Genomic DNA, 64,016 nt, shown 5'->3' with positions numbered 1-64,016 from the left:
CCCTGACTCGCTCCCTTCATTCATGGCCTCTCCCGGCCCCACACCGCTCATGTACGTATCTGTAACTGATCTATTTATATTAATGTCCGTCTCCCCCGCTCTAGATTGTAAGCTCGCTGTGGGCAGGGAATGCATCTGTTATATTCTACTCTCCCAAATGCTCAGTACGGTGCTGTCCGCACAGTAGGTGGTCAGTAAATACGATCGACTGGCCGTGTGGGACGGGGACTGTGTCCGGCCCTATTAGGTAGTGTCTACCTCAGCGCTTAGTACAGTGCCTGACACATAGTAAGCGCTTACCAAATACAGCTATTATTATTATTTTTACTGTGTGCGGAGCACTGGAGTCACCTGGGCTTCCTGCCCCCGAAGGGGCCCCCCGGGGCCGGTTTGGCCGAGCCAGGCCTCGGTTTGGCCGCCCGGGGCCGACGGAGCTCGAGCGGCGGGGGGGGCGGGGGGGGGACGGGGCGGGTTCCCGGGAGCCCCCGCACCTGGGCGTCCGTCCTGGAAAGGTGTGCGAGCACCTCGGGGCCAACACCTGCTGCTCTCCAACACGCCCTGCGCCAACGATCCGTTCCCTGGCCCGCGGGCTTGGCGGAGGTTCAGTCTCATCTCACCACAGGCACTCCCTCTAACAAACCCAGACGGAGAGAGTCCCCCTCCCCCAGCACCCCGGCGCTCCACCCTGCCCGGGTCGGTGGTCGGTGTCGTGGTCTCTTGGGGTTCCCGTGAGGCGTGGCCTTCTGTGCGGTATCTCGGCCTTGTGGATTCACCAGATGGAAGCCAACGGGAGGGCCCGGGGCAGGGTCTTTCCCGTGGGGGTGGTCCCAGACCACCCCTGCCCCTACTCCGCTTGGTCGTTAGGGTGGAGCAGCCCACCTGCCGCTGAGGCCGCGGTGACAGCCGGCTCTGCCCCCTGCACAGCGAGAAGGAGGCCCGAGAACGGCTGCCCCCTCCCCGCCGCTCCCCGTCTCGCCCCTCCCTCCCCACGCACGCTCGCCTGGAGCTCCTTGGGGGCCGCGCCTGGGCAACAGGTGGGAGAGTGGCCGCCCCCCCCCCCCCCGCCCGCCCCCTCCCCTGCAAAGCCCTCCTGGCCAGCCCTGAGGCCTAGGGCACGGCCAAACTGGCTCATCCTGATTCGAGGGATGGCGGGGGTGGGGAAGGGGAGGGGAGAAAAGGGGAAGGGAAGGACTGGCCACCCCGATGCAGAGACTCTGTGGGGAGCAGAGGAAAGGCTCCAAGAGGACTCAGACCAAGGCCGGAAAAGCAGGAAGGTCAGGGCACAGACGTGCCTCTAGTGCAAGCTGTCCACACCCTTTGGATGGTTGGGTCCGGGACCCCCCGGACCCTCTCACCAGCCCAAGGAGGCCTGTGCTGATAATCATCATTCTGGTATTTGTTAATCAATAGCGCGGTCCGCGCTGAGCGCTTAGGAAGATGCAATACAATCAGATGAGACGCCGTCCCTGTCCCATGTGAGGCTCACAGTCCAAGGAAGGAAGGGAGAACATAACCGTCGTAATCGTGGCATCGGTTAAGCGCTTACTATGCCTCAGGCACCCAACTAAGCGCGGGGGTAGGACCAGGGTAACGGGGGAAGCCGCGGTCCCCGTCCCAGTCTAAGGGGGAGAGAGAACAGTTATAATCCCCATTTTATGGATGAGGAAATGGAGGCACGGAGAAGCCAAGCCCGGGAAGCGAAGTGACTTGCCCGAGGTCACGCACGGCGGCCAAGTGACGGAATCAGGGTTAGAACCCAGGTCCCCTGACTGCCAGAACGGGGCTCTTTCCACCAGGCCATGCTGCTTCCGCACCTCTCCCTCCATTTGGGTTCCAGTGGACTTCACGTCCAACGAGGATCTGGAGCCGGACGACAGGGTGGACACCGGTGGGCTCGCGGACCCTGGACGCGCCCGTCGACCTCGACGTAACAGGCTGGCGTATCGACCTTACCCCGCACAGGTCGTGCGACAGATGGGTAATCGGGTGGAAATAGGTAGAACCTAAAGCGGACCCCCCCCGGGGGCCCCAGCCCCTCTGCCCCCCGATGCTATGGCGTCGCGTCCGGGCCACAGGAACCACGGTGTTGAACGTAGAGGTGTCCGGCGCCTTGTCCTCACAGGAAGCACTGCTGCCTAGTGGATAGAGCAGAGGCCTGGGAGTCAGAAGGACTTGGGTTCTAATCCCATCTTCACTTGCCTGCTGTGTGACCTTGGGCAATTCACTTCTCGGTGCCTCAGTTACCTCATCTGTAAAATGGGGATGGGGAAGGTGAGCTCCATGTGGGACAGGGACCGTGTCCAACGTGATTAGCTTGTACCTATCCCAGTGCTTAGAAATGCGCTAGACCTAGAGTTTTCGCTTAACGAATACAATCATCATCATCATCATCATCCTCATCATCAGAGGACAAGGGGTTGACCAGCTGGAGACAGGACTGTGGCGGCCAGTCTAACCCGCAGGGTGGCCCGCCCTGGCCACCGACCCCGTTACCGGCCCGCGGTCTCCCTTTGCCGTGGAAACCTAGGTGGCAATTCCCGGTTCCTCTCATTCCCCTTGACCCAGGAAGCAGCCAATTTCTAGGAAAGAGTCGAGGTCGGAGGCTCGAGGCCTGGTGGGTGCCCCCTTCCCCTTCCCCACCCCTCCCCTGCCCCCCGGGCTTCCCTCCCCAAAGGCTGGGGCTGCACGTCCATCAGAGGGCCAGAAGGGCAGAAGAACTTGTCAGGCGAGTGAGATCTGAGAAATCCCTCGCCCGGCTGGTTCTCGAGAGTCTCGGGGTGTCACCGGTTTAAAAGGCCACTGGGCCTTGCCCCCGGCCGCCCCCCCGCCCCCCCCACCGCACCACACACAGTGACCTTTTGTTCCTACCCACGCAGGGTGACCTCACCATCCCCAGCAGTGCCCTGGAGCACCTAGTGACAGTCTGCTTTGTGCCCTCAGTTTCCCTTCTCTTTAAAGCCCCCAACTAATGTTTCCGGTAACTTTGCCAGTAGCTCACGGCCTCTGTTCTTCCCCCTCACTCCCCTCCACGCCCCGTTCATCGTCTCAGTGTTATTTACCTTTGGCGGGCAGACCACCGTGCTATCAGTCGGTGGTATTCATTGAGCGCTCACTACGTGCAGAATACTGTGCTAAGCACCTGGGCGAGTACAACAGAATTAACAGAAACGATCCCTGCCCATAACGAGTTTACAGACCAGAGGACGAGCACCCGCGAGAGCACAGTGGCGACGGAAGACCCCGGACCCGAACCCGACCGTCCTCAAGGAGCTAGCGGTCAAGGACGCTGCTCCTTTCCAGGGTGACCAGCCAGAACTACCGGAAAGGGAGATGCACGTGACATTTTGCATTATGTCACCAAGCATGCATAAGTAAAATAATGAGATGAACCCCGTTTTGTGGGAGTGTGCTGAGTCCACCTGAATCTCTACTTTTTGGGAGGGGCGGGGGGGGCTTCCTGACTAAAGAGACGTTCCCTTCCCTTCACAGGTCCCCTCCGTGTCGTCACGGGATTCGCCGGCAAGGAGCTGAGCCGGAGGGAGGGATAAAAATGTGGGACAGAGATGCCTCTGGAGCCGTGTACTTGCTGGAGACGGACCACCGTGGTATCAACGCGGACCACTGATCTCCCCCCACCCCAAACGGAGGCTGTGTTTGAGATCACGCTCCATGGCGTGTCCTCGGCCTGTGCTTGCCACGGGGGTGGGAAAGCGATGGGGCTCCTGCAGGCTATTTCTCTGGACCTGGGCGTCGTGGGCTCGGTCTACTCCATCTCTCGGTACAGGGATGGGGACGAGGAGGTCAGTGCTCCCAACGGGCTTCGTGAGGGCGCAAGGGAGGGCCGGCCTCCGGACAGGGGTGTGGATGAGGGGGTCAGCGCTGCCGAGGGACTTCCTGAGGTCTGGAGGGAGGGCCGGCCTCGGGACAAGGGCGTAGGCGAGCGGGTCAGCGCTTCCGAGGGGCTTCCTGAGGACTTGAAGGAGGGCCGGCCTTGGTACAGGGGCGTAGCTGAGGGGGTCGGTGCTTCCGAGGGGCTTCCTGAGGACTCGAGGGAGGGCCGGCCTCGGGCCAGGGGTGTAGATGAGGGGGTCATTGCTCCCGAGGGGCTTCCTGAGGGCTTGAGGGAGGGCCGGCCTGGGTACAGGGGTGTAGATGAGGGGGTCACTGCTCCTGAGGAGCCTCCTGAGGGCTTGAGGGAGGGCCGGCCTCGCTACAGGGGTGTAGATGAGGGGGTCATTGCTCCCGAGGGGCTTCCTGAGGGCTTGAGGGAGGGCCGGCCTCGCTACAGGGGTGTAGATGAGGGGGTCATTGCTCCTGAGGGGCTTCCTGAGGACTTGAGGGAGGGCTGACCTGTGTAGAGGGGCGTAGGCGAGGGGGTCAGAGCTTCTGAGGGGCTTCCTGAGGACTTGAGGGAGGGCCGGCCTGTGTACAGGGGTGTCGATGAGGGGGTTTGGTGCTCCTGAGGGGCTTCCTGAGGGCTTGAGGGAGGGCCGGCCTTGCTACAGGGGTGTAGATGAGGGGGTCATTGCTCCCGAGAGGCTTCCTGAGGACTTGAGAAAGGGCTGGCCTGGGTACAGGGGTGTAGGTGAGGGGGTTTGGTGCTCCTGAGGGGCTTCCTGAGGACTTGAGGGAGGGCTGACCTGTGTAGAGGGGCATAGGCTAGGGGGTTAGTGCTTCTGAGGGGCTTCCTGAGGGCTTGAGGGAGGGCCGGCCTCGCTACAGGGGTGTAGATGAGGGGGTCATTGCTCCCGAGGGACTTCCCGAGGACTTGAGGAAGGGTCGGCCTGGCTACAGGGGTGTAGAGGAGGTTTGGTGCTCCCGAGGGGCTTCTTGAGGACTTGAAGAAGGGCCGCCTTGGGTACAGGGGTGTTGATAAGGGGGTCATTGCTCCCGAGGGGCTTCCTGAGCGCTTGAGGGAAGGTCGGCCTGGGTACGGGGGTGTAGATGAGGGGGGCACTGCTCCCGAGGGGCTTCCCGAGGACTCGAGGGAGGGCCGGCCTCACTACAGGGGAGTAGATGAGGAGGTTTGGTGCTCCCGAGGGGCTTCTTGAGGACTTGAAGCAGGGCCGGCCTCACTGCGGCCTGTAGCTGAGGGGGTCATTCGTTCCGTGGTATTTATTTATTGAGCGCTTAGTACGTGCGGAGCCCTGGACCGGCTCATGGCTCCTGAGGGTCTTCCCCAAGCCTTGAGGGAGGGCGGGAGGGTCAGGCCCGGCGGGGACTGAGGTGTGGAGGGAGGGCGTGGGTCCCGAGGGGAGGAAGGGGGGGGCTCGGCGGGCCCGCGCCTCCCGCCTCCGAGCGCGCCCCCGCGCCGACAGGTGCGCTCCGCCGGCGCGCGGCGGCGGGGCCGCGCACGTCGCGGAAGGGGGCCGCGCACGCCGCGAGGGGCGGGGCCGCGCACGCCTCCCCCTCCCCCCCCTCCCCCGCTCGTCGTCCGGCGCTGCCGCCCCTCCCCCCCTCCCCCCTCCTCGGCCGCCCGGTCCCCGCGGAGGGGCGGCCGGTCCTTGGGGTCCTCCCTCCCTCCCTCTCTCCCTCCCTCCGTCCCTCCCTCCGTCCCTCGCCGAGCCCCGGTGGATGCGTCCGGCGTCCGGCGCCCGCCCCCGCCGTGTCCCGCGGGCTCCGCCCCCTCCCGCTCCTCCCCCCGCACCTCCCCCTCCTCGGCCTCCCGCTCCTCGGCCTCCCGCCGCCGCCGCCCCTCGTCCTCCCGCCGAGCCCCCGGAGCCTCCTCCTCCTCCGCTTCTTCCTCCTCCTCCTCCTCCTCCTCCGCCGCCGCCCGGGCCCGGGCCCCGGGCCTCGCCGCGATGCCGGAGAAGCGGCCGTTCGAGCGGCTGCCGGCCGACGTCTCCCCCGTCAACTACGGCCTCTGTCTCAAGCCCGACCTGCTCGACTTCACCTTCGAGGGCAAGCTGGAGGCCGCCGCCGAGGTAGGCGTCCCGGGGGGAGGGGGGGAAGGAAGGAAGGAAGGAAAACCGGGCCCGGGTCGTCGTAAAGGGGGGGGGGGGGCGGGCGGGGTAGGCCGCGGCGGCGGGGAAGGCCGCGCCCCTCCGGACGGGGACGGCGGCTCCCGGTCGCCCCCCGCTACCTGTCCCCGTCCCCTCCTCCTGCCGCCGCCCCTTCCGGGCTCTGCGGCGGTTATCCCGGAGGAGGGAGGCGGCCGAGGGTCATCGGAGTCAAGGCTCGCCCGTCCCCCCCCCCCCCGGCCGGTCCTTGCCGCCTCCCCCGCCGCTTCCCTTTATTTCCGAGCGGCCGGAGGAGAGGAGGTGACCTCCCCTCCCCCGGGGTCACCCCCAGCGGGGCTTCGTTCGTGGGGTCGTGATGAGGGAGCGCTCGCTAGGTGTGCGGAGCCCTCCGCTTGGAACGGACGGTTGGGCCCCGGACGCGGGGGCAGAGGTCACCCCGGCGCCGGGGGAAGGGGCGACCCCCGTCCGTCCCCCCCCGTCCCCCCGCGTCCGAGGCCTCGCTGCCCGGTCCTTCCTCCCCGTGCCAGGGGGCGAAGGATGGGGCCGCCATCCACCCCGCAGGGCAGAGGTTGCCCGGCCCTGGGAGGTTTGCATCGTGCCCCCCCACCACCCCAGCCCAACGGGAGTTGAGGCTCGGATCTGGGGGCGGCCCCCGCCAGCGCTCGGCCCGGTGGCCCGCACCCGGTAAGCGCCCACTACGTAGGATGGAGTGGGATTCTTCGGCCCGTCACCCGCGGCTCGAAGGCCTCACCTTCCCCGCCACGCCGGAGAGCCGGCCCCGTCGTCGACGCCTTGGGAGCCCCAAAGGAGAGGAGCCCCGGCCGCCCCGCGCCCGCGTCCCCCTCGGGCCCACGGGTGGGAAGGGAGGTTGGAGCGGGGTGACGTCCCCCCGCTCGGTCTCCGATATCGATCGGCCGGGCGGGGAGGAGAGCCAGGGCCTGTCGGAAGCCGCCGGGTCTTGTGACTTGGCGAGACCTGCGGGGAGATGACCTGGGAGTTTACATCTTGTGGGGGCGGGGGGCCAGAGGAGGGGAAAAGAAAATACCCCCGAGAAAAGCCACCTCCTCCTCCTCCTCCTCCTCGACCCGCGGAGCGGGGCGAGTCTCTGGGTGGGTCAGAGGCCCTCCCCACGCACGGATGGCGGACCCCTCCCGTGGAGAGGGGAGGTGTCCGCCGGATTCGCTCCCGATCCCGCGCCACCGAAGAGCCGGAGAGAGAGGCCGGAGCTGGGGGCCGGGGAGCCTGTCGACGCCGGACGGCAGGATTCCCTCCCTCGCGGGCGTTAGGGCCCGTCCTCCGCGCCGACGGGAGAGCCCGTCCGGGGCCCCCGAGGTCGTGTTGGGGTTCGGGGAGCCCGGGTGGCGGGGCCGGGCCACCGGGAGGGACCGCCACGGTGGCCTCCGAGGCTGGAGCGGCGCGGCTGGCTGCTCCTAAGCACTTGGGAGATTTCAGAGGGCTCTGGCCTCTTTTCAGAAATTCTTCAGGGGGAGGGCAGGACGCTCTAAGGAGGGCGCGGCATTGATTTTTTTAAAAATTCTTTTAACGTGCTTCCTTCCTCTCAAAGGACACTAGACTCTTCTGCTTGCACCTTAGCCACCCCCGAAAGAATCGAGGGGGATAGGTACCCCGCCGTGGGGTGTCGGAGTAAGGAAAAGTCTCTTGGTTTTCGCTTATCTGGCCTGACGCGGGAAGCCGGGCCCGTGGAATCACCGGAGCTTGCTTCGGCCCGTCAGGGTATGGACCGAATTCGGGTTGCGCCGAAATCCAGATTTATGAATTTTTGAACCCGCCGGCTGTAGTATTACACGGGCCGTGAAAGGTGTCCCCCCTCCCCCCCCCCCCCCCCTGCGGTTGCAGAATTTTTTGATAAGTGCCGAGTGTTTGTCCAGGTTACATATTAGAAACCTGGTGGATTTTTAACCTTGTTTTGGGTGTGGAGGCCTGGGGGAAGGGAGCGAATTAGCATGCGGCCATTTATCTGGTGGACTTTCAGCCAAGTCCCCGCCCAGCGCCGGCCCGGCTGGAGCTGGGGCAGCGGACTGGCTCGGGAGGACCCGGGGGCAGCCCGGTTTTCTCCGTGGCGGCTCCCGGCCGGGCCCGGCGCGCTCCGAAGTTGTCTCGAGAATTCCCGCTCTCCGCCAAGCAGTGGCGGCCGCCCAAGGTGGATCACAAGTTGATGAGTGTGCCGGCGCTTCCCGGTCTCGGAGGCCCGGGATGAGTCGTCCCCGAAGCCGGAGACCCGCTGGGCCGGCCCGGGGCCGGGGCGGTCGGGGAAAGCCGGCGACGAGGAAACGTTCTCCCCGGAGCCGGGGATGGGGAGTCACCCGCGGCCCGGGGTGGCGTGCGGCCTCCCGCTCGCTTCCCGGAGGAGCCGCGGGCGAGGCCGAACCCGATGGCAGAAAGCCGGCTCTGCGGATCGGGGGAATCGGAGTCGTGTCCGTTGCCAGGGATGCGTCGTCGCTCCCCCCGCCCCGGAGCTGGGGCCTCGCGCCCGTCGGCCCCCGGACGCGTGGATTCATGCGTGTATCTGCAGGGGGCTGTCCGGGCACCACCCCTTTAGATTGGAAGCTCCTTGAGGGCGAGGGTTGTGGCTACTGACTCTTTCGCCTGGTACCGCGATTGCATTTTAACCGGTAAGCACAGATGATGGTGTATGTGCCCACCCAGGCAGGTAGCTCACGGCAGGCTTAGTCCCTTCCTGAGACAAAAACGGGAGAGTCTGGCGGCGTTCCAGTCTCCGGCTCCATCTCGCAAAAGAGTCGAAAAGAAGCGTATTAACGGCCCGGCCGGCCGCTGACCTTCCTCCCCACCCCGGAGGGCCTGCTCCGTGCTGAGCAGAAAAATGGGGCTGTGAAGAGTTAACTCCCATTGCCTCCTCTCTACGTCTCTTGGATCGGGCTCCGTGAGGCGCTTACCGCAGAGCTGTGCACATAGTAAGCACTCGGTAAATACCGTTGATGCCACAGAGAAAGAGCCTGGCAGAATGGATAGAGCCTGGGCCTGGGAGTCAGAAGGTCATGGGTTCTAATCCCGGCCCCGCCACTTGTCTACTCTTTGACCTTAGGCAACTCGCTCCACTCTCTGGGCCTCAGTGACCTCGCTCTGGAAAATGGGGAACATTTTACTGTGATCCCTCCGTGGAACTGTGTTCAACTTGATTTTCCCATATCCACCCCAGCGCTTAGTACGGTGCCTATCACATATTAAGCCCTTAGCAAATATCATCATCATTATTATTATTATTATCACTGATTCCTCTGGAGGCTCTGCTCTGGGCCACGGTTCCAGCACCGGGGCCTACTGGGCCAAATGCCCAGGCCCTGCCACCCCTGGCATGGGCCGCCCAAGGCGGCCCCTCCTTTGTGCCGTCAGTCAGTCGGTCATATTTATCGAGCCCTTAACTTTGTGCCGAGCACTGGACTGAGCGCTTGAGAGAGGACGATAAAACAATATAACAGACCCGTTGCGTGCCCACAGTGAGCTTACAGTCTAGAGCGGGGGAGAGCACCACAAGCTTTTGGTGGGGAAACGGGTGCGGGGGGGCCCACTTGGCTGGGACTCTCTCTCCACAGGCCCAGGCTCCCGTCTTGCCCCGCCAGCCCAGGCCGGTGCAGCGGTCAGCCTCGGGCGCCTCGTGGGGCTCCGGGTTCCCTCGCTTCTCGCTCCCCACGGTGGAGTGGCGAGAGGGGCGCACCCGCGACCCCGCCGCCTTGGCTCGCTTTTTCCGAGGCTCGGGCCGGCGATTTCCAGCTTTGGCAGCGCAACGCGTGTGACTCAGGTGGGGCCGTCTGGTCGACGGTTCATCACCGGGTTGTGTCACTTCCCGCAGGATGTGAGGCAGGTCAGGGTGTGCGGATGAGGCGGGCCGGGCCGGCCTCTCTTCGGGGACCCGTTCCCCGGGGAGGGAAGCTGCCTCCGCTCCCGGCCCATCCCCCGGGCCCCCCCCCAGGCCGGCAGGTGATGCGGCCTAGAGCCCGTCGAGGAGGGCCCTTCTCACTCACCTTCCTCTCCTGAACCAGCGATGTCCGGGCGCCGTGAGCCGTGCCGCTCCGCATCCTGGAGTCGCGCTGGGGGTGGCGGCGGCGGTGACCGGAAGGGCCGAGCCCCGAAAAGACGCGGCCGCCGTCGTGCTCGCCGCCTCTGTCGCGGCCGGCCCTCCTGCTGTTCCCAGAAACCGAGGAGACGCTTCTCTGTCTGCTACTTAGCAGTTTTCCTTCCCTTTATAGTAATGATTATAATAACGACGATAGTATGCGTTTTGCACTTAATTCATGCCAAGTACGCTACTAAGCGCAGGCGTAGATATGGCGCGATCAGTTGGGAACAGTTGCTGTCCCAGAGAGAGCTCACAGTCCAAGAAGGAAGGACAAAAGGAAGCGAATCCCCATTAGACTGGGAAGGTAACTGAGGCCAAGAGAAGGGAAGGGACCTGCCCGAGGTCTCACGGCAGGCAAATGGCCTGCAGAGCCGGGATTTGAGGCCGGATCCTCCGACCCCCAGGCCCAGGCTCTTTCCACTAGGCCCTACTCAGTGATTCGCCCGAGGTCACACGGCAGACGCGGTCCTGGGCTTTGCCCGGGCGGGCCGAGTCGCGGCTGGATGGTCGGGCCTCGCGGGTCAGCCGGGGGACAGCAGGCGGGATGGCCGCGCCCCGGGAACCAGCCTGCTCACAGCCCATCCGACTCTTCTCTCGTAGGTGCGGCAGGCCACCAACCAGATCGTGATGAACTGCGCAGACATCGACATCATCACGGCCTCCTACGTGCCGGACGGCGACGAAGGTGAGGGATGGGCCGGGCGCCGCGGGGCCCGGGCGGCCGCCTCGGCAGGGTCTGGTGTCCGGAGCCGGTGGCGGGGTGGGCGGGGTCGGAGCGGGGCCTCCCGCTGACGGCCGTCCCTTGGGGGACGGGCAGGTCGGTCCCCCACGGTCCGACCCGCGCCTTCCTGGGAACGGTCGGGGGCCGATGGCCCCTGCCATTGGCGGCTGCTTGGGCGACTGCCTTTCGAGGACCGTTGGACCCACGTGTTCAGACCGGGGCGTAAGGTAGTTGGGGCGGGGGGGGGGGGGGGGGGGGGGGGCCTGCCTGCATGGTCTTAGGGGACCGTCGGTCGGCCCACCTCTCAGGGTTAGTAGCAGAGATAGCAGGAGGCGGTCCCATAAACACCGGGATAGAGGAAACTTGGAGTCGGGGAGGGCACGCGAGACGCCCGGCTTTAGCCAAGGGGCCCATCCTCCATCTGGATCCCCTTCATCTCAGAGGGTGGTCTCGACCCACCCAGGTCTGGAAAAAGCCCCTTAATTTCCCAGGGCCGGCACGGTGCCGCGTGAGCCCCCCGCCCCGGTTGCCCGTCCCACGCCCCCCGAGTTCAGTCTCGAAGGGTCCGGGAGCAGGTCCGGCCGGCGTCCTCGATGGCCACCCTGATGTTTCTCTCCAGTCCCAGTCTTGAGTTCTCGGGCGCGAGGCCCTCGGGCCGAACCCGTGCCCCCGACCGTGAGGCCGGTCCCTCCTAGGGCACAGAGTCGCGGTAGGAAGCGTCGCGTGAGTGAGAAGTGAAGTGTGCGAACGGCGTAGCCTAAAGGGAGCGGCGTTCCCTGAGTGCCTGCTCTGTGCGGCACCCTGTGCTGAGCCCTGGGATCCAGGGCCCTCGAGAGGGCAGGCGAACTAGCCTCCACCAACAGAAAATCAAGGGCCAGAATGAAGACGGTCGGAGCCGTAAAGGAGCACTAGCCGGGGGTCGCTCAGTCCAGCCACCACCCGGCCCCGGCCGCCTAGCTGGGCGGAAGGCCTCACGCTGCCGTCGTGTTGGCCAAAGCAGCCTCACCCAGCCTGGGGGCTCCCGTCCAGGACTATGCCCGACCGCTGGGTTGGACCGGGCACGCTACGGACTCCTCGCCCAGCCAGAGGAGTAGTCAGTCAGTTGTATTGATTGAGCGCTTACTATGCGCAAAGCACCGTACTGAGCTCTTGGGAGAGTACAATATAACGATAAACAGTCACATTCCTTGCCCACCATGAGCTTACAGTCTAAAAGGAATACCGGCCAGGATTGTGCCCAAGCGCTGGGTTAGGCCGGCCACTAACCCCGGTCAAGCCATGGGCCCCTAGCCGGGTTTGGGGAGTTGCCCCACAGGTGATGCTTGAAGATGACAGATCTGTAAGCAGGTGGCTGGAAAATGTTTCCTAGGCCGCCCTGCCCATTTTTTAACGGTCCGCCCCGATCTTGGGGACCGGGGTCAGACTTCTGCCGCCCCTTTCCCCAAGAGAGGCACAGAACCTTCCGGGGCCCGACCGGGGATCCCGCCAGGGAAGAAGCCTTTCCCTTCCCCTCAGGGAGGCCCGGAGTGTTGTGATGACGTGCGAGCGGCTCTGTCCGTCCCGGGGCCTCCTGTCGCGGGCGCGTGCCTGTGTCGTTTTCTCACCGAGGCCTGTCCGCCGCACCCCTCGCGGCGTTGCCTCGGCCTCCGTGCCCGGGAATCTGTTTCGATTGGGTCTGTTTTGGAGTCGGGATGTGTGTGAACGGGATTTTTTGGCGGGGGGATTTCAACACCTGGTGGTGGGACCCTAGCACTCCCGTTGAACTTGAGCACGGGCCAGGCGGCGTGGCCCTCAGAGCGAGGCCGCCCCGAAAGGGAGGAAGGACTCGTAGCGGGTCCGTCTTGGCTAGGTTGTCTCAGAAGGGCTGCTCCGCGAGGGAGATGAAACCCGCGAGACGTGTGAACCGGGCCCACCGCCGGGAGGAGAGGCAGGACCGGTGTTAGCGCTCCCCAAGAGCAGACCCCGAAAGCGAGTGAACTGAAAGGAGACGCCGCGGGTTTGCGGACGGGCGGCGTGCAGAGGCGAGGACCTGGGCCGCGTCTCCCCGGCTTGGGACCGTCAGCTCCCTGGGAGCTGGAGAAGCGCGTCTCACGACTGCGTTGGCTTGGACTCGACCGAGCGCTTACCGCGGTGTTCTCTGCACCGTAAGCAGTCACTAAGTGCCCTCTTATCAGTTGATGGATCGGTTGATCTTTGGCCGACGTTCCCCGGCTCAGCGTTGGCGAAGGTTCTTTTCAGGGGTCACAGGCCGGAGGGAAGTGGCTCCTAGTACAGTACTCTCTACCGAATAAATCGGGCTCTCTTTAAATACCAATATTCCTGCCGCTACCATGGAGAAACGGGGGGACGTAATGGAAAGAGCAGGGGCTGAAGAGTCGGGGGACCCGAGTTCTAATCCCAGCTCCGCCTCCGCCCTGCCATGTGACCGTGGGCCAGTCACTTCGCTCTGGTCCTCGGGGACCTCGTCTGTAAAATGGGGTAAATGTTCGTCGTTCTTCCTACGAAGACTTTGAGCCCATGTGGGGCAGGGACTGTGCCCGACCCGCCTATCTTAGACCTGCCCCAAGCGCTCAGTACAGTTCTTGGCCCCTAGTAAGCATTCGACATTGGCCACGTGCCCAGGTAGACTTTACATTTGTCATTTTGGAGGGCGCTTAGTGAGAAATGAAAATGTGCAGATTGCTTAGAACAGCCTCTATGTCAACCTTCTAGGTTAAGATGATGGATTTGATTCTTCTTCCTAAAATTGTATTGCCTTAAATGATGCCCCCCCCCCACACCCACCCCCCCACATACGTACATGGCCATGTGCAGGTGATGTCTGCCCTTGCCTCACTCCAGCTTAGTCAATTTTGGGACAACAGGCCTCCCTGACTTTGGGTCTCGAAAGTTATTTCAGAAGCCTGTGACCGAGGTCTCCGTAATGTTCCTCGGGAGCTTGCGGCAGCGGCGTTCTATCCTGCGCCTACAGGTTCCCCTTTCGGCCCAGACGATGGTTCGCTGTTGCCTTCCTATCGCCGGCCCTCCGGGAGTCTGCTAGCGTGTAGTCCGCAGCCTCTCAGGAGTCCTCTCCGGTGCCTGAAGTCACCAGTCCGCAGTTGAGACTCCTTGACCTTCTCTCCTTCCATCCCGACCCCGGCAGTCCCTTCCGTTGAGGTTCGGGACACTTTCTCCTCTGCCCACGTCCTCTTGGAAAGCGGACCGGAGCCCCAAGGGTCGGACCGGCCCCCAGCCCCGCGGGGCCCTACTGCCCTGCCGCTCTCTGAGGATGATGTGGAGGGGTCTTCTCTGGGCCCCACGGTCCCCACTCTTTCTGTTCTGTGGTTCCCGGGGACCGACGCGTCTTTTGCTGACGTTCAGTCGATCGGTGGTATTTATCGAGCTCTTACTGGGTGCCGAACACTGTACTAGGCCCTGGGGAGAGAGCGGTACAGTAGAGTGGGTAGACACGATCCCTGCCCACAAAGAGTCCCGGGAGGCCACGTGGCCTAGCGGAAAGAACCCGGGCCTACTAACTGGGAGCCTCGGACTCCCAGGCCCGGCCCTGTCAACGGTTTGCAGTGTGACCCGTGGACGAGTCGCTCGACGTCTTGGGGCCTCAGTGTTCTCACCTGTCAATCGAGGATAAAATCCTTCTTCTCCCTCCCTCCTAGACGGTGACCCCGTCTTAGGACAGAGAATGTGCCCGATCTGGTTCTCCCAACATCTCCTCCTCCCCTCCCCTGAGTCTGGGAGTCCCATGCGGGACAGGGACGGCGGGGGTCCCATCTGAAAGGATCGTATCCACCCTGGCGCTCGGTGCAGTTCCCGACGCAGAGTGAGCGCTTAACAAATACCAGCATTGTTATTAGTAGTAATACTTAGCACGGGGCTTGGCAGGGAAAGGAGTAAGTGCTTACGAAATACAATTTCACCCCTACTGCTGAGAGTAATTATGCTTAGCTGGTGTGCTTCGTTCTTGGATCTGTTGTTTGCCTATTTTTCCCAAGAGTCCTTTCCTTGGAATTTCTTCATCCGTATCGCCACAGCGGCAGGAGCAGAGCGTGGGGCCAGACCCCTGAGAGCAGACGGCAGAAATGGAAGACCCGGGCCCTGGCCTCGGCCAGCTTACCGTCCGCTGAAATTCCACCCCGTTCCTGTGGGACTGTTTTCCCGATCTGATCCCGGTCGCCGATGGTTGCTCCTGCTTTCCCGGGGTCTGTGTGGTGGTCCGGCTGGTGTCGTAGCATAGTAGTGGGAGCAGAGCACTGTGCTGTGCACTGGGAGAGAATACACAAGTGGGAATTAGACACGGTCCCTGGCCCTCAAGGGGCTCACCGGCCCAGATTCTCAGATGGGGAGAGGGGGCTCGAGGCCTAGAATCCCCAAGTAGCGGAAAAGATGAGGATGGACGCATACCATAAAAAGCAAAATGGGTAGGGGGCGGTGACTAGCGGAGAATTTCCGGCTCGGCGGTCCGGAGCCCAAGTGAGGCCCACCCGCGGCCACAACCGGGACTCCAGCGGCCGCCCGCCTTCCCGCACGGGCGCTGTTCTCTGCCGCGCCGGGGGGCCGGAAGGCAGGACGGGATGGAGACTCCTCGGGGGCACCAGGCGGTGGGGCCTGGAGGAGGAGGTAGAGGGAGCCCGTACTTCTTCCCCGGGAGGCGGCGTGGCTGGCCGTCGACTGGGTGTATATGCGTGTAGGGGGTCGGGGACGCCGAGCGTGACCCTGCGTGCCCGGAGCAAGATGAGGTCGGGGCCCTGGGTGGCGGGAGTGACCGCCGGCTTTACTTGGCCGGAGAACCTGGCCCGGCGGGAGAGGGGTTCGGGGCCCGGTGCGGCGGTGTGGAGGAAACGGCCCTCCCCCCGGACTGTTCCCGGCCTGCCCCGGGAGCCCGAGGACGGGCGAGAGGCGGGTGAAGGGTGTGGGCCCAAGAGGAAGAGCACGGAGCCGGGGACAGTGGGGGCGACGGTCCTGTTGGCCGAGTCGCTGCAGCACACGAAGCCGGGGACGGTCGAGGTGACGGTCCGGTCAGCCGAGTCAGCGCGAGGCCCTCGCCGAGCCCATCGTTGCTTCCGGCTCAGTGTTCAGCTGGAGAAACAGGGCCGACCTGAACCCGCTGCTTGGGGAGGTAGTCGAGGCCGGCGCCGGGGAAAGGGAAGGAGGAGGGAAAGGAGACGGACCCACGCACGCAAGCCTTCCTCCTGCTGAGCACCGTGTTGCTTGGCATGTGTCGAAAAGCTAGGAGTTCCTCTCGCAGGTCGCACGCACATACCTGTACATACAAACGCATGACCCTCTGATGGGGAATTCCCTTAGGGGAGCGTGTGTGAATGAATAGGCCAGAACCGGAACGAACGAACACACATACATTCTCTGTCTCTCTCCATCTCTCTGTCTCGCTGCGGTGTGTGTGCCATGCCCAGCACGGCCGTTGCTTTTCCCTCCTCGCCTTCCAAAGGGTGTGAAGCTTCCGGTCCCAGAGAGCCCCGCTCCTCCCCGGACCACCGGGCTCCCGGCTTCCAGTCGGGAGGCGGCATCGTCCCGGGCTTCGTTTTACCTGTTCCTTGAAACACTTGCTCTGCTCTCCCGGTTTCCAGTTTCCCGATTTCAGCCCTCCGACCGACAGCCGTTGGGGTCTTCTGCCGCGACTCATTCTTCTTATATGTCTTCCCTCCCCACCGGAGGAGCCGTGCCGCCGTTAGCGGAGCTTCGGGGCTAGGAGACGGACTATAGTGTTTTTTTTATGGTATTCACTAAGCGCTTGGGAGAGTATAATACAATAGAATTAGCAGTCTCATTCCCAACCCTCAAGTCCAGTGACTTGCCTAAGCAAGTGGCAGAGCTGGGTTTGGAAAACCCAGGTCCCCTGACTTCCAGGCCCGGCCTCTTCTGCCAGACTGTGACTTCTGGATTCTGTTCTGGTGGTTGGTAGTTTGTTATCCTTTCCCGCCATTTAGACCCCACGCGCGTGGCCGGTGGAGCCATTCAGAGGTCATTCGGGGGCGCCAGCACGGAGTCCAGCTCTCGCAGACGAGAGGGTGTCGGGCAGCGCTCCAGCTCAGGAGACCTACAGTTGGGCATCGCCACCCTCCCTTTGACGGCGTCCCCGGGGAGCCGCCGGCCGCCCCGATTCCGTCCTGTGCTTCCTCGTCCAGCCGAGCCCCGTCTCTCCCGACTACGGGCCGGCACCGGGAAGGGTCGAGAGTGAGTCGGGGGAAGAGCGAGTAGACAGAGCCACCGGGTAAGGTGGACCGGGCCGCCGGACAGCCTCGAGACCAACGGACGGGAGGTTTGGTTGGATGTGAGCCCCCGGCCCGATCCGTTAGCAGATTCGTGTCTACCTCAGAGCTTGGCACAGAGTGGCAGCGGACCGGGTGAGCGGAGATGGGCTGCTGTCAGGGTTTCAGGGGACGTGGGGGCTCCGTGGACGAGCGGCGTTCGATTAGGGAAGATGATCCATTCAATGGTGAGGAGGAGGGACCGAAGGTGGGGCCGGCTGGAGACCGGGGGAGTGCCCAGCTGCGGCAGGACCAGGTTGGTGGCCGGTGGACTGGCGAGGGATGAGAGGACCCAGGATTTAGCAGTCGATTGGCTGTAAGAGTGGAAAGACCCTGAGGAGTTAATCGATTAATCAATCTCTGGTATTTATTGAAAGCCTGCTGTGTGCACAGCACTGTGGTGAGCGGCTGGGAGAGTTCGGTACCGTAGGACGGTTCGACGCGTTAGCTGCCCACATCGAGCTCGTAGTCTAGAGCAGAGCTGCAGGACTAGGGACAAGCATGGCATCCTGGGTCTGGGCTACTAGAGCAGAGAAGATGGGGGAATTGGAGGCGGGGAGGAGAGAATTAGGAGGAGGGATGGGTTTAGAGAGGAAGAAGGTGAGATCGCTTTTACATTAATCAAGTCAGGGGTGCCAGCGGGCGGCCAAGAGGCAGGAGGAGGAGTCAGGTCGAAGAGCAGGAGGAAAGGTGGGCCCGAAGAGAGCGATTTGGAAGTCATCCAGTGGGGCGGGAAGCTCCTCGACAGAGCGGGGGTGCGGAGGGAGAAGAGGAGGGGGGACCCCGACAGTTGAGGGGCGAGAGGGAGAAGGGGATCCGGCGGACGAGGCCGAGGAGCACGATCGGAGAGGGAGGAGGAGGAGCGGGCCGAGGTGTCCCAGGCCGGAGGGCCTCCGGGAGGAGGGAGCGTGTCCGAGAGGCCGAGGAGGATGAGGGCAGAGCCGGAGGGGGTCGGCACCCAGGTCGTCAGGTCATCGGGGGCCTCGGACAGCGTGGGCTCAGTGGGGCCCACGGGGAAGAAACCGGACCGTCTAGGGGGTGGCCATGGCAGGCGCGTGCGCTCTTCTCGTTCCTGAGGCTCGGGCGGGGATGGGAGCACGGAAAGGGGCAGTAGCTAGAGAGGCCGGGAGATGACTAATAGGTGCCCGCAGAGCGCGCTCTCCGGACCCCGGGAAGAGTACGCAAGTGGGAATTATGAGAAGCAGCATGGCCTAGTGGATAGAGAGAGCACAGACCTGGCTCCTAATCCCAGCTCTGATACTTGTCTGCCGTGTGACCTTGGGCGAGTCACTTTCTCTCTGCCTCAATCAACCTCATCTGTAAAAGGGATTGAGACTGTGAGCCCCACGTGGGGCGGGGACCGTGTCCAAACCGATTACCTCGTATCTACTCAGCGCTCAGAGCAGTGCCTGGCACCCAAGAAGCGCTTAACAAATAGCGTCAAAAGACAATTAGACCCGGAGCCCGTCCCTGGACCCTAGGTGGCGGCGGGGTGGACCGGTGGCAGGTCCGGGGTGAGCAAGGAAAGGGTCAGACCACGTAAGGTGCAAGGACAGACAGAGGGTACGTGAAATAGAAACGGCTGCGTAGCCGGTAGGGAGCGGGGCTGACAGGAGCAGGAGGTTTTGTGTCGTGGCCCGAGCCGAATGGGAAGCCGTCGCACGTGGCTTCCCGGCAAGGAGCGGCTCGTGCCTCGCGGCCCGCTTCAGAGCAGCCTCCTCTCCTCCGCGGCCGTCTCCGCTTTCACCCGGCATGACGGGAACCGGGGACTGTGTCAGAGGTTTCCGTCCCTCCTGCCACCGCCCCACCCCCACCCCCTGGGCGGCAGCGAGGCCCGAGTGCCCCCGGGAGCCGCGCCTGGGTCCTCCGAGTCCGGGAAAGCGGGCGGAGGCCCCGTGCGTCTCTCCACCCCGCGGGAACCCCGGCCGTGCAGGCAAGCGGGGCTGGGCCCGGTGCGCTCGCCCACCCCCGCCTGTGGGTGCTGCCGAGCCGTGGAACCGATCCAGGGGCCGTGTTTCCGCTGGAAGCGGCGGGTGGCACTGTGGCCCTGGTCACTGGGCGGGGCTCTGTTTATCATAGCCGTCTGGACCGGGAGCAAGGGCTGGTGGGGGAGGGTTTTTGGCCACAGCGGAGGAGGACTGTAATGAGATCCGTCATCTCCACGTCCAGGGCACAGGTGCCCGGGTCGACCGAGCCGCTCGCTCTAGCCCGGCCCGGCCCGGCTCGTGCCCTCCGACTCGCATCCTCTCGGGGTGAGCTCTGTGGCCCGTCCAGCAGTGGGCCAGACTCTCCAGCGTCCACCCGTCCCGCCCATCCTCCTCGTCCACCCTGCCCGTCCCATCCCCTCTGTGCCACCTGTCCCGTCGGTGCCACCCGTCCCATCCGTGCTGCCTGCGTCCTTCCCGTCCCACGTGTCCTGTCCGTCTCACCTGCGTCCCTCATTCCGCCCATCCCACCTGCCCCATCCTGTCCCGCCTGCCCCGCCTGCCCGATCCGCCCCGCCCATTCGACCTGCTCTGCCGGACCCGCCTGCCCGGTCCCGGCTGCCCGCCCCTTCCCGCTCAGCCCCGGCAGGAAAGCCCGCTGCTTCCTGTTGCAGTTACATGTTGCCTCAGGCCTTTCTGGGCAGCCGCAACCCTGCGAGGCACTCGGAGTGACTTAATTTGGGAGGGCTGAAGGGCCGCGTCTCCTTCCCTTTGGTGACTGTTGCCTAACTGAGCGGTGCGCCCAACGGGGAGGCCGCTCTTCGGAAGCAAACGGGAACGCCAGCGGGGCCCCCGATGCCGGCCCGTGTTCGGTGGTTCGCTCATTTCTCCGGGAGGGCTCCGCTCGGCTGCCGGGGAGAGGCTCCTTGGAGGATAAGGTATCGGCCCGCACAGAGGCGGACGGACACGTGCGCCCGGAGCTCACCCGCTCCCCTCGAGCCCGGGCCACCGCCTAAACGGGAAGCAGGAGGCCCGGCCCGGACCCCGATCGGCGGCGGGAGGGGCTGGAGAGTGTCCCCGTAGCGGCAGCACGTGACGAGGAAGGGGCCAGGGCACAGGAGTGGTTTCATCGGGCCCTTGGGGCCGACGGCCGGGAGGACGACGGCTTCACGGAGGCGGTGGCGTCGAGACAAGGCGGGGCTGGTCGGGACCCTCCCCCTGCCCCTAGCCCATCGGGCCTCCACCTCCTTCCTTGCCCCCCCCGCCGTTTGCGGATTCACGATTCTGTGTGTCGGGAAGCCGCTCTTAGCTGTTGAGCGCCCGCCGTGTGCAGAGCGCCGTACTAAGTGCTCGGGAGAGTCCAGCACAACAGTCCCAGATAAAAATAATTTATAGATATATACGTAACCAATCGATTGTATTTATTCTCCCCCAGGTTGTGGAGAGGGAAAGTGTCTGCCAACTTTGTTGTACTGAATTCTCTCAAGCACTTAGTCACAAAGTAAGCGCTCAGTAAGTACCATCGTTTGAGCTTTTAATGTACGCAGAGCAAGTTACTAAGCACTTGGGTGAGTACGACGGAGTCCGTAGTCAGGATCTCGAGAAACTTAGGATCAGTCGGGGGAGACAGACCTCAAAGGAGAAGTGCTTAACAAATACCTTTTTTTAAAAAGCGGTTTTGTGTCCAACTCGGGCAGGTAAGTCGGTAGGCACCGAAGAGCTGTGGGGGGTGTGCTCTGTTAGCGGAGAAGGGACGAGGTGGTAGGCTGTGGGGGTTTGGGATTTGAAGTTGGGAGATGAGAAATTAGCTGGAAGAGGTTTCAGAGGTTTTTGAAGATGAGCAGAGCCGGAGGCAGGAGTTGAAGGCTGCAGGCAGGAGATGCCATTCCTCCCCCTCCTCTCCCTCCCCGATACCACAGGAAAGGGGGTTGGAGGCAGGAGAGTCGAGGAGGAGGCAGAGTGAGGCGGTGGGCCCGAGGGAAACAAAGGAGGCGAATCGGAGGGTGGCGGGGGAAGAGAGTGGAGAGAGCGGACGGACGCAAGGCCCCAAGGCCCAGTGTCGGACATTTCCGCCTCATGCTGAGAGAGACGGGGAACTTTTGGAAGCTGCTTAGGACTGGGAGCCCCATGTGGGACGGGGACTCTGCTCACCCTGATTATCTCGTGTCCACCCTGGCTCTCAGTACACTGCTTGGCATATAGTAAGCGGCACTTACCGAGGACCACAATTGTTATTATCAGTGTAACGTCTGGAGGGAGGCCCGAAACAAGTCTTCACTCATTTTCCTGGAAGAGGGAGGCTACTGGCCGTTTTTTATATAAAGATATTAGAAGTCAGTTTTGACACTGCCGCGGGGAGTCTGATGAATGAGACTTTGGAGGCACTTTTCATTGATGGGGCCATCTGTGGTCGTGAGGTGATAATGATAATGATAATGGTACCATCCTAATAACGATGATGGTATTTGTTAAGCGCTTACTATGTGCCAAGCACTGTTCTGTGCATTGGGGTAGATACAAGATAATCAGGTTGTCCCACATGGGGCTCCTGACGCTCTTAATCCCCATTTTACAGATGAGGTCACTGAGGCACAGGGAAGTTAAGCGACTCGCCCAAAGTCACACAGCTGACAAGTGGCGGAGCCGGGATCAGAACCCACGACTTCTGACTCCCACGCCCGGACTCTTTTCAGTAAGCCCCACTGCTTCTCTAGCCTTGGGCCGTAGGACACCTCCACGTACTGTCCCCTTTGGAGCGCAGGAAAATGCCGGAAAGTGCCTTCGACCGAACTCCTGGTTGTACACCGGACCTTTGAAATCACTTCCTTTTATGGGGTGTGTCTGTGTTTGGGGGCGGGGAGGGGGAAATGCGTGGCACCGTGCGCCTGAGCGTGTATGTGCCTGCGCTTTTCGTTTGGGGCGGTTGGGTTTCTCCGCAGCTCTGGGGGACAGTGACAGGTTCTCACCTCTCCCCGTGACGCTTTGAACCGCTCAGCGGCTTTCAGGGCTCGCGCGGGGCTGACGTGCCACCGGAACCCGTGACCGTTGGCTCCGAGGGCCCGCAGCACCCTCTCCACGCCGCACGTCGCCGCTCTCTCTCCGTCCGCCGCTCCTCCCCCTGCTCACCTTCTCATCCGCTGTGACTCGCTCTGGACCGTTCCCACGACGGGCCCTCGGGCGAGGGGGGGAGGCCACGGGGGACGAGGCCGGCAGAAACGGAATCACGAAGGCCAGCGGCCTCCTGGTGCCGGGCTCCGGACCGAACCGGAGGTCGCCGGAGCCGTAGCGAAGCCCGGCCCCCACTCCCGCTCCCTTGGCTGTTCCGCCGGCATCACTTCTCAGAAGCCGCCTGGCGCAGTGGGTGGTTGCTCGGGTCTGGGAAGCAGAAGGACCAGGGTTCTAGTTCCAGCTCCACCGCTCGTCTCCTCTGTGACCTTGGGCGAGGCACTTCACTTCTCTGGGCCTCAGTTACCTTATTTGTAAAATGGGGACTAAGACTATGACCTCCATGGGGGACGGGGACCGCATCCAACATGATACCCTACTATCTCCTCCAGCGCTTAGAACAGTGCCTGGCACATAGGAAGTGTTTACCAAATACCAACATTATTACTATCGTCATCAAGTGATGCGACGGGTTTGCCGGCGAAGTCAGTCGGTAGTACTTATTGAGGACTTACTGTGTGCAGAGCACTGTGCCCAGTGCTCGGGAGAGTCCAGCATAACAGACACACTCCCTGCCCGCAGTGAGCTTACAGTCTAGGGGAGGAGACAGACATTAACCGTAATAAAAACAGACAGATGTAGACATGTGTGATGGAGTGTGTCGGAGTTGTTCTCCCCACGCCATCCCTGTTCCGGGTGGGGGCAAGGCGGGAGGCCCCGGACGGCTGCCGGACAAGGGGCTGGCATCGGGAACAGGAAACCGGGGATGTGGGGGGAGGCCCTGTAAGGCTCCGGTGAAGCGGAGCCTCGGACGGTGCCGCCTCCCGGCCGGGAGCCCAGGGCCCTCCCTGCCGTCGAGGAGGGAGCGGCTTTTCCGAGCGGAAGCTTGGAATCGACGGAGGGCCTCTCAGTACTCTCAGCGTCCTTGACCACTTAGGCCCGGCTCTCTTACCTACCCCAGAAAGCGCTGACTTGTGTCCCTCTCTCCCCTCCCGTCTCACTCCTACCTGTAATTGATTTTAGCGGTCATCTCTTTGAGCCCCTCGATGGGTCAGTGGATCAGTGGGATTTATGGAGCGCTTCCTGGGGGCAGAGCCCCGTACTAAGCGCTGGGGTAGATCCAGGCTACTCGGGTCGGACCCAGTCCCTGCTCCACATGGTGCAGTGCTTGCCTAAGTGCTCACAGTAAGCGGTCAGTAAATACGATGGAATGAATGGGGCTCCCGGTCTTAATTCCCATTTTACAGATGAGGGAACTGTGGCCCAGAGAAGTGAAGTGGCTTGCTCCAGGTCACCCAGCAGACAAGCGGCAGAGCTGCGATTAGAACCCAGGTCCTTCTGACTCCCGGACCCGGGCCGTGCTGCTTCTCCCAGGTGCATCCTGTGTGCAGAGCCCTGTACTAAGCATCTGGGAAAGTCCAGGCCAGTAGAGTCGGTAGGCACGACCCCTGCGCACGAGGAGCTAGAGGGCGAGACAGATTGGAAGGTCAGTTCTCCTGAAGGGGAGACGGAAGAGTGTGGGGATACGGGGCTGGGGGCGGTGGGTCCTGTGGGGCTGGGGTGAGGAATAAGGTATTGAACGGGCTCCCCCGAAGGTCGGGATCACGCCAGTTAACTCTGGACGACCCTGCCCGGCACTTGGGATGGTGCTCGGGTGACACCGTCCAGGACGGCGACGACAACGGGGTGGGCGGGGAGCACCGGCCCCGCCGGACCAGCAGCCCCAACCCCTCTTCCACCTCCCCGGCTACTCTCCGTTGTCGGTGCTGGTTTCAGCAGGTGCGGCGCCGACGTGACCCGCGTTTGACACTCAGCCACGCGGGCTAATCGGGAAGGGCTGCGGGTAGCAGGCGCGGGTCTGGAGCTGGAAGCTCTTGACACCTCGCAAGTGGGTCCACAGTTCAACTTATTTCTCCCCCTGGGGAATGGCCCACCAGACCAGTTCCGATAGTTGTGATAATAATAGTCATAACGATACTAGTGATGTTTGTTAAGTTCTTACCAGGGTAGAGAAAAAAATAAGGTGAACACAGTTTCTGTCCCACCTAGGGTTCAGAGGCTAAAGGGGAGGGAGAAATAGGTATTTAATCCCCGTTTTACGATGAAGAAACTGAGGCCCAGGGAAGTGACTCACTCACCCAAGGTCACACAGCAGGCAAACATTGCGGCCGGGATTAGAACCCAGATCCCCTAATGCCCAAGCTTGATCCACTAGGCCGTACTGTTTCGCGTCTTTCCCAGCCTGAGAAAGACATCCCTTAATCCTTCTGTTTTTCCTCCCCCTTAGACCCGCAGCCCCATACGGGTCAGGGACCGGGCATGTTCTCCTTGCCTTGCTTTTTTTACGCCGGTGCTTAGTGCAGTGCTTGGCATATAGTAAATGTTTAACAAATCCCACACTTCCTATTACTATCATTGTTATTATTCCCACCTCTGTGGTTGTCCCTTGTGGCTTCTCCACGGGGCTCAATCTGGGTCCCCCACTCTTCTCTCGAGGAGCTCCTCGGGGCCTCTCCTGGGCAGATGATGCCCAGAACACCCGCTCCCGGCTTTTCGATCCCACCTCTCCTCCAGCCTACAGAATCTATCGAGCGGTGGTATTCGTTGAGCTCTTAGTGGGTGCAGAGCACTGTAGTGAGTGCTTGGGAGAGTACCGTAGCGACGACAGAACCGATCCCCCACCTCCAGGAGCGTACTGTCCGGTGTCGGGAGCGGGGCGATTGACACGAAAATAAAGTCTAGATCATCTTAGGATAGGGTATCGTCTTGGGATAGGGTTCCTCGGCGGTCTGGGGGGGGCGTATCCGAGTGCCCAGAGGTACGGCCTCAAGAGCGTCATCCCCTTACCTTTCCCCGTCTTGCCGTGCCTCACCCCGGTTTACGCTCTCGCTCCTCCCAAGCAGATGGTCTCATCGGGCCTCGCCGTTCCCTCTCCACCCGATTACTCACACCTTCCCCACCGCCTGGCACGCCCTGTCCACTCCCGCTCGACTAATCACGTACCTTGTCCTTACCTCTAAGAGCCCTTCCCTGATGAATCCCCACCTAATCTCCTCATCCCCCTCAGTCCTGCAAAAACTGCCCCGGCCCAGGTCCCGCGGCCGGTGGGACCCGCCTTTCCCCTCCGGATCCAGACCCGTGTTCCCCGAGCGTGGCGAGGGGCTGGAGACGGGGCCGGCCGCACCCGTGGGCCCGGCGTGCGAGGGGCCGATGGGCTAGCGGACAAGGGGTTCTCAGTGTGTCGCTCCCACCTCGTCCTGAGCAGCGGCTCTTCAAATCAGAAGACGATCAGGTTGCAACTCGCACTCGTCGATGTCCCCGTTGTCGGTCTGTTGGCCGGCATTTGCTCCTTACCGTGGGCGGCTTATTCTTTCACTCGCATGTTGGGCGACGGGTGTCAAGCTGCTCGTCTCCCCAGCGTGAGGTCCGTGAAGGCGGGGATCGGATCCGTTAATAATAATAATAATGATGATAATAATGATGGTATTTAAGTGTTTATTACGTGCCAGGCACCGTACCGAGCGCTGGGGTGGATACAAGCAAATCAGGTTGGCCGTCGTCCCTGTCCCACTCGGAGCTCACGGTCTCAATTCTCATTTTACAGATGAGGTAACTGAGGCCCAGTGAAGGGAAGTGACTTTCCCAGGGTCAGACGGCAGATGAGTGGCTGAACGGGGATCAGAACCCGTGACCCTCTGACTCCTAGGCCTGTGCTCTACCCACTTCGCCAGAGCTTGTGGGACGGTGGCGGGGTGGTGGTGATGGTCGATGGATTCTAATTTATGTAATTTATTTATTCAAATTAGCATCCGTCCCCGCCTCTAGACCGTGAGCTTGTTGTGGGCAGGGATTGTGTCTGTTTATCGTTAAATCGTACTCTCCAAGTGCTTCATACAGCGCTTTGCGCACAGTAAGCGCTCAATAAAAAAGATTGAATCACGGGTCTGGCCGCAGCCATTTGGGAAGACTTTCCTGGGAAGGAAAAGTCGGCTCCGCTTGCCTCGGGAACCTCGCGCGTAGGGCCGGAAGCCCTCTGCCCCGGGGGAGCCGTCCCGGTAGAGCCCGCGTGTCCAGCCGGGCAGCCTCGCTAGGGACCGTGGGTGTAGCGGCTGCGGGGCCGGGTGTGGGCCGTTGATGTCACCGGGGCCGGAGAGCTGGAAAAAATGCGGCAGCGGCAGCTTCGGAGCCAACTTTCCAAAGTCGGGGATTTTCTGGAGAGCTGACGTCCCCTGGGCCCGCGGAGGACCCAGCCGCCAGCCTCCTGCCAGGAGCCGAAAGCTTGGCTCCGTCAGGGGCCATCCGGGCGGGGGAGGGGTGTGCGTCTGGGTCTGTGGGTTGGCGCGCGTGCGTGCGCGTGCGGGGGGTGGGGGTGGCCCATTCGGGGGTGATCTAGACCCGGAGGGAGGGAAAGGGCGTTGTTTCCTTCAGGAGCCATCGAGGCCCGAGTGGAGCGGGCCTCAGAAAGCAATGTAGACTTGGGCGAGCCGGGGGCTCGTACGGGGGCGATTCGGATCGGGGGAGGCGGGGTGTTCATCCCGGATCGATCCAGATGGGGAAGGGGGCACTGCTACAGATGCGATCCGAGCCTGAGCTCCTCAGACCCTAAGCTCGTCGTGGGCAGGGAACGCGCCTACTGGCTCTGTTGTGCTGGACTCTCTCGGCCACTTAGTACGCTGCCCTGCACACAGTCAGCGCTCAAAAATGCCTCGGAAGGCGTTGATGGTGATGATGCCTGCAGCGAGTGGGGGGTTCGCACAGAGGGGGAACAGATATGTCCCCAGGGTAGAGCCGGCTCCCCGGTCTTGGGGCGGCCGAGTGGGCACCCCGACGAAGAGTCGTGGGGTACAGGAGAGCCGACGGATGAGACCGAACAGCTGAAAACCCTTCCTGCATCTCTGACTCCGCCGGCCTCGTCCCGGGATTCCAACCTCCCGTTGGCGTAGTGGCCGGGGGGTGAAGTCGACACGTGCCCGGGCCGGAGTGGTGTTGGCCGCCGGGGGAGCAAGTGGGGGTGATGGGAGGGGAGGGGCCCTGCAGCGCGGGGTGGAAGTGGCGCCGGGCTCCCGTGCGGGGCGATGGGCAGAGCGGCCTTCCCTGTGGGGCCGAGAAAATGCCTTCGTCCTGTGCCCGGAAGCCTTAGCCACAACTGATGCTTGTTTGTGTTCGCTACTGTCCGTAGGGGATGACTGGGTGCCCACTGTGGGTGACAGTGTATCACCCTGCCCCAGTCACTGGAGGGAGGCCTGGAAGCCTCTACCCCGCCCCCCCCCAGCACCTCCACTGGGGTCTCCTCAGTTGTGTGTAGTTCGAGACCTCTCGGAGAACCAACCCGTGCGTTATAAGCTCGCCGAGCTGCCGAGTGTCCCCCGCCGTCGGTTCTGGCCGGCACGGTGTCCCCGGCGGCGCCGCTGCCCCCCATCCCGGAGCCTGGGTGGGCCCTCGGACGGCCCGTGGGGCCGTGCAGCTGGGTACGTGTCGTTGGGGGCGGGGGCTGGAGACCGCGCCATCAGGCCCGCGGATCCAAGCTCAGACAAAGCGGGCGCTGCTCGGGGTGAGAGCGCTGCTGGCGGGCGGCGGCCGCAGCATTCCAGAACTTTCCCAGTGAGACCGGGAACTTGTTCTCCAAGCGACAAGTAGACCCTCGGACCCCTGTCCGGCCCAGCCGGGGCTCTCCTTGCTACACGCTGTTAGGCGCCTTCGTGGGGCCGAGGGCCGGGGCTGGAGGGCGGGGCTCTGAGCTCTAGTCTCAGCCTGGACCCATCAAGTGGTCAGAATGGCATCCTTGCCGGCTGGGCCCCACGAAACGCGTGGTGGTCGCAGGGCGGGTGTACCGAGTGCCGAGTACTGGACCCAGGGGCCGCGGGGATCGGGCGGGAACCTGGGATACGTGCCCCGCCCTCGGGGAGCTACCACTCTGCCCGGGAGACGGACCTAGACGGGTGGTCGGAGCGGTGTTCTGGGTCCGGAGACGGGCCTGGGTTTGGTAAAGGGAAAGTTAGCCGCCTGCAGGACTGGGATCTGACTTGGAGCGACCCACTCTGTCACCCTCCGCCAAAGCGGGCCTCTTTGCCCACCACCGGAGACCTGCCCCGTGCCAAGAGGATTGGGCAGTCACTGGAGGTTCTTGAGGAGAGGGTCGGGTAATGTCAGTAATATTAATAACAATAATCATAAAAAGAAGAAGAAATGTACCCTTGGGAAATCGCACCTCCTCCAGAAGGCCTTCCTTAACGAATGTGTGACTGGCTCCATTTTACGTGCTCCATATCCCGCTCCAATCCCAGTTGAGGCCTCTTGCTCCATTAGACGGTCCGTTCTTTGAGGGGAGGAATCAGGTCCACCCACTGGATTGCACTGTACTCTCCCCAGCACCTAGGGCGCTATTCAGCTCACAGGAGGCGCCTCGTAAATACCGCAGAATGAACGATGGATCGGACAGCTGAGTAGGAAGCACACGTGGTGGCTGGCGTGTGCTGGGCAGGAGAGAGAGCGGGCTCGTGGCGGAGGGAGAGGTCACGCGGCCCGCGACGTCTGCGGCCGAGTGTCGGGGAGGATTTGGTGGCCGGAGACGGTGCCGACCACGGTCTCGGAGTAGGGAAGAGGTCGGGGACCCGACCGACCCCGACGGGCAAGTCTCAGCCACCCGCTGAGCGCGCTGACCCCTCCCACGAGCGGGTGGGCCCGGGTCCCATGTTTGTGTGCGAAGGTGGGAAGCGCTGCCAGCTCTCTGACCGCCTGCTCGTTCCCTTTCAGAGATCCACGCCACAGGGTTCAACTACCAGAACGAAGATGAAAAGGTCACGCTGTCTTTCCCCAGCACGCTCCAAAAAGGTAAGCCTTTCTGGGACTGCCCCGGCCGGCTTGGACCCTGGGACCGCCGCATCGCGGAGAGGGACAGGGACCATCTCGACAGGCGTGCGTTTGGGCGAGAAGAGATTACATTGGAACGTGGGTGGCCGCTCTGGAAGCTTTCGTTCCCGTGCCCGGGTTCTGTCCTTGACCCGGACCCCGGGAGGCTCATCCAGGTGATGGCGGCCCCCAACCGTTCTCACCTTCGGGGAGCGGGGCCGCCCACCTTTCCCGACAGACTTCTCCCGAACCCCTCTCTCCTGCTCTCCCTCCGTTCGGGGAGTCCGTCCGCGCTCCCTCGAGCCCGCCGTCGTACCGTGTGCCGGCCGTGTGCCCGCCTCATGCCAGCCCCCCACTACATGACGTGCTCTGTGCATTGGTTTCTCAGCAGGCGCTCCCTCCTGGCAGGGAGGGCCCTGGTGGGGAGGGTCCCTGCGGCTCGCCCCCTGAGCGCTGCCGTGGGTTCCGTGGCAGCCTTCTCAGGATCCATCTTTCCCGACTACATCCCGACTGAGAATCTCTCGTCGGGGGAGCTGCCCCCGCCCGCCTCGCCAGCCTGGCCGGCAGCCCCGTCGGTGCCAGCTCCGACCCCGGGGCCCGTGGCCGAAACGGGCCTTCTGCTTTCGTGCCCAGTGCACTGGGGATGAGGCCCCCGCCCTCCTCTCCCAATCCTGCCCCCAACACAGCGGGCCCCATGCTCACTCCTTTTCCCCGATCCCCATCCGGTGGACGGCTGGTGGGTGGAGGATGTGCCTGTGTGTTTTTGTGTGCCTGTCCGTGTCTGTCCACGTGTGCTCTCGCGGTCCTGCTGTGGGATTGCTGCCGACGGCCCTGCGGTGTTTTCTGCTGCTGACTGAGGCCTTCCCAGAGCCTCGGGGTCGGTGGCGGCGTTGGCACGGGCCCGCCCACCCAGTCCTTGGCCATCTTCCGCCAGAGCTAGCTTTCCTCCTTTGGAACTCCCCTGTGGGAAAGGCTGCCTGGAGGTGGTAACGTCGAGAAGGTTGGCACCGTGGGGTGGCGAGGGCCAGCGAGGCCCCGCTCCAGAGCCCCTGCCTTGGGACAGGCGAGTGAGCCCGAGCGACGAGCAAGTGGGCGTCCGCTGGGGTGGCTCCCGGGCGGCGGTGCCGTCCGGCCCGATCCCGACCCGGCTGGCGCCCGCCAAAACTGGGCCCCGCTTAGGGCGGCCAATAACCAGGTCGAGGTTGGTTCATTGCTACTGTGTGCCGAGGACAGTGTCAGGTGCTGCTGTCATACGAAATCATCAGTCCGGCTACCCTCCCTGACCCCCGTCGGGAGCACGTGGACCAAGTGGAAGGGGGCTCTGGTATTTAGTTCCCATTTTACACATGAGGAAGCTGAGGCCCAGAGAGGGCAAGTGACTTGACTAAAATCATTCGGGAGGAAGTGGTGGAATCGAGAAGCAGTGTGGCCTGGTGGACAGAACCCAGGCCTGGGAGTCAGGAGGCCCTGGGTTCTGTTCCGACTCTGCCGGTCGTCTGCTCTGTGACCCTGGACAAGTCACTTTGCTTCTCTGGGCCTCAGTTCCCTCGTCTGTAAAACAGGGGTTAAGACTTTGAACCCCATGTGGAACCTGGACTATGTTCAACCTGATGAACTTGTATCTTCTCCAGCACTTAGAACAGTGCCTGGCACATAGGAAGTGCTTAATGACTACCGTTTAAAAAAAGAAAAAAGAACCGAGACTCCTTGACTCCCAGTCCCAGGCTCTTCCCCTTGATCATGGTAGTGGATTCTCCAGTTTCCCAGACTTTTCGGGAGCAGGTTTCTGGATCGTCTTCATGGAGCTGTTTCAGCTTCAGGTGGGTTGCCTAAGCCAAGGAAATTGTCAGTGGGGATGGCGGGAGGCTTTCGATCCCAAAATATTGCCATTTCCGAGGGAAAATGGAAGATGGGTATCTGTGTGTGTGGTACCTGAGTTTAGTCAGGGACGCCGCCGAGGAACCGGCGGCATTCTTTCGGACGTGCCCTCCCGCCTGGAGAGAGTGCGGTCATGCGTACGTCCAGGCCATCAGGCTCGGCCCCAATCCCGCCGCCTGACTGCTCCTTAAAGCGACCTCCCTCCTGGACGCCGGCGGGGCCCGAGGCCTTAGCCTAGAAGGCCAACGTGGCCCTGCCCTGGAGCCTCCCCGGTTGGTCGATGCCGGGGGATGGCAACGCCGGTGCCGTTAGCGAGCCCCTCGCCTTGAAGAGAGGCACCGGGGCCGCGTGGGGCTCTGGTTTCGCTTCGGCTGGGTGGACGCGCCCGACCCCCCCCCTCGTCCTCGGAAGCCCCGCCGAAATAAAAACATCCGGGCCGCCTTCCCCGTTGGGCAGCGCCGTCTGGTTGATTCCATCACAACCCAGCAGAGGGACCTTCGGGAGGTTCAGCTCCCGGGAGTCGTGCCAGGGGCGGGAGGCCGTCCGGGCCGTCCTCCGCTTTTTTCCTCCAATCCCATCCTCTGATCCTGTCCTCCGATCCCTAGATCGGCTCCCCGCACGTGACTCAGAGATAAGGGACCCGTGACGCCAGAGGCACCCGCGGCATTCGGGTCCTCAGGCGGACGTGAGGCTTTTGGAAAGGGGCATCGCCACGCGTAAATCCAGTCAAGGAGCGTGCGTGGAGGGTTTCAGGATGACAGAGCGGAGGCGATCCAGGGTCTGGCGGACCGCCACGAAGTCAAAAACCTGTGGTCGTGGTTCAAGGCTCCCAAGGCCCTCCCGGGGCCATGGGGCCGTGGCAGCCCCACAAAGGGAGGGCGGCTCCAACCTCGCCCCAGACCGGGGGCGACGGTGCCGACGTTCTCGTGTTGTCCCGGGCAAGCCCGGGCACGCCTGCCTCTCGGGAGGACGGGGCCCCGCCGAGCCTAGAAGACCTGCCGACCCGCGGTGGGCCACCACGGGGGAGTCAAACCGAGGTCAGAGCCGCGGAGGTGGCCACGCCCCTGGACCCGAAGGCAGCCCCCCTCCACCCAAGACTCCGAATGAGGGGGGGACCCCCCACCCGAACGCCGGCCCGGCCGTTCTTTAGTCCTCAATATGTGGTAGGCTGAGGGGATGCCGCGGGGTCCCACAGCTGGCCCCCTCATCTCCAACTTGGAAAAGAAAGGTGAAAGGTCAGATGGCGGTTATTGAGGCCTCTCATTCTTCTCCATGGCCGAGGTCCTCCCGAAAGACCAGACGCCCCCAGACTCCCAGCGTGACACAGCGGGTGCTCAGTACAGTGTCTGGCAAATAGTAAGCGCTTAGCAAATACCGTCGTTATTATCTTTGTTGAGCATCAGACCCAGGGGGAGTGTGGCAAAAAGCACCAAGGCCTTCAGAGAGTCTTCCGGGCTCGCCGCCGGACAGAAGGGAGCGGGTCTCGAGCCAAAGCTTCATAGCAGTCGAGAGCCGCCGAAGCATCCGCCGTGCCGGGCAACCCCCGGGATGTCGCGTGTGGGTGCTCAGCGTGCGCCGGGACCGACGGCCCGCCTCTTCTAGTCACACGGTTTCTCCCAGGTGAATTTTCCTACTGGCGAGTCTTCTTCACCCTGCCTATCTGAGAAGCAGCACGGCCTCGTGAAAGAGACGGAGCCTGGGAATCAGGGGACCCGGGTTCTCAACCCCGCTCTAGGCTGCTGAGCGATCCTGGGCAAGTCGCTTCTGTGCCTCTGTTTCCTCATCTGTAAAATGGGGAATTCATTGCCTGTTCTCCCTCGCCCCGAGACTCCGAGCCTTGTGTGGGGCTTGGGCTGTGCCCGACCTTATTGTCTCATATCTACGCCGATGTTTAGAACAGTCCTTGGCACATAATGAATGCTTAACAAGTACCACTGTCGTTATTATTGTTAATTGATATTACTAGTTAGGCGCAAAGGAAGCCTTTAACAAATGTCACTCTTATTATTATCATTATGACCCGAGCAGTGTCTGCCGAAGAGCCCTACTTTGTGACCGAGCCTGCCGTGAAGGTTTGGGGGCGCAGAGGCGGCACCGTGCCAGCCGCCGCCCGGGCCCTGCCGGCCCGGGGAGCAGTTTTCAGGACTGCCGGCTGTCCCAGTTTGTCCACAAGCCTGGAATGCCTTTCCCGGGAAAAAGCAGTAATCGTTGGAGCGGATCTGTGGCCCCGAGAGACCGTTTGTGTCAGCTAGAGACAGAAGCAAAAAGTATCGTCACTGGAGTTTCCCGTTGTTCCCCCCTTTCCCTTTGCACCAGACTGAAATTCCCCACCACCGGCTCCAAAGGCCACTGCCCCCCACCTCCCTATCACTGCTGTTTACACGCTGTGCCCCGGTCAACCCCCTTGGCTCCTTCCAACTCACTGTTTCACTGTGCCTCGTTTTCCCCTCTCTTGCCTCCATCCCGTTGCTCACCCCTTTCACCCTGCCCGGTCTTCCTTCCCCACCCAAAAAAAAAACCTGCCAGGCCACAGCCCCTTCCAGCTTCCAAGCCCTCTCGACTCCCACCACCTCCGGGAAGTCCTCCCCGATCGACTTGAACCCGCCTCCACACATCCCCCACTCCCCACCGCTAGCAGCCGCCCCAGTGTCAGCGTCCGAGAGCTCTAGGCTCTCAGCCGATTCCTCAGTCCGCCCATCGGCCGGATCTACTCAGAGCACGTTGTGGCTGGAGCACTCTAATCAGCGCTCGCGAGGGAAAGACCCGGTCTCTGCTCTAAAATAGCTGACACTATTGACTGACGCTGTCCCTAGTGGGGCAGGGAATTTGTCAATTCTGTTGTACTGGACTCCTCCAGGCACTTAGGACAGTGTTCTGCACATAGGCTCATTAAATGCCGTTGATTCATTGATTGGGGGAGGTGGATGGACACAGGCGCGCAATTGGCAAGCAAGAGTGGTCAGAGATAGAGCTGGAAGTATCAGGAGTGAAGGGACAGAGAAAGGGAGAGGGAGAACAGAGTAAGGGATGAAATCCACCGAGTTCTCGCCTGACTTTGGAGAGTGAGGCGGGGAGGGAGCGGCCGGAGCCAGGGAGGACAGCGAAGAGGCTGATGCTGCAGTCAGGTTGAGGCATGGCGAGGCCGGGACCAACCCGGGCACGGTGGGGGCGGAGGGGACGGGGCCGATGGGGAAATGTTGGGGTTGAAAAACGAGTGTCAGGTTGAACGTGAGGATCCGGAGAGAATGAGGATTGAAGGTGTCACCGAGATCTCGGGCTTTGGGGGGCGGAGAGGAGAGCGGGGTGGCCGTGATGGGAAAGCGAGCTGGAGGAAAGGCTCAAGGAGGGAATGATAATAATTGGGGTATTTGTTAAAGGCTTACTGTGTGCCGGACACTGTACTGATCACAGGAATAGATCCAAGTTTTGGACACAGTCCCTGTCCCAAATGGGGATCAGAGTCTCAATCCCCATTTTAGAAAATGAGGTCATTGAGGCACAGAGAAGTGAAGTGAACTGCCCAGGTGCACACAGCCGACAAGTGGCAGAGTCAGGATTAGAACCCGTGACCGTCTGACTCCCAGACCCGTGCTCTGTCTCCTTGGCCACGATGAGTTCTGTATGGGACCTGTTGTGCTCGAGCTGCCGGCGAGGCATTCGGGGTAGAGGTGCCCGGGAGGCAGGAGGAAATGCGAGGTGGCCGAGACGGAGGGGAGCCGGGGCTGGCGAGGTCAGTTTGTGTCTTCTGGGTAGCATCCTCTGCTGTGGAAGCCGACATTGAGGAGAGAAGATGAGGAGGCGGTCCGGGGCCTTGCATCACCCCCGCCACATTCCAATTTCTCGGACACCGAGTTAGATTTCGCCGGCCCAAAATGAATCATCTAAAGGGTGTCAGTGTTTTTGATGTCCCTCTGTGGGCCTCGTGGGTATTTTCCTTGCGTGGCAGAGTGAGCTTTCGACTCTCCACCGGGTGCTTTCCGGCCACGCAGACCTTTAGCTCTTCCCCCTGGAAGCGGTTTTCCCCAGGCCGGGGGAGCCCTTGGCGGTCCGTCCGCCTCAGAACCCCTGGGCTGCCTCGGCCCCTCCGAGTTGGTCCCCGGCACGGACTTGTCCCTCGCGGACCGTGGCTCGTCTACCCAGCGAAGGGGTGGGAGGTTTGGGCCCTGGAAGGTGAGAGGCTTTGCGCGGGCGGGGCTCGCTGTCACCGGCCCCCGCCGTCGACCCAACGCTCCCCGGCTGCAGCTCCGTCCGGGGTCCGCCGTCGGCCTCGGTTTGGGCCTCACCCCGGCCACGGTGCCAGGACGGGGGGCTCGAGGCTCTGTCCCTCGCGCGGGCTGCTCGAGGCCGTCAGTGGTATAACTAGCCGAGCCCGGTTGGGCAGCTGCCGGGCGGGGGGTAGGGCCGGTGGGTCCGTGGAGAGCTGGCCCTTCTTGGGTAAAGTTGGGCTTGAGACGGACGGACTCTCCTCTCCATTTGCCTCTCCCCCTCCCCCCAGGCAGCGGCACCCTGAAGATCGATTTTGTCGGCGAGCTGAATGATAAGATGAAAGGTTTCTACAGAAGCAAATACACCACCCCGTCCGGAGAGGTGCGCTACGCTGCCGTCACTCAGTTTGAGGTACCGTTTGATCCTCTGGAACTTCGGGACCCTCGGGTCCCAGGGATGGGGGCGAGTGGGGTTCATTCTTCCGCGGAGATGGGGGGCCCCGCACTCGGGCGTTCCCCATCGGGTCTCCCAGACGTTCAGCTGGTGCTCGGGAGCGTGGCCCACCCAGGGTCCCCCGTGCGGGCCCGCTCCAGGCCTGGGAGCGAGGCGGTGGCTCCAGCTGGGGAGGGATCCCCGTCCTAAGAGGCCTCTGCCCTCAAGGTCTAGAGCACATTTGGGTTCGGTCTCGGGAGCCGGCTCCTCCCAAGCCCATCACCCGACCGAGGGCCCCTGAACCCCGACGGCTTGGGATCGACCCTGTCGGGAGGAGACCACTGCCACGATAGCAGCTGGTGGCCAGGGAGTTCGTCTCGGGGTGCCGGGCACCGAGAGCGGTTTGGTTGCCTGTCGGGGCTGCTTGGTCCCGGGGTCACGCCGCGACTGAGGGATCCGGGGAAGCCGCTCTCCCCCGGGGCTTAAGCCTGGGCACTCCCGCATCCGGACCTGGGGGGGGACCCTTCCTTCACATTCCTGGCTGCCTGCACCTCCCTCCCCACTCTGCCTCGGAGTAAGCGGGCCCGGCTCCCTGGGCCCCAGGAGTCGAGGCTCCGGCTCCCTAACCGGGACTGACCTTTGGAGGACGGTGGGGAGGGGGAGGCTGGGACTTTGCACAGGAGGAGGGAGGAGGAGGAGGCAGTGAGAGGTAAAGGTTGATTGGCGGGTGCCTCTAGCCAAACAGCCTCCCCGCTGGGGGCCCACCGAACCGAGGGTCCGGTAGAATTCAGCGACGTGATCTCTGGCCGCAGGAGTCGGCAGCCTGCCGGATTTCAGCGGGATAGGGCAGGCCAGGTGGGTCTGTAAGCCACGGGCGACCTCTCGCGATACGGAGGCCACGCAGTGGCTGCCGAACGCCCCCGTGCCCCTCGTTTTCTCCAGGCCACGGATGCTCGGAGGGCTTTCCCCTGCTGGGACGAACCGGCTCTCAAGGCAACTTTCGACATTTCTCTGGTGGTCCCTAAGGACAGAGTGGCGCTTTCCAACATGGTGCGTGCTGCTGCGGGCCATCGGGGTCGACGGGCCCCGCTCCCTTCCCTTCCCTCCCCTCTCCCTGGACTCCACGGTGGCTCTGGGTCCCTCGGCCAGCGGGCGCGTCGGGCCGGAGGGGGCCGGCTGGCCGGGGAAGGGGAGGGGCAGCGGTGCCCCGACCAGCGGGAAAGGGTCACAAGCTGGGCAGGGCACGCCATTTCCGGTGTGCCTCCGTGCCTCCCTTGCCCCGCCCCCGTGCCCTGCGGGCTCATCCCTGGCTTTCTCCCCGTGTGCCCCGGGGATGGGGCTGGCTCAGAGTGACTGAGAGGGACCCTCTCTCCTGTTCCAACCCTAAGTCCCCGACCTGGAATGGCTTGTCCCAAGCCAGAGGGCCGGGCTCGCCTCTCCCTTCCCGGGGCGGCCGAACCCCGCGGCCCCGCGTCGCTCCCGGGGCAGGACCGGCCGGGCCCTCCTGGTCCTCTGTGGGCACGGTCCCACCCGGGGATGTGGAGGGACGATCCCGGTCAGGTAAGCGGGTCCTGCTCGTTGTCGCCCAGAACGTCATCGACCGGAAGCCGTGCCCCGACGACGAGAACTTGGTGGAAGTGAAGTTCGCTCGCACCCCTGTCATGTCGACGTACCTGGTGGCGTTTGTCGTCGGGGAGTACGACTTTGTGGAGAGCAAGTCGTCTGACGGGGTGTGCGTGCGTGTCTACACGCCCGTGGGTAAAGCCGAGCAAGGAAAATTTGCATTGGAGGTAACCGGGCTCAAGGGGGCTTTTCCCAGTACCTTCCAGAGGAGCAGACGGGATGGGGGTGAGGGTGGGCGGTATCCCCTTCCCGCTGGATCATTTGCATGGACATCTGTGGCATGGGCGCTCATCACGCTCCTCGGATTTGACTTCCTTTAGCCACCTTCAGAGCCCCCTCGGGCTGAGCGGGGACCACCCCACACTTACGTGGAAGGAACCGGAGAGGCCATGGGTCCAGGGAGTCTGGGGGGATCCTGAACCATGCTGGGTGCGGACATCCCGGGGTCCGGCTAGCGGGGGATTCCGACCCCTAGAGGGGCCGCCCGCCTGTCCGTCCCTCCGCCCGATCATCCCTTCTTTCCGTTTTCAGGTGGCTGCTAAGACCCTGCCTTTCTACAAAGACTATTTCAACGTCCCGTACCCGTTGCCGAAAATCGATCTCATCGCCATCGCTGACTTTGCAGCTGGTAAAGTAAAGATCCCTTTCTGGCGGCCCTGCGTCGGTCTGCTTGGGGTCTGGGCATCTGGAGAAGGTGCAGTCCGGAGAGGTCAGCGCTCTTTTCTTTTGGTCCTGTCCAGGTGCCATGGAGAACTGGGGCTTGGTGACTTACAGGTACGTCCGTCGGTGACGGGGGTGATGGGGGACGGCCCCCTCGGCCGTGCGAGCCGGACCCCAGCCTCGCCCCAGCTCTTCGACAAGGCCCGATAATTTCCAGGCCTGACGATGACTCCAAATTGGTGGCTTCCTGACCTCCTAGCTCTCTGAAGCTTCTTTATCTGTGCCCGCGACCCCAACCCCCAGGATCCTGCCCCACCTTTTACCTGCTCACAGAGCACCGTTGGCCCCTCTGCAAACGCGGTCTGTCCCCAGCCCGTCCCCGGCCCTGTCCCGTGCTCGGGGTCGCTGGTTTTCGAGTCAGCTGGTCTGCCCTCGGGGGCTGTGAAATCCAGGTCTCTCACCCATTGAAGGTTTGGTAACTTGGGTACGTCTCTTCTATCGTGGGAGACTGTGTGAATGCCACCGTCCAGTGCCGGTCCCGGCATTTGCCGTCCGACGTGGGGGCGAAATTAAGCCGCAGGGTCGTGGACGGTGCCGTAGGCCCGGCCGGGACGGGAGGCCGCGGTGCTGGGCCTTGGGTGATACCGTGGGCCCGGCCGTTCAGACTGCTTGGCAGCGCTGGATTGGGGGCGGGGTCACGGGCGGCGCCATGGGCCCGGCCGTGCAGACTGCTGGCAGCGCTGGGCCGCGGGCGGGGTCGTAGGCACCGCCTCGAGGAGAGGCGGCAGTGCTGGTCCGCGGGCCCGGCCGTGCGGAGAGCTGTCAGCAGTGGGCCACGGACCAGACAGTGAGGCGGGGCAGCACCGGTGGGCCACGGGCACGGCCTCGAGGAGAGCCGGCGGCGCCGGGCCCCGGGCCAGTCGATGAGTACAGCTGGCAGCGCTGGGCTGGGCCTTGAGGCGGTGCAGCAGCCGGGTTCCCGGGCGGGGCCGGGAAGAGGGGTAGCAATGCTAGGTCAAGGGCTCAGCCACAATAATTGCTCGCAGCGCTGGGCCACGAGTGAGTCTGTGGGTCAGTCAGGAAGTTGGCACTTGGTTTTTCAGACCCTCTGCCACGAGGCCCTCTGGGCCTGGGGTGATCTGGTTTGGTTCGTTGCCTCTCCCACCCGGGGGGAGGCAGAAACCCCTCCTGTGCACAGCTTGAGGCAGGCCCACCGCTAACTGTTGGGCCGCCAGGGCCATGCGTGGTCATCTCTTGCCTGCTCCTCTCAACTCGGTTGCCGGGTGGCCGTCGCTGCCGACGGAGAGGTCACCGCCGGCCCTGGAACCCGCTCTGTCCCCTCAGCGGAGACCCTTGAGCCTCCTGTGTTTGTAGTGGCCAGACGGGACTTAATTTGGCTCCGTGGGCTGGTCTGCCCGAGTTGACGAGTTGTCTGTGCGTTTGTCATTGCAGGGAGACCGCGCTGCTCATCGATACCAAAAACTCATGTTCTTCATCCCGCCAGTGGGTCGCTCTGGTTGTGGGACATGAACTCGCCCATCAATGGTTTGGAAATCTTGTTACTATGGTATCTAATCTTTTTTTAAGTGTTTTAAATATCTGACTTCCACCCCACTGCCGACTGAAGCGTGGTGCGGGCGGGGCGGGCGGGCCTTAGGCGCGCGATGAGTTGGAAGGTCCCGGGGTTCTGAGGGATCGGCGTCCGGGCTGGCTGAAGTTTAACCCCGTCTCGGGGACAGAAGCAGCCAGGGTTGTCTCGCGGCAGTTTCCGGTGACCTCCCTACCTTCAGCCTGGAAAGGCTTGTTTGCCGAGACGTGGGCAGTGATTGTGCTCTGGGCTCCCGGCTGGTCTGCCCTCTGCCCTCACCGCCTTTAGCAAATACTGCCCGGGGTGCCGAAGATACCAGCGTTTCAGATGAGCGGGATGAGAGGGAGGGAGAGGAGGGGCGCGGATGCGGGGCAACGCTCCGGGAGCAGTGGGGCTGGTCCCAGCTGAGTGGAAGCGCCGCAGAGGGGATGGAGCCGAGCCCGGCGGGCACCCAGTGCGCGGTGGAGACTGGAAGCCCCCTAGCTCGGAGCCCCAGGACGCACGCCTCCTCGCCTCTTACTAAACCGATATTGACGAAAAGGCTCCTTGACTTCCTCCCGGCGGCTTCCGCCCCCGTCCCGCACCCTGGGAATTAGAGGGCAGAGCTGCAGTGTCTCTGACATCTGCCCATTGCGTAATGCGCGGGCAGCCGTCCCGCGTTACCCTGCCGCGTCTTGGCTCTGGCCCGGAAGCGGCTTAATCCCAGTGGCCACAGAGAAGATGGAATTGGGATCGCTAATCGCCACAAAGTTTATTGGACCCAAGTCCCTTCCCGACCACGGGCCACAAGCCAGGAAGCATTTCCGGGCCTTTCCAGGGGCGCCTCCGCGCCTCGCAGCTCTCAATCCATCGATTGTATTTATCGAGCGCTGTCCGTGTGCAGAGGACTGTCCCGAGCCCTTCCCAGAGCAGTTCTTCCCTTCTTCCACTTTCCCGGGGTAGAACATTCCGAATGCCAGCTCAGAGCAGCCGGGTGCCCTCTTCGGGCTTGCCTGCACTCGGTCTTCAGAGAGGGAAAAGCTCCTACGGTGGCCTCGTCGAGGTCGGCGGTGGCCCGGGGCTCCCTGAACGGGCACCTGGAGAGGTCCCGGGCCGGAGGTCCGTCCCTGTGGGTCTGTGGCCGGCGGGAGCCGCCCCCCCACCCCCCGGCTCTGCTCCCGCGATGACGACGATGCTTCTTCTCTCCTCGGTTTGCAGGAGTGGTGGACTCACCTGTGGCTGAATGAAGGTTTCGCCTCCTGGATCGAATACCTGTGCGTCGACCACTGCTTCCCCGAGTACGACATCTGGACTCAGTTTGTCTCTGCCGACTACACCAAAGCCCTGGAGCTCGACGCCTTGGACAACAGCCACCCTATCGAGGTCAGTCCTGCCGCCAAACGGGCGCACGCTGGGCTCGCTTGCCAGCAGAGATGGGCCAGGGCTGGTGGCGGTGGAGTCGGGCCGGGGCTTATGGGAACAGAGGCGGACACGGGTTTATGGGAAATTTCCCCCGGGACACCAGGTAGACGAGAGGCCATCTCAACTGCCTACGTATTAAGCTCTGCTTTCAGGTTTTTCAGAATTTCCCTCATGACGTGGGCTGGGCCTGACAGCTGGGGAGGGATCAGTTTTCGGTTGGTCGGTTGGCAGACTGGCAGACAACCTTGAGAACGCCTCGGCATTTCCGAACTGAGCGTGACCCTTCGGGGGAGGGTGCTGACTATTCCTACACAGAGAAGTCAACCCTGCCCAGACTGGCCCTCGTTCTCTTGGTCTCCCGTCTCTGTCTGCCTGCCCGTCTGTCTCTCCCCCTCCTCCCCGGCCCTCCACCTCTCTCTTCCTCCCTTCCTCCCTCTGTCCCCTCTCTCTCATCTCCCCTCTTCTCCCCCCCCACCCCCCCTTTCCCACTGTCTGTCCCTCTCTCCCTCTCTGAGTCAAGTCCTACTGGGTCCCATCAGCCCAAAAAGATCCCGTCCGATCGACCCGATCTCATGAACGACGGCGACTTAGTCCAGAGTAGAAATGTAGGGCTCCCTTGGTTCGTTGAGCGGCACTCTGCGGGTGCCACCGGGTGCGATCCGAGTCCCGGGGAAGGGCACGGCAGGGGCCGATTTGAACAAGGCCTCATGCCCTCTGGGGACTCGGGAGCCAAAGGCGGAGCTCCGTCGGGAGAAACCAGAAGGCTCTTCTCTTCTCTCGTGAGCCGTTCGGAGGGACTCGCTCCCTGAGACCACATCTGCTTGTGTTTGATTTTCCCGGGGCGGACTGTGGTGTGGTGCCGGCCCGACAGGTCAGCGTGGGGCATCCCGCCGAAGTCGACGAGATCTTCGATGTGATCTCATATAGCAAAGGCGCCTCGGTCATCCGGATGCTCCACGACTACATCGGGGATGAGGTAAAGCCCTGAACGTGGCACGTTAGGGAGCGGTGGCGGTGGTGATTATGGTGGTGAGGAGTGGACTTGGATTTTTCTGGGAGGTGCCTTTTATTTTCTGGCCATCCGGACTGCCCCGGGCATCGTTTGGTTAAAAGAAGCACAATCTGTTGTTGACGCGCTTCCTGGAGAGGAGAGGGGCCTGATGAGCCCTTCGGGAACGTGGGCGTTGGGTCGGAGGCAGCCCCAGGCCGAAGGCGGGGCGGGAGGTGTAGACTTGTTCACGTCTGCGACGGCTCCACCACTGCCACCAACAGCACCTTCACCCGGAGCCATTGACCGCACGGCAGCAAATCCCTAAGGCGTGAGGGTCGGGGATGGTCCGGTCACTGTTTCTTTTTGCGTCTCCAGGACTTCAGGAAAGGAATGAATCTGTACTTAACCAAGTTCCAGCAGCAGAACGCAGCCACAGGTACCCGGCCTCAGGGTCCCAGAGGAGGCAGGAGGGCAGGGAGGAGGGTAGGTGGGTGGCCGGCCTCTCCCTTCCCTCCCACGTTAGCATCCGAGTTCTTGCCCGTTTCCTCGTATGGGTGGGGAATGTGTCTCGTGCTGCTTCTGAGAGAGCCAGCTTGGCCCAGTGGAAGGAGCATGGAACCGGGAGTCAGGAGACCCAGATTTTAGGCCGGGCGCTGACCCTGCCCTGACGGGTGACCCCGGGCAAGTCCCTTAGCCTCTCCGGGCTTCGGTTTCCTGGCCCTTGCAACGGGGATGGGCCGTCTGCTTTGGGCCGGGGGAGAAGACTGTCCCAGGCAGTTTCACCATCACCCCCACCGGTGGGAGCCCCCAAGCCCTGACTGGCCGCGTCTCTTGGCAGAGGATCTCTGGGAGCACCTGGAAAAGGCCAGTGGGAAGCCCGTAGGAGCCGTGATGAGTACCTGGACCAAGCAGATGGGTTTCCCACTCATTTATGTGGAAGCAGAGCAGGTAAACTAATCCGTCCCGTGGTCCAAGTGGCCTGTGAGGCTGAGGCAGGCCACCAGGCGTGACTCATCGCCTTCCGAGTGCCATCCACCGTTTCGTCTTCCCGAGCCCTCCCCTGTAGGCAGTCCCTCTCCGACCTCTCTCTAAGTCCCCCTGTTGTGTGTGGCACGGTGGGGTGCCGGGAGCGGTCCCCGGCGCCGCTAGCCCACAGTGGGCCCGAGGATGGACATCCAGTCCGAGTTTCTCTGTCCACGGGGACCGGTGCAGCGTGGCGGGGAGAGCCGTGGGACGATGGCCTGGCACCCCCCCCCCCCCTCCCGCTGCCGTTCCGTGGGACCCAAGACTCCTCCTGCCCAGGCACGCTTGGTTGCGTGAAGCCTGCAGATGCACCCCTTCTTCCCGCGGGACCTGTAACCCTTGTAACCTGCATTTGTGCCCACGGCACAGCCTGGGCCTCGCTCCAGGGTGGAGGGTGCTTTTCACTTGGGGAAGCCCCAGCCGCTCAGGTTGGAATTCAGTCGATCCATCGTATCGATTGACGTTTATTCTGTGTGCGGAGCATTGTACTAAGCACTTGGGAGGGTACAGTATAACAGTCGGTGGGCACGTTCCCTCAGAGTCTAGAGGGGAAGACGGACATTAATAGGAATAAGTAAACTACAGATGCGTACGTAAGTGCTGTGGGGCTGAGGGAGGAGTGAATAAAGGGAGCAAATCGAAGTGGAAGGGCAGCCCGGAAGGGAGGGGGAGAAGAAGAAGTGAGGGGTTAGTCGTCCTCATCTTGGTCTTCTCTCTCAACCAGAGCCTAGTTTCCATCTGACCTTTAGGGCCGGGAGGTGGGTTGCGGAGAGCTCAGAGGGGTGACCGCTTATTTCCAAACCCGGGAAGCAGAAGAACCTGAAAGAGCTAGGTCCCTCCCGGGCTGGGCCCGTGCTCCTCTGCTTCTCCTTATCCCCGGCAGGAGCTAGACTGTCAGCTCATTGTGGGCAGGAAATATGTGTGTTTACTGTTTAATTGTACTTGCTCAAGTGCTTAGTACAATGCTCTGCCCAAGGAAAGCGCTCAATAAATAGGATTGAATGAATGAATGAATAGGCCCCCTTGAGGGGGTCTCGTAACCGTCGTCAGGCCTCCCGGTTTCCAGGCCCACGGGGCCTGCTGCCCATCACCCAGGGGCTTAACAGACCTTCCCGTCTGGGCCTGGGCTTCTCACTTGGAGGCTCTCCGGGGGCCGGGTTGGCCGTGTGAGGGCTGGTTGCAGTTGGCTTCGCTTTGGTAGGAGACTCAGCACCCACGAGTGGCCCTGGGGGCTTCCGCCCGTCTGATATCACCCCCGGGCACCTGGGCAGAACCTGCCTGGGAAGGGCGGAGGTGCGGTGCGCACAGCTAGCCTCGTGGGCCTCCTGTCACCACCACCCTGCCCCTAACTCTCCGCTCCGCCTCCCACCCCAGGAGCGCATTCTCCAGGGCCAAGCCTACCTTTAGTCCTCCAGCTCGTGACCGGCCTGGCCTGGGCTTCTAGAAGCCCGATTCTCCCCGGGCCACAGCAGGCCGGCCCTTTCTTCTCCTGCCACATTGGTGACCTCAGCCGTGGCCGGTCCCGCCCTGCTGCCGTTGCCTGGAGGCTGCGGGTGGGTGGGGGTGGCGTCGCCCACCTACATGGGCCCTCCCCGGGCACCCTTTCCTGCCAGCTGCTCCGCTGTGGCGTGTGGGGGGCTGGCCCCGCCTGGCGCTGCAGGTGCCTCCCTGCTGTCTGGGCGCAGCCTGATTTAGCAGCTTCCTGCCCGAGGGCAAAGGCGGTTGGATTTTGTCCTCGGCCCTGAGCCGGGCCCGGGCAAGGACTTCCCTTCCTCACTGCCCAGGTGCCCAGGTTTGGGCTTCACATCTATAGGCGCTCCTCCCGGGCTGGGCCGAGAACCCACACGGGATGGGGGAGCCGCCGAACCCACGTGGCGGTTGCCGGACCGGACCGGATCGGGTCCCGGGCGACGTTTGAGGTCGGAGGCGGGCTTTGGGGCCAGAGCGCTGCCCCCCAGAATGTGTTAATACTATTATAGCGGTGGGTTTATACTTCCAGCAAGATGACGACCGAGTGCTGAAGCTGTCCCAGAGGAAGTTCTGCGCCAGCGGACCGTACCTGGGTGAGGCCAGGGGCTGAGCATCCCTCCCGGGGCTCCGGGGCCCAACACCGGCCCGACTGAAACTGCCCGGCTCTGGAGCTCGGTCCGCTTACCGGAGTTTGAAGCGGCCGCGGCCAGAGAGTGGCCCGGCGGGTGACCGCCCCCCACCCCCGCGCCTCACGGGGTCCCAGACAGGAGGAAACTGGCAGCCTCGGCCTCTCTCCTCCGACGCGCTCAGCCCTGGGTGCGGCACCTGCCACTGTGCGTCCGGGGTCCCGACCGTGGGGTGTCTGATGGACGCTTTCGTGCTAGGCCCTCCCCTGCTCCCACCCACCCTTGGCCTTTCAGCGGGTGTTTGGGCTCCTTACCCATTCCGGTCGCCAACCAGCAGATTCGAGCGACCCTGACAGCCTGACTCTCACCTTCAGCATCCCCTCCTCGGGCAAGGGCCGGGGATGGGCGGGCGGGTTGCGGAAATGGCAGCGAGACCCCTGGGAGAAGCCGCCTGGCCAGGGGTCCGTTAGCCAGAAGCTGCAACCTCCCGCTTCTCCCTGTGGCCCAGGCACCCATGCCTGGAGGAGCAGAGGAGCATGGTGTCGTGGGGGTGGGGGCGGTTCCTGTGAGAGGGCCAGGAGCACCTGGGGAGAGAGGTCAGGGGCCAAGGGAGCTTGCCCGTCCTTGGCAGGTTCTCGTCCTCATCCCGTCAAGCACCGAACGGTGTCGTTTCCCCCAGTGACGTGGGGCCCGGGGCGACTGCCCTCTTTGGCTGACCCGTTGCCAGGGTCCCCGCCCAGAAGGATTCCATCTCTTCTCTCAGATGCCTTCTGGGTCCCAAGCTCTGTCCCGAACCGTTCCAGTTCCAGAAAAGTTGCCGCTTCAGAAAGCTTCAGGGAAAATTGGGGGCCAGCTGCTCCACCTGCTCGGGCCCCTCAGGGCACCCCGTTGCATCGCCGGCTCGGACCCCTCGGGCCTCCCAACTTGCTCCCAGCCTGGCTCCTCGTCCCCGGGGCTGGGCCTGAGTTAGGCCGGCTGGCATGCCGGATGCCCCCGCTCCCCGCGCTCCCTTCGCTCAAGCTCCCCTGTTGGCTGTTCGGTCACTCAGGGGAGGAGTGTCCCCAGTGGATGGTTCCAGTGACAATCTGCACAAGCGACGACCCCACCTGTGCCAAGGAGAAGCTGCTGATGGACCGAGCCGAGATGTCCGTCACCTTGAGGAATATCAGACCGGACCAGTGGGTGAAGGTGAGGGTCCCCCTCCCCTCCGCGGATGAGAGTCCGCCTGCTCTCGACCCCCTGTGGATCTCTGGGCCCGTCGGCCTCTGCCGGCTTCTGGTTTGTCCCCGTGGCGGCCTTAGCGTACCCAGAGCCCGTCCTGGGGAGTTCGGTCCCCTTCCTTCCCAGACCGATCCGGGTCTCTTTTGGCCGACTCGCCCTCTCTGAGGTTTCTGACCTTGCTTCCGCCTCGCAGGCGAGGGTCGGGTGGTCCCACCGGCCGCTGGCTGCGATTCTGAGACGCTTCTATTTGTTCAGTTCCTCTGTCCATCCCTAGCAGCAGTCGAGTGCCCACTGTGTTATGAGTGCCGACGGGCGCTTGGTGGCTGCTGCTCAGCCACAAGGCCGGGACAGCGGCTGGGGATTTATGGCCCGACACCCAGTGTGTAGAGAGAATGGGAGTTCCCCCCATCTTCTGGGACCCTCCTCCTTATTTAACCAATGGCACAATTAATATTACCGTTGAAAGGGTTGCCTCCAAGCCAGAGGGAACCTTCCCGGTCCCTCTCTAGGGCCACCAGGAACCTGCCTGCTCCCTCTCCGGGCCCACCAGGTGTCTGCCCAGTCCACCTCCGGGCCCCCGGGAAACCTCCTCCCTCTCTGTGGCCACCGGGAACCCAACCATTCTCTCTCTGAGGTCACTGGGAGCCTGCCCACTCCCTCTCCAGAATCAGAGGGATCCCGCCTACTCCCTCTCCTTGGCCACTGGGAACCCACCCTCTCTGTCTCTGGGACCACTGGGAATCCACCAGTCCCCTCTCCGGGGCCACTGGGAACCTTCCCGCTTCCTCTCCGGGGCCACTGGGAACCCGCCCGCTTCCTCTCTGGGGCCACTGGGAACCCACCCACTGTCTCTCTGGGGCCACCGGGAGCCTGTCCAATCCCTCTCCTGAGCCACTGGGAACCTTCCTGCTTCCCTCTTGGGGGTCACAGAGAACCTGAGCAGTCAGTCCCTTTTGGGCTGGCCACTCGGGTGGCCTGCTGAGCCCATATGTGTGTCACTGTGGTTAACCGGCTCCGGAGGCGGGCCCGGAAGCCGAGCCGTTGAGTAGACTTCTTCCTTTGGCTTCGCTTCTCCACCAGATGACTGTTCCCAATGGCCGAGGGGCGGATTTTGGTGTCTGTCCCCTGTCGGTGCAAAGCCTGCACCAGCTGAGCCCAGGTGGAGGTAGCTTGTTTACCATTTGACTCGGCTTCCAGATTTCTGGCTTAGTGGAACGGGCCCGGGCCCGGGAATCAGGAGACCTGGGTTCCGACCCCGGCTTTGCCACTTGCCCGCTCTGTGACCCTCGGTAGGTCACTTCACTTCTACCGGCCTCAATTTCCTCATCTGTAAAATGGGGGATTCAGTACCTCCCCCTCAGATCGTGCGCTCCGTGTCGGGCAGGGAGTGTGTTGGATTTGGTCGTATCGCTTCTCCTCACTTGTTCAGACCCGGGCTTGGCACGTAGTAAGCCCTTAAATGTTATTATTGTTATGATCGTTATTGTTGTTATTAATGTCAGAAGAGCCTCACTGGACCTCACGGGAACAAAACCTCCTGATTTTCCTTGCCTTGCGCTTGCCCTTTTTGGATTCCCGTAGAAACCAGTGACGGTCATTCAGAGCCCCGGGGCCGGGGCTGGTTTGGGACTCGGGGGAGTGGGGCGAGCGGGTCCGATTCCGTTGTCTCACTCCGGCCGGGTTGCATGGCCCGAACCCCGCAGGGTGGGGAGCCGAGGCCTGACCCCCACCTCCCGTGCGGGGGTGCGATATCTTTGCAGGTCAACATGGGAACGGTCGGCTTTTATCGCACACAATACAGCGCTGCCATGTTGGAGAACTTACTGCCCGGGATCCGGGACCTCTCCCTGCCGCCCGTGGATCGGCTCAGCCTGCAGAACGACTTCTTCGCTCTGGTGAGCGGTGGGAAGAGCGTGTGCGGGGGGGGCCGGGCCGCGAGCTCTCTTGGGTCTGTGGCCGAATGGGCGGGGAAGGGCCTGGCCCCGTTGGCCAATTCCGCGGCAGAGGGCCTGCGGGATTTACCGTGTTGCAGCTTCGGCCCCCGTGCCGGGCGCGAGCGTTGCTGCAGTCCCCGCCTGAGCCTGCAGCATTCGGGTTCATTTGCTTCCCAGGTGGGGCGAGGGCCTTAAGCAGCCTCGGGACTCCTTCTGGGGTCTGGTCCGAGTCCAGGCCTCACACCAGCAGGGCGTGGCCAAAAGTGATTGTCACCCTCTGCCGCGGGAGTGGTGAAGCCCTCTGGGGAGCTTCCCTGACCCTCCTCAGCCGTGGGGCGTCCGAATCTCACATCGTGGAACGCTGAGGTCGGGCCCTAGGCGTACTTGGGTCACAGCCCGGAGATCGGAGGCTGGGAAGGCCGGGATGTCTCACGTCATCCTCGGAATAGGCCGGCCCCCCCCCCCCCGCCCAGTGCCTGGGGAGGAAGTGCCCCGGCCGCAGAGGTCCCGCAAGTGTTCTCTGCTCTGCTCTCTGCTCTGGGACAAGCTGCCTCTCCCACCCAGGGTGGGCCCTGGACAGCGGGCTGCCCCTTCCTGGTTTGATTCATCCCGGTCAGTCCCGGAGGGAGCGCTCTGAACTTCAGCATTCCCTGGGCCTTCTGGAAACATGGTCAAGGACCAGCGGGCTGGGACCTCTGGTTGCCGGGCTGGGGCCAGTGGGCCAGGTCCTCGTGCAGTTGGGCTGGAATCTGGGGCCGTGCAGCCTCGAAAGAGAGCCCGTCGAGAGGCTGAGCGAGGTCCAGGGATGGAATGGAAACAAGCGGATGGATCCGTGTTTTCTCTGAGAGAGCGGAGAGATTAAGCTGGTGGAGTTGGGCTTTTCCCCTTCAGGGCTGTTTACCAGGTGCTGAATTGGGGAGGAGGAGACGGTCCGGTGGTTAGTACAGTGCTCTGCACACTGTAAGCGCTCAATAAATACGATGGAATGATCGACCGGCCTCTTGGCCCGACGGGGCAGGACCTCCACGGGCCACAAAATGCCACCGGACGTGAGGTCCCGGTGCCGATGGCCGGCAAGCTGGGGCCCCGGTGAGCCGTGTCCGCGCCTGTTCTGTGCCGGTCATCGCCTGCGGTGACCCCATCTCTCTCCCCGCTCCACTCCAGGCCCGCGCTGGAGTCGTCAGCACCGTGGACGTCCTGAAAGTCATGGAGGCCTTTGTGAACGAACCCAACTACACGGTGTGGAGCGACCTGAGCTGCAACCTGGGAACCCTGTCCACCCTCCTGTCCCACACCGACTTCTACGACGAAATGCAGCTGTTTGTCAGGGAGATCTTCACCCCCATCGGCGAGAAGCTGGGCTGGGACCCCAAACCCGGAGAAGGTGAGAGGGTGGGCTCTCCTCGGACCCAGAGGAGGCGGGGGAACGGGCTCTCCCCGAGGGACTGCTTGCCGGGGGGAACAGTGACCACTCCTGGAGCTGGGCGTCGGCCCTCTGAGGCCACGACGGTCACATTCTTGCAAGACTTCACTTGAGGAAAGCCTAGGCTGCCTGGGCGTGTGCGTGTGCGCGCATGCGCGCAAACGTACACACGTACACACTCTGGCATTTCCTCGGGGAGCAGAGCCTGCCGAGCCCAAACAAGCTCATGCTGTCCAGACGCTCCCTTCTCCGCTGCCGGCGTGGCACGCGGGCGTTGCCCCCGCCCCTCGACCCCCCTTGTCCGTATCTCGGTTCCCCTCCCGTCATTCCCCTGCGACTTGAATCTGCTTCGGTGCCTGTCTCCGCGGCTGTTGGCTCCCACGCTCAGTCGGCCAGTGGCACCGATGGACCGCTCACAGTAAGCGGAGCACTCAGCTAAGTGGCCCAGCTCAGACCGTAAGCTGCTGGAGGGCAGGGGCTGGGTCAGGCCCACAGCCGTTGGAAACAGTCTCAGAAAATTCGAATTATCATCGCCATAATTATCATCACCATCACCGCCATTTTCACGAAGCCCTGTTGTAAGCACTGGGGTTAGGTGCGCGATGAGTTAGGTCAGACACAGTCCCTGTGAGAGTGTGAGAGACTCCTCGCTCTGTCCCCGTCCAGGCCACCTGGACGCTCTCCTGAGGGGCCTGGTGCTGGGCAGGCTGGGGAAAGCCGGACACAAGGCCACGGTGGAAGAAGCTCGTCGTCGCTTCAAGGACCACGTGGACGGGAAGCAGCCGCTGTCTGCCGACCTGCGGAGTCCCGTAGGTTCTCTGGGTGGCAGCCCCCGGGGCCCCCGGCGTCCCGTGACCCTTCACCGAGTCCCTCCCTGCTGTGTGTGTGTGTGTCCCGCAGGTGTACGTGACAGTCCTGAAGCACGGGGACGGCACCACCCTGGACACGGTGCTCAAGGTGAGCGGCGGGGTTCCCGGGGGCCGTGCCGAGCCAGCGGCCCGCGATTGGGGGCGTGGTGGGGGGCGCCGAGGAGGGCCGGTGGATCGAGGACCAGTGCGGTCGCGCGGGTTCCGGCCTCCTGCCACCCGTGTCCCGGTGACTGGCGTCGTTGCAGCTTGGCGCGCCCGATCCCCTGAGCCCCAGCTCCCCTCTCGGAACATCCCGGCCGAGGCCCAGGGGAGCGGCAGCGCTTGAGGCCCTCAAACCTGGGGGGCTCCGCGGCGGCACCCGGGAGCGAGCCGTGAAACCGGGTCGGGGAGAGACCGCCCCGGAGCCGAACGGCGGCCGACGGTTCCCGACTCATCCCGCCAGGGTTTCCGGAGGGAAGGCTCTCCATCTCCCCTGGAGCGCCGGGGCTCAGGAGCCTTGGGGGGCCTTTGGGGCGGCTCTCAAGTAGCCCAGATTGCCCCCCGGGGCCGCGGCGCTCTGGTGTCGAAGCGCCACCTTGTGGGTCTCCTCGTGGTTGACGCTGTCCTGTTGGAGAGCGTGGGTTTTTGGCCGGGCCCAACCGAGATCCGGGGTGGGAAGAGCTCAGTGCCCGGCCCCCGGCGGGCGCTCACCCCGGACCGCGCTCCCCGCAGCTGCACAAGCAGGCGGACATGCAGGAAGAGAAGAACCGCATCGAGCGAGTCCTCGGGGCCCTCAGCTCGCCGGAACTCATCCAGAAAGTTCTTGCCTTTTCCCTCTCGGTGAGTGCCCTGCCCCGGTCGCCCAGGCGGCAGGCTTCCCCCCCGGAGCCGCCCACTGGTCCTGCCCCACCCCGACCGGGCCCCCGCCTGGCCCGCCCCTGCCCCACCCTCTCCGGGACGAGGGGCAGGGGAGTATGCGTACCTGCCCGCCGCCCTGCCCCTGCCCTCTGCTCGGGTCGGCGTGGCCGTAGGGTGGGGGCCGTGGAGAGGAGGCCCAATGTGGCCATCCCCGCCACCCCCTGCTCCTCCGTAGCCCAGTCCAGCCCTCCCCTCCCCGAGCCCCAGGCCGGAGGCTCCGCTCAGCTTCTCTCTGGTTCCGGGTTTCACGTGATCACGCCTGTTTCTGTGGGGATCCCGGCCTCCCGGGCATCCGGGGGCCTCGGGGCCTTCCCTCCGGTGGTCCCGGGCGGGCCGAGATGGCCGCAGCCTGAGCCTCCGCCGCCCGGCGCGTTTGCAGGATGAAGTCCGTCCGCAGGACACGGTGGCCATTATCGGCGGTGTGGCGGGGGGCAGCAAGCACGGGATGAAAGCCGCCTGGAAGTTCGTCAAGGACAAGTGGGAGGAGCTGTATAACCGCTATCAAGGAGGCTTCTTAATAACCAGACTAATAAAGGTACGTCAAGCCGCGGCAGTTGGCTTCGCCGCCGCCGCCTCCTCCCCCTCCCCACCCCGCCCGCCCCCAGCCCAGGACCCCGGGCGGCTGCTGTGCCCGGGGTCTTCTCTGTCCTGGGGGTGGGGATGAGGGCGGGAGCGTCCGGGGACACCGGGTGGGCAGGAGCTGAGGGATGGGCTGGGTTCGGGATCGGGGGGTCACGTTCGTTCCCGTCGGTGCCGGCACCCCCGACGCCCAGGAGCAGGGTTAGTTCTGCCCGCCCCTTCCACTCCCCGCTCCGCCTAGGGGCATCTCACCCCCATTGTCAAGGGGCGGCTGAGCAGCAGCCGAGAGACTGGGCGAGGGGGTGGCTGCTCTCGAGTCTGGCGCCCTAAAATCTCTGGCAGACTTCCTGGCAGGAACGCGGGGGGAAGGTGATGAGAAGCAGAGTAGCCTGGTGGTCGGACCACAGGTCTGGGAATCGGAAGGACCCGCGTTCTGATTCCGGCTCCACCACCTGCCTGCTGCGTGACCCTGGGCAAATCACTTCACCTCATCCCTAAAGTGGGAATTAAGACTGTGAGCCACTATGTGGAACGGAGGCCGTATCTAACCGGATGAATCTGTATCTACCCCAGCGCCTGGCACGTAGTAAGGGCTTATTAACAAATAGCGTATTTAAAGAAAGATAAAAAAAGCCCTTCGGGGCCCCAGACCACCCGAGCGAGCGCTGGAGCTGGCACTCTCCCCTTATTTCCCCCAACGGGGACCGTCCCCCCCCCACTGACCCGCTCTGCCCCCTTTCAGCTCACCATCGATGGGTTCGCCGTCGACAAAATGGCCGCCGAGGTTAAGGTACTACGGACTCCGGTGTGCAGTCCGGGGCTGGGGCTGGGGCCGGGACTCCCCTTCAGCTGCCTTCACGCGCTTGGCCGGGAAAGAGGGGACCCGGGGCTCCCCCGGAGGCCAGGAGACCAGGCTGGGACCACGCTTGTTCCCTGTTGCTCCCCTGCGCTGTCTCTCTCTGTCTCTCTCTCTGCTCTGGAGGGGGTGCGTCCTACCCCCATACAGGTTAGATGAGGCCGCCTGCCCCGGGCGGGTTAGGGGGCGGCCTCCTCTGCCCGCCGGGGTCCCCCGCCGGCAGCACCGGGCCCCCCCCCCCGGGGCTCGCTCGAGCCCTCGGATCCCCAGCTCACGCTTGGCTCGCGGCTCCCTGTAGGGGCCGAGGGGCCGGTGGCAGAGGTTGACGCCCGGGACTGCACCCTCCGGGCCGCTGTCCGTCCCCTCCCCCGGCGCTGCTGTTCTCTGGCGAACGCGTCAGCCCCGCGCCTGTCACCTTGGCCATCCCGATTCCCTGCCCTGCCCCTCCCCGGCCCCCCGCCTCGGCCCCACCCCGCCCCCAGGCCCCCCCCGGCGCTCTGCTTTGCCGCAGGCCTTCTTTGAGACGCACCCGGCCCCGGTCGCCGAGCGCACCATCCAGCAGTGCTGCGAAAACATCCTGCTCAACGCCGCCTGGCTCAAGCGGGACGCCGAGAGCATCCACCAGTACCTGCTGCAGCGCCGGGCCCCGCCCCTTCCCGCCCTGTGAGCCCCCGGGACCCCCACCCCGCCCCCCACCCCCGGACCCCCAGACGCCCAGACCCCCGGGCCGCCGTGGCCCCCGGAGCCTCGACACGGCGCTGAGGGCGGGGGGCCGCCGGCCGGGTCAGATGCCAAGGGCCGAAGATCGGGAGTCTTTGGGCCAACCAGTGGGGTCGGACAGTGAATGTAGTTCAGTGGTTCCCACTCACACTCCAGAACTAAATTCTCTGAGGAAAAAAAAAAGAAAATCAGCAATTCAGCAGAAAAAAAAAAAGACCACAAAAAAAACCAACCCACCATGTAAATATAGTAATAAAATAGAGCATAACGAAACTGTGAAACCTCCCAGAGCCGTGTCAGTGGTGAAAAGTATTTAACACTTGTCCTGGGCGGAAAAGGAGACGGGGCACTGGTTTGATGTCGGCCCCCTGGCCTCCTGCACCCTCCCCTCCCCCGCCCCCCCGTCTCTCCACGCCCTCCCCTCGGCGTGGCCGCGGTGCCCGGCCCCGGGGGAACGTCAGAGGTTCCCGGCCGGAGCCGGATCCCCTCCGGGGACCCGTCGGAGCCAAGGGCCCTGCCCCCCCGCCGGGGTCCCTCCGTCCCCCCGGGAGGCCCCGCGGCCCGTGTGTCTTCCCCAGGCTCGGCCCCCGCCCGCCCTCCCGGGCGATGGAGGAACGAGGAGGAGGCGTGTCGCATCCGCGGCCACGATTCCCGACAGCGGCGGCCCCGCGTTGGTGTGTAATACCCTTCTTCCTTCCCGTGCCGTCGGGCAGGGGAGCGCGTCGGCACGGCGGGAGCCGAGGGTCGGCCCGGATGGGAGCGCTCCTCCGCCCGGGGGGGCGGGTCGGGCCGGCCAGCGGGGAAAGGCTGGGGGTGGCCGGCGGGAAGAAGCGGCCGCCCGCTTACCCGTCCGCCCGGGGCCGCGCCCCGGCCCGAGTCCCCCCGCGTTTCATCCTAACAGGAATTCTTAGTCGGTGTGGCTTAACTCGATCTCGGAAAGTCCTCGGATAACTTGTCAGACTGCTTCCCTGAAACAGTTTTTGTGCTATTGTTTTAAAACAATAATAATAATTAAAAACGGTCGGACGGTAATAAAAGAAGTCCACGGGGGACACGTGTGCTGTCTTCCTTGTCCTCTCCGGCCAAGGGGCTCTCGGGAAAGGCCGGGCCCACGAGGGAGGGGCGGCCTGCGGGGGCTCGGGGAGAGAACGCTTCCCGCTCTTCCCGCCCACGGGGGCTCGGAGACGGGAGAGCTTCCACTCCTAACAGGAGGGAGACGGGCAAAGAACTGTTCACGAACACGAGCGACCAAAGAACGTCACAGAACGGACGGTTGAGTAGCCCGCGTAGAATGTGGAAACCGGGTATGAGTGAGTGGACGTGGGAGCCGGAGAGTGCCGGCGGATTTGCGTGCCTCGCGGGGTGAGCACCGATTGATGGTTCGGCAGGAGGTGGGTGCGGAAGACGGGGAGCGCTGTGGTCGGGCACATTTTGGGGATGGAGGGAGTCCCAGGCCGGGATACGGCAGGAGCGAGACGGGAAAGCAATTTGAGGTTTGCTGGGAAGGCGACAGGCGAGTTGAGGAGTAGCAGGTGAAGGGAGGGGGCCGGTAAGGAAGATGGGGAGCAGTCGGTAGAGAGCCTCAATGCTAGGCGTGAGGAGTTTTTACTGGATGCGAGGAGACGGGGTCGAGCGACGCTTCGGCACGGCCATCCGTGAGTACGGAGTATAGACTGGATACGATCGATCCATCGATGGTATTTATTGAGCACTTGCTGTGCGCAGAGCACTGGGCCGAATGCTTGGGAGAGTCTCTTTCAACAGAGTCGGGAGACATGTCTCCTGCCCGCGAGGAGCTCACGGTCTAGAGGGGGAGAAAGGGGCAGGTCCAGGAAGTGAAGGAGCATGTGGAGCGGGGACTGAGGCCAACCCGATTATCTTTTATCCACCCCCGAATTTAGTACAGTGGTTGGCACCGAGTAAGTGCTGGGCGAGTACCATCAGTAGTCATAAAAACCAAACAACCCGGGAAGGATTGAGCAGTAGCTTAGTGGAGCGAGCCGGGGCCTGGGAGTCGGAAGGACCTGGGTTCTAATTCCGGCCTCACCACGAGTCTGCTGTGGGACCTTGGCCGAATCGCTTCACTTCTCCGGGCCTCCGTTCCCTCCACGGTAAAATGGGGGTGAGCGTGAGCCCCATGTCGGACAGGGACTGTATCTAACCGGATTAACTTGTATCTACCCCGGTGCTTAGAAGGGCGGTTGGCACATAGTAAGAGCTTAACGAGTAGCATTATTATTTTTACATTAGCTTTGAAAGACAGTGAGGAGTGGAGGACACGAAGGGCTTCTGGGAGGAGGAGGAGGAGGAGGATGGCGTCTGGAGGTGGGGAGGGAGGACCCTGCGGTTCCCGGAGGAGCCGGGCACCCGGGACTCCCTCGCCAGGATGTTACTCCTCCAGTTGGCTCCGCTCCCCGCTCTTCTCGGTGTGGCCGCTGACGCCCCTCGCCGTCTGCGTCCTTCCCGGCTGGCGGCCTCCACCGCCGGGCCTGGCCTCCTCTGGGGCCTGGAGCCGGAGACAGACCGCGGGGTGCAGGAGGCCGACGGCCGGGGTCGGGAGCCGGGGCTCGGGGACGTGTGGCGAAGGGAGCCGGGGGAGACGGAAAGGGCGGTACCTGCCGCTCAGCGGTCGCGGGATCCGGCCGCCTGCTCCCCCACAGCCTGCGCAAGGCCTTGGTTTCCTTCTCCAGTTCAAGGAAGAGCAGTCTGAGCTGGGGGCGGGGACACGGACGGACGAGGGATGGACACGCGGACCGTCAGCCCCCGGCGGCCTGGGGCCCAGGACCCGTCGACCCCTGCCGGGAGCCCGTCGATCCTTCACCTTTCTCGGCGCCTCCACCCTCCCAGGTACGGAGAGGGCGAGACCCAGAGACCGGCCTCCGGGCCCTCTTGGATCCATCGGGCCCGCACGGTACCTCGTCCTCGGCCCGGCCCAGCGACGCCGTCACGGACCGCGTCTGTCCGAGCAGGACTCCGAAGAAGGCATCCGTGTCGAAGCCCGCGAGGTCCAGCCGGTCCTCGGGCTCTGGGGTCCGGCCTGCCGGGATCGAGGGGGTGGGCCGGGCTGAGGCGAGGGCGGGGAGGGGGGCCCCGGGACGGACGGCCGGGGTCAGGAGGTGGGGGTCTCGGCCCCACGGCCCCGTGCTCACCGCTCCGTCCCGGCCCGTCGGGTGGCGGAGGGTCCCGGTCGGGTCGTTCCCTCTTCACGCACGTCACCGGGGCCCGCGGGGAACAGTAGGTGTCCAGCCGGTAGCCCCGCTGGAGGCGCCGGAACGCCGGGTGGGGAGGGGCCTTCCGGGCGCAGCCGAGACGCCGGCCCAGCAGCTGGGGAGCGGGGACGGGGAGATGAGGGGCCCGTGAGGAGGGTGGCAATGGAGGCTAGTGACAGTGGCGTCGGTCACGGGGGAGAGGGCTCGGCGTGGGGCCGGGGGGCTCGGGAGCGCCGTGGAGGCTCGAGGACCCCGGCCCGGGTCGGGGCGGTGGGCGTGACCCTAACGGCGGGCCCGACCCCTCTCGCCGTTGCTCACCGGCGGCAGCAGGCAGAGGCCCAGGAGGCCGGCGCTCGTTCCCACGACGGCTGGCCAGTCGGGCTTTGGGCGTGGCTCGAGGGGCCTGGCGATGCCCATCTGGACCAGGTGCCCGGGAGTGGTGGGGACGAAGGAGCCGTCCCAGGGGCACCGCCCCCCGAGAGGAAGAGCGCGGATATACTGTGCGGGGAGAGACCCGAGGCACCGTAGCCCAGCGCTGGGCCCCGGCTACACTAGCCAAACCGCGCCGATCCTCAGCCCAAGCCGGACCCCACCCCGAGCCTGCGTCGGAAGGAGCGGGGGCTCCGGCTTTGGGAGCTGGGGTGGACGGGTGGGGGGGGGGGGGGGCGGGCGGCCTCCTGGAGGGAGGCCCGGGGCCCGGCGGGGTCAGCCCGACCTCGGACAGGTGTGGGTCGGCGTCTCTCGGCCTCGGGGGTCCGTGTGATCGTTAGTGTGTGGTGGGGGGAGGCGGGGGAGGGGTCACGGGTCAGGCCGGGGGTGGGGTGAGGGAGGGAACAGACCATTTTGCGGTGTGGGTTGGAGCTCAGGCGGAGGACAAAGACCCCGGGCTGCGAGAACTGGTGCAAGAAGAGGGCAGGTCCACCGGGGCTCAGCCAGGTCTCCTGGGCCAGAGCCCGGAATGCCCCCCAGTCAAAGTCCCCGCGCGTGTTGTACGGGTGAGGCCTGGCGGGGGGCAGAGAGGAGGTCCTCAGCCCCCCACCGCGGCGCACGGGGGCGCGACCGTCATGACGATGATGATGGTACAGGCCGAGCGCTTAGTACAATGCTCTGCACATAGTGAGCGCTCAATAAATACGATTGAATTAATGAATGAAGCCTTTACTGTGTGCCGAGCACCGTTCTCAACTGGAGAGTAGCAGCGTGGCTTAATAATAATAACATTGGTATTTGTTAAGCGCTTACTATGTGCAGAGCACTGTTCTAATAATAATGTTATCATAATGTTGGTATTTGTTAAGGGCTTACCCTGTGCCGAGCACTGTTCTAATAATAATGTTATCATAATGTTGGTATTTGTTAAGCGCTTACTCTGTGCCGAGCACTGTTCTAAGCGCTGGGGTAGACACAAGGGAATCAGATTGTCCCACGTGGGGCTCACAGTCTTCATCCCCATTTTACAGATAAGGTAACTGAGGCCCAGAGAAGTGAAGTGACTCGCCCACAGTCACCCAGCTGACAAGTGGCGGAGCCGGGATTTGAACCGCTGGGGAGATAGAGGGTCATCAGGTTGTCCCACGTGAGGCTCCCAGTCTTCATGCCCATTTTACAGATGAGGTGACTTAGGCACAGAGAGGCTAAGTGACTCGCCCACAGTCACCCAGCTGACAGGTGGCAGGGCCGGAATTCAAACCCACGACCTCTGACTCCCCAGCCCGGGCTCTTGCCACCCATCCACGGGACGTACTTAGTGGATGGAGTGAGGGCCTGGAAGCCGGAAGAACGTGGGTTCTAATTCCGCCCCTGCCACATGGCTGCTGTGTGACCTCGGCCAAGTGACTTCCCTTCTCTGGACCGCAATCACCACCTCCGTCAAAGGGAGAGCAAGTGTGTGGGCGGGATGGGGGCTGGTTCGGACCTGATGAACTTGTATCTACCACAGCGCTTGGCACGTAGTAAGCGCTGAGAAGCAGCGTGGCTCAGTGGAAAGAGCCCGGGCTTTGGAGTCAGAGGTCATGGGTTCGAATCCCGCCTCAGCCACTTGTCAGCTGGGTGACTGTGGGCGAGTCACTTCACTTGTCTGCGCCTCGGTTACCTCATCTGCAAAATGGGGATGAAGACTGGGAGCCCCCCGTGGGACAACCTGATTTCCGTGTATCTCCCCCAGCGCTTAGAACAGTGCTCTGCACATAGTAAGCGCTTAACAAATACCAACCTTATTATTATTAAGGAGTGGCATCGTCATTATTCTAAAGACTTATTATGAGGCGGGGTCGGCGGCACTCACGCATCGTACTGAGGGTAGTGGCGGCGGGAGAGGAGGAAGGCGAGGGAATCGTTGGCGCGGATGCAGGCCGTGGGGTTGCGGAGGGCGGAGAGCGCGGGGGGCGGCGGCGGCGGCTCGGCGGCGCCCGGACTTGCTGCGGGGGGGGCATGGAGGGGGGGCTGAGCCGGGGCGAGGGGCGGGGCCGGCCTCCAGGGGGCGGGGCTGAGCCGGTGGGCGAAGCTGATAGGCTGAGGGGCGGGTGTGCAGGGGGCGGGGCTAATCTCATGAAAGAAGGTGATAGGCTGAGGGGCGGGACAGGCGTGCAGGCATGCATGCAGGGGGGCGGGGCTAATCTAGAGGGCGGAGGTGATGATAGGCTGAGGGGCGGGGCAGGCGTGCAGGGGGCGGGGCCAGTCTAATAGAAGAAGGTGATAGGCTGAGGGGCGGGCGTAAAGGGGGCGGGGCTGATCCGGTGGGCGAAGGTGGTAGGCTGAGGGGCGGGGCTATCTGGCGGTCGAAGGTGATAGGCCGAGGGGCGGGCGTAAAGGGGGCGGGGCTAATTTGGCGGGCGAAGGTGATAGGCCGAGGGGCGGGGCGGACGTGCAGGGGGCGGGGCTGTTCCGGGGGGCGGGGGTGATAGGCCGAGGGGCGGGCGTGCAGGGGGCGGGGCTGATCTAGTGGACGAAGATGATAGGTCGAGGGGCGGGGCGGGATATAGGGGGCGTGATAGGCTGAGGGGCGGGAAAATGGGAGAGGCGGGACTGACGCCCGGGGGGCGGGGCCAGGGTGGGGCGTGGAGGGGGCGGGGCCACTCCGGTGGGCACGGCGGATTGGACGAGCGGGGCTGACGTCACGGGGGGGCGTGCCCGTACCTGCCGCCCGGTGTGGGGGTGGGCGGAGCATGCGCAGGAGGTCGGGGCCCGGCCCGCTCAGGCCCTGGAAGCCGCGGGCTGCGGGGATCGAGGTGCGGGAGTCGGCGTGGGTCACCTCGGCCCCGCCCCGGTCCCGTCCGGCCTCCGCTTACCGTCAGTGCGCAGCAGGAAGAGGGAGGCGGGGGTCCGGGCCGCCGGGGATCCACACGGATGCCCCACGCCTCGCCGCGGGGCGGGGCTCCCCGCCGCCAGGGACATCTAATAGGAAGAATAATCATGTTGCTATTTGTTAAGCGCTTACTATGTGCAGAGCCCTGGTCTAAACGCTGGGGGGAGATCCAGGGTCATCAGGTCGTCCCACGTGAGCCTCACAGTCTTCATCCCCATTTTCCAGATGAGGTCACTGAGGCCCAGAGAGGTGAAGTGACTTGCCCATAGTCACCCAGCTGACCGTGGCAGAGCCGGGATTCGAACCCATGACCTCGGACTCCCAAGCCCGGGCTCCTTCCACTGAGCCCCGCGGCTTCTCATAATAATAATCATGTTGGTATTTGTTAAGCGCTTACTCTGGGCAGAGCACTGTTCTAAGCGCTGGGGGCGATACAGGGTCATCAGGTGGTCCCACGGGTCTTCATCCCCATTTTCCAGATGAGGTCACTGAGGCCCAGAGAAGTGAAGCGACTTGCCCACAGTCACCCAGCTGGCAGGTGGCAGAGCGGGGATTCGAACCCATGACCTCGGACTCCCAAGCCCGGGCTCTTTCCACTGAGGCATCTGCCCCTGGAACAGCACCGCCGACGGCCCCTTTCCCTCCCCTTCCCCGGAACCCCCCGCTCACGAGCCGGACCCTCCCCGCAACCCACACCCCTCATCTTCTATCATCCTCACAATGATATTTACTAAGCGCTTACTATGGGCCCAGCACTGTGCTAAGCCCTGGGGCGATAAAATAAATAATGTTGCTATTTGTTAAGCCCTTACTGTGTGCAGAGCACTGTTCTAAGCGCCGGGGTGATAAAATAATGTTGGTATTTGTTAAGCGCTTACTGTGTGCAGAGCACTGTTCTAAGCGCTGAGGTGATAAATAATGTTGGTGTTTGCGAAGCGCTTACTGTGTGCAGAGCACAGTTCTAAGCGCTGGGACGATAAAATAATGTTGGTATTTGTTAAGCGCTTACTGTGTGCAGAGCACTGTTCTAAGTGCCGGGGCCATAAAATAAATAATGCTGGCATTTGTTAAGTGCTTACTGTGTGCAGGGCACTGTTCTAAGCACTGGGGCGATAAAATAAATCATGTTGGTGTTGGTTACGCGCTTACTGTGTGCAGAGTGCTGTTCCAAGCACTGGGGCGGTAAATAATGTTAGTATTTGTTCAGCGTTTACTGTGTGCAGAGCACTGTTCTAAGCGCTGGAGGAGATAAAAGGGCATCAGGTGGTCCCACGTGAGGCTCACGGTCTTCATCCCCATTGGACAGATGAGGGAACTGAGGCTCAGAGAAGTGACTTGCCCAAAGTCACACAGCTGACAAGCGGTGGAGGTGGGATTTGAACCCATGACCTCTGGCTCCCCAGCTCAGGCTCTTTCCATTGAGCCACGCTGCTTCTCTGAATGATGATGGCTGTTAAGCGCTTACTATGTGCCAAGCACTGTTCTGAGCGCCGGGGAAGATACAAGGGGATCAGGTGGTCCCACGAGGGGCTCACAGTCTTCATCCCCATTTGACAGATGAGGGAACTGAGGCACAGAGAAGCAAAGTGACTTGCCCAAAGTCACACAGCTGACAAGCGGCAGAGGGGAGATTAGAACCCATGACCTCTGACTCCCCAGCCCGGGCTCTTTCCACTAAGCCTCACTGCCTCTCTTGTATTTACAGCAGCGCTTAGAACAGTGCCTGACACATGGTAAGCGCCCAGTGAATATCGTCATTATTATTATTGCTCGGCTGCCTGCCTTCCGGGGGCGTGACCCCCGCTGCCCTGGCCTCACTCTGTGGCCCTGCACAGTGGGCACGAGCACCGCCTCGTGAGAGCCCGCCCGGGCCGGGGGAGGCACGGGCCGGCAGAGACCCGGGGGGTCGGCGGAGGCCGGGGTCGGGACCCCGGGAGGTAAACGGGGTCGGGGTCCGGTCGGGGCCGTACCTGGCTCCCGTCGGCGTGGACGGCGGACACCCACGGGACCCCGTCCCGGCAGGTGAGCTTCAGGCCGGGCCGCCGCCGCTGCCAGCCCCAGAGGTCGCGGGGGTCCTCCTGCCCCTCGGCCCGGCACAGACAGATGCCCAGGACCGGGTCGTGGCCGTGAGCGTCCCCGGCTTCTGTGCACACCTGTCCCCGGACCAGCTCCTGGACACCCAGCCCTCTTCTCCTCGCCCACCCCTGTCCACTTCCCTCCCTTTCCTCCTTTCCCCCCACAACCTGCTTCTTCCCCCCACCAAGGAGGTCCACAAGCCCCCCCAGCCCCTTGTTGGGGGGTCACGTGGGCCCTTTACCTCGTGGGCACAGTGGTCAGCCCATTGGCTCGCGGTCAGGCACTGTCCCTCCTGGTTGCGGGTGGCTCCGGCCCTGCAGGGCTCCCTCTCCGTTCGGACGCAGCCCCGCGACCCTCCTTCCTCCCGGAAGCCGAGGCCGCAGGCACAGTGGCCGTCGCTGGGCTGGGGGGGACGGAGGTGGCGGGGGGTAGGTCAGGCCCCGCACGGTTCCCTGAGGGACCGGGACCGACCTGTGGCCGTGCAGAGCCGGGGACCGGGGGCCGAGATGGGGTTAGGGTCGGACCGCCCCTCCCGCTTCTCCTTCCCCAGCCCAGTCGCACCTGGAAGACTCGACCTTGCCCCCGGCACACACACGTGTCCCGCCCGGCCTCCGGCTGGACGGCCTCCGAGCCGCAGGGAAAGCAGGACGGCTGGTCCGGCCACCGGTTAAAGAAACCCGGGGGGCAGGGGCGACACAGGGAGGAGCCACCGGGATCCTCGGGGGAGAGGTAGGCGCCAGGGGGGCAGGGGGCGGCCGGGCCTTCGGGACAGAGAGACCCTGCAGGAAGGAAGGATGAAGAAGGAGCGAGTAGGCCCCGACCCCGTCCTGGGTTAGGGCAGGATAAAGACCGGGGTGAAAACCAGGGAGCCGAGTCTTTTGGGGAGTCGGGGCCGGGTACCCCAAATCTCCCCTGCTGGTCGCTGGACAAGAGACCTAGATATCCCGTATCTACGTCCCTGCTCAGAACAGTGCCTGGCACCTAAGAAGCACTTAACCAATGCCGTATTATTATTGTTAATCATAAACAAATACCATAAATTTTTTTTTTAAACGGACCGGAGAGCGGCGACCCTTGTGTCCAGGGCCGGGTGGCCCAGGTCCCCGAGACTCTGAGTCTCCCCAGGCCTTCAACTCAGCCCCCCAACCCCTGCCACCCCAGCTCTCCCCCCACATCCAAGCCCCCTCACCCTCCAACCCAGCTGCCCCACACCTTCCAGGCAGCCTGGCTCCCCGTCGCAGGGTGCCCCATCCTTGCAGTCTCCGAGGCTCCCGGGAGGCAGCTTGTCCTGGGACCCGCAGGTGGAGGAGAAGAGGAGGAGGAGCAAGAGCAGGAGCCTGGCCATGGCCTGGAGTGAGGCCTGGCCTAGAGTCTCAGGATGGAGCCCGGAGGGATGGCGAGCGGAGGACGGGTGAGGCAGGTGAGCGGACGGGGCAGGCGGATGGTCATAGACGACTGCCCCCCGAGAGAGACCCATGAATATTTCATGGAAGAAAGCCGAGAGGCCCTTGAGCCACTCCTATCGCCGACCCCGCTGCAGACGGCCCACGTCGTCCAGCGGGGCACAGCTACCGAATTGGCACCTGGGGCACAGAGAAGGGAGATGAGAGATTAGTCAGGGAAGGCTTCCTGGAAGAGATGCGATTTCAGCAGAGCTTTGAAGATCAGAAGAGCAGTGGTCCGCGGAGCGTGAAGGTGGGGAGGGCCTATGGTGCCCCCCGCCCCGAGCCCCTGCTGCCTGATGGTCATCAGCAGTCAGACTCGGTTGCTGCATGTGTGTGTGGTGGGGAGAGGAGTGGGGTTGGAACACATTGGGTCCAGACAGTCCCCTGGGGACCCGCGGGGGTGAGCAATGCAGAAGATGTCACCCAAGGCGCTGCCTCCAGGAGTGCAGGGCAGCGCCCCCCCACCCCCTCTCAAGCCCCTTCTCCCTCTCTCATTTTTCAAAAAAAAGCAAACACCACCACCAGAAAGCCCCGTGGGAGCGTTCCAGCTGCTTACAACTCTTGCCAGCGACCAATTTTGCCATGGGGTTAGATATTCGGGAGAGT

At 63.3% G+C, this 64,016-nt stretch overlaps 1 protein-coding gene across 1 annotated transcript; it reads left to right on the top strand.

Moving 5' to 3' along the window:
* Window positions 1–5,737: 5,737 nt before the first annotated feature.
* NPEPPS (aminopeptidase puromycin sensitive) lies at window positions 5,738–54,428 on the top strand. Its single transcript, XM_029049125.2, has 23 exons — window positions 5,738–5,924; window positions 10,657–10,741; window positions 28,884–28,961; window positions 35,353–35,474; window positions 36,438–36,545; window positions 37,085–37,285; window positions 37,650–37,746; window positions 37,859–37,892; window positions 39,231–39,345; window positions 40,564–40,728; window positions 41,639–41,743; window positions 42,134–42,194; window positions 42,597–42,706; window positions 44,781–44,844; window positions 45,926–46,065; window positions 47,859–47,993; window positions 49,197–49,416; window positions 50,122–50,264; window positions 50,356–50,412; window positions 51,036–51,143; window positions 51,601–51,756; window positions 52,543–52,590; window positions 53,168–54,428. Exons 1-23 carry the CDS (start codon window positions 5,802–5,804, stop codon window positions 53,321–53,323), a joined length of 2,631 nt encoding a protein of 876 aa, XP_028904958.1. The 5' UTR covers window positions 5,738–5,801; the 3' UTR covers window positions 53,324–54,428.
* Window positions 54,429–64,016: the final 9,588 nt, after the last annotated feature.

The sequence above is a fragment of the Ornithorhynchus anatinus genome, chromosome 21 (genome assembly GCF_004115215.2).
Source record: "Ornithorhynchus anatinus isolate Pmale09 chromosome 21, mOrnAna1.pri.v4, whole genome shotgun sequence".
NCBI classification, from domain to species: Eukaryota; Metazoa; Chordata; class Mammalia; order Monotremata; family Ornithorhynchidae; genus Ornithorhynchus; species Ornithorhynchus anatinus.
The sequence above is the reverse complement of the archived record's forward strand: the minus strand, read 5'-3'. Positions and strand labels throughout refer to the sequence as shown.

Excerpts from the sequence above, each read along its gene's own strand:
- NPEPPS (XM_029049125.2), top strand. The coding sequence starts at position 5,802 with ATGCCGGAGAAGCGGCCGTTCGAGCGGCTGCCGGCCGACGTCTCCCCC. Across the intron at positions 39,346-40,563 it reads TTGGAAATCTTGTTACTATG|GAGTGGTGGACTCACCTGTG; the intron begins GTATCTAATCTT and ends CTCGGTTTGCAG. Across the intron at positions 40,729-41,638 it reads ACAACAGCCACCCTATCGAG|GTCAGCGTGGGGCATCCCGC; the intron begins GTCAGTCCTGCC and ends CCGGCCCGACAG.